The sequence below is a fragment of the Lactuca serriola genome, chromosome 7 (genome assembly GCF_051521515.1).
Source record: "Lactuca serriola cultivar US96UC23 chromosome 7, Lser_US96UC23_V15, whole genome shotgun sequence".
Classification (NCBI taxonomy): Eukaryota; Viridiplantae; Streptophyta; class Magnoliopsida; order Asterales; family Asteraceae; genus Lactuca; species Lactuca serriola.
Window position 1 is genome coordinate 7,501,983 of NC_136414.1, and position 72,089 is coordinate 7,574,071.

A 72,089-nucleotide genomic window follows, 5' to 3' on the forward strand; every position below is an offset into this window, starting at 1 on the left:
AACAAGTGCCACGGGCTTGGTTCCATCGGCTTAGCTCGTTTCTAATCACAAATGGTTTTGTGTGCAGCCGGGCCGACTCTTCTCTCTTTGTTTTTAAACGGGGTGCATGTATTATGTATTTGTTGGTTTATGTCGATGACCTGATCCTTACTGGAAATCATGCCTCGATTATTCAATCCTTTATCCACAAGTTGCATGTTGAATTTGCCATTAAAGACCTTGGTCGTCTTAACTACTTTCTTGGTCTCGAGGTGACATATACTACCGACGGTTTGTTCCTCAGTCAGTCCAAATATGCCCATGACATCCTCAAGCGGGCAAATATGATTGATGCCAAACCTGTCACCACTCCCCTTGCCGCTAATGCTGCTTTTGTCACAAGTGGCGACCCGTTTGATGACTCCACCACTTACCGTTCACTTGTGGGAGCACTCCAATACTTGACGATTACCAGACCTGATATCTCGTATGCGGTAAATCAAGTCAGCCAGTTCCTTCAGGCTCCGACTCTCTTCCATTTTCAGAGTGTCAAACGTATTCTTCGGTATGTCAAGGGCACCATGTCCTTCGGCCTAACTTTCTCTCACCGAAATTCTCCATCACCTCTTCTCGGGTACTCTGATGCTGATTGGGCTCGTTGTCTTGACACCCGACGCTCCACCTATGGCTACTCTATCTTCCTCGATGGCAACCTTGTTTCCTGGAGTGCCAAGAAGCAACCTACCGTCTCTCACTCCAGCTGCGAATCCGAATATCGGGCCATGGCAAATACTGCTGCTGAACTCATTTGGATTACTCATCTGCTTCAAGAACTCCATGCTCTCCCATTTGTTCGTCCCACGCTCCTATGTGACAACAAAAGTGCGTTATTTCTTACTCAGAATCCGGTTTCCCACAAGCGTGCGAAGCATATTGAACTCGATTACCATTTCATTTGGGAACTCGTTTCTTCTGGGAAACTTCATACCAAATTTGTATCCAGCAAGCTCCAGGTGGTTGACATCTTTACTAAAAGTCTTCCCCGCCATCAGTTTGAGTTCTTCCGTGACTTGCTCACCATTGGTCCACCACCGTTCTGCTTGAAGGGGGATATTAGACATGATTAACTAGCTGTGTTTATTTTGTTATTGTCTAAGGGTGTATTTGTAACTTTTCTATTCTATATATTGCATTCCTCTCTGCCTAATTGGACATCAGAGAGTTTTTGTGAGTTACGCTCTTAACCTCTCATCCGTATTGCTGGAAGCTTGCAAGAGATCTGCTCGTAAACGCTCTTCCGTTCATAATGCATCCGTATGGCCTCTCTCTCCAGACCTCACAATCAAGGTATGTATTCCGAATTTTAATTTGGTCTTGTCATTGAAGTTAGTTATGCTATATATGCGTTGTGGTGTTTTGTAATTGAATCTTGTGATATTATTGATTCCCAGGTTTTCTCTATGCTTGATACACGAAGCGTATTCTGTGCTGCAGCTACCTGTTCGTTTTTTCAGAAGTGCGCCATAGATCCTTTGTGTTATATTAATATTGAGTTGGGTACTTTAGAATCGAAGATCAAACCCAACAAAGACCCCAAGACCAAAGATGCTATGGTATCTACAATCATTCAACGAGCTGGAAGTGCGATTCAGTAATATCTCTTCCCTCTTGTTCCACTCATTTTGTCATGTAAATATATCAGCTGGTAAAATTATATATGATTGTCGGGTAGTATTTTCTGGAATCCCTTTTCATAACTGGTAACTAAATTCAACAAAACTTGCTTCTATTGCGTCTCAAATAAAATGTATGATTTACTATATTCTACATGTCCTTTTGTTCTTTTTAAGTTTTAAATTGAAATTAACGCCAGACAGTTTTCAATTTATGATTACCATTGAGCCATAGTTGCCTTCCCTTTTCGTCCACGAGAAACTAAAAGGACATGTAGAATATACAACTTTATATATGCTGCTGTGCACACCTTCAAGCTTGAGGCTGAGGTATTTGATACATTGATTTGGTTTGTTTTGTGAATGCATATAATTTTGCCTTATGTGCATGGTTTGGTATCATATAACAGTTGGCATTAATTCATTGTTGGTTAGTACTAATAATGCACTACAATATGCACATGCTTACTAATATCTACTCCTTCAACTTTAGGTCTATTAAGCTTGATATAAAGTGGCCTTATATCAGCGAAGCTGATGATGATGAGCAGTGGGAATATATGGAGGGCCCACCTTTCTTAACAGGCTGTTGCTTGAGTTCATTGTGTGCGAATGGTGGTGTAGCTGGGTATGTTTTGATTATTTTGGAATGAATTATATATTGTGTTATTTCTGTACAAGTATATATAGAGTTATCTATTGACACTGTATGCATGTGATGTCGTATATAATTGCAAGGTCTTGTTTGAGAAGTTTGCAACTTTACAGAATTGGAATGAAGGACAAGGAAACACTTTCTGAGGCACTTTCTGCATCTTTGTCGGTTTGCCATTCTCTTGTCCAACTAAAAATTGTGGACATGTAAGTAAGTCGTCCCTTGGCTTAATTAATTTGTTGATAACTTCTCCCTTCAGTCTTGGCTGCTTATATATATATATATATATATATATATATATATATATATATATATATATATATATATATATATATATATATATATATATATATATATATATATATATATATATATATATATATATATATATATCTTTGTCTGTGGGTGTTTAGTCATTATAAATTATAATAAGTCCCTAGCTTGGCTTTGTTTCTCAAAATCATGTTTAATTACCTAAAAATTACTGGAGCTTGAGATACCTAGCTAGGGTAGGGACTGATTTTTAAGGGCACTGTATGATGGTAGACTAGAGTACGTGGTTATAAACTTGATAGTAGTTTTCTACGTTGTAAATGTATAGAGAGAGAGAGAGGAACAATGGCATTTTTGCAATAGTAAGTTTTTTGCAGTCATGTTGAACATACTACCTGTTAAATCTTGGCATGCATATAATTAAGGTCATTCATTGATTGTTATTTATATTGTCCATTTCTTTAAAAAAATTCTTGATGACAGGAATGCTCATATCAGTCATACAATGGAGTCCGTGAGTAGACATTGTCGCTTGCTAAAGCTTTTTATCTTCAAATTTTGCGGAGGTTTAAACTTGGTTGATGGTTTTTTTTTTTTTTTTTTTTTTTTAGAATTATTTCAATGAATCTCATCTCACACGCATGCAGGCCCACCTGATATGTTAGAAACCTCGGTGTGCAAAGAATTTGTGGTTAACTGCCCTAAGATAACCACTTTGGCAGTGCAAACATGCATACTGTTTCCTTGTGTAGCTTTCGAGCTGGTGAAGGTAGATTATGTGTCTTTCTCTCTCTCTGGTAGTTGTAGAACACATGAATATGTCAACTTTCTAACATGTGAAATTGCCTTGTTGATAAATTATGTGCTACTGTCTTATCTTTCTGGTTATGATCATGTGTTGTTGCAGGGGTTTAACGAGTTAAAATATGTCGACTTCACAAATTGTTTCTCACTCACTGGTGCCTTTTTAGAGTAAGCGGCCTTGACCTTTTATTGAATTACATCCCTACTGAATCCTTCAATGATCCTTGTTTTTCATTTGGATTCTTTACTAGAAAGGGTCGTTTGGTATTTTACTAGTCATATTTCCTATTCGTTGAGTGGTATATAGGATCGAACTTAATGCTTATAAATTATTTCTTTCATTTGTATGTTGTGGATATATAGTATTTATAATAAACGAAAGAAATATATTTTATAAGCATTATATAAGCTCCTACAACTTGATGAGTAATGTTTTATTGTGATCTCCTAACATTTAATTGAATTGTGTGGTTTTCCATCATTAATTAACAGGGACCTTGCCACGGAAGGTGGTGGAAATAGTTTGGAGGTGATGATTTTAAAGGGGTTGTATAGTCTTGATAAAGTAACAACATTTATTTGCCCTAGCTAGTTACCTTTACCTCTCTTTCTCTATCTTCCTTCCTTAACACATGGAATGTGATATTGTGATGGACAGGTGGGAGTTGAGAAGTTTATGGAAGCTCTTGTTGCAGGAAAGTGCAGGCAACTAAGACATCTGGTGAGTGTGAGTGTGATTTTCTGTTATTGTTGCTTGAGTTAGTTTATTTAATGGTTAAGGTCATAATTAATCATTAAAATTTTGACTCCTTTTAAGTTTTAAAAGGTATTTAAACTTGTTAATATTCTACAATGATAGGTTAATTTCCACATATTTTTTGTTTTCGGTGGTACTTATCCGTTATATTCTTGAAATGAAATTAAAAAAAATGATGTATGTCTATGTCCCTTTCCCTCCAACAGGACATATCCAAAAGCGGTGGTCTAGTACGGACTCGTGACGACAGTCCCTCACGTTTTGGTGTGAGGTACGGAGGAAAATTTATCTTTCCTTGATGCCTGCCCTGTTTGAATAAAAAAAAAACTTTTATCTTACCAACTGTCTGCATGTCTTGTGCAGTTGCATTATTCCCTCAAACAAACTATTGAAACAAAGACCTAATTTCTGCCTCGTCAACAAAATCTATTGAAGCAAAGGCCTAATGTCTTGTCTTGTGCAGTATCATATCAGGACAGTTTAGCTTATTAGATTTACAACAGTTTTGTTGAGATGAAGAAATGAGCATCAACCAACTCTTTGTAACTTGGAGCTAGTTTTGCTTTTTCTTGCCCGACTTGTGTTGGAACTTTGTGCATGAGCAGCAACATAAGACCATCCGTTATACCCACCACTAACCACTATAATGGTGGGTGCCACCTCATCACCACATTCAACCACTAAACTTATGGGATACCCACCACTATATGCTTCTTATTTTTTTATTTTTAAATTAAAAAATGTATATTTTTTAATTAATTAAAATGTAGAGAGAGGTAGAGAGAGATAGAGAGACATGGAGAGAGAATAAAATTGATTGGATGTTGTTGTCCGTTCTCCCCACCACATTTGACCACGAATTTTTCCACCACTAGCCACCACTAAGAGTATGAGATGGTGTTCACATTTTTTGTTCGTGGCCACATAGACCACGAACATGTTCGTTATGAATATACCAGAAGGGCTAATAATGCACGCATGTTATACCTCAACTCACAGAACCTACAAGATTGCATAAGTTAAATTCGTAATCAAGTATGGCATACGTCATTAAATAAGACTTAAAGTCTTAAATCATCTTTTTTAAGTGAAATCTAATCTCTTGACATATTATCATGTTGCAATATAGTATGTCCTTTTTTTCGTATGATTTGAAGTATTTTATTCATAACTAGGTTATACCCTATATACTATACGCTTCACAAAATTAAAAACGTTGAAACATTAAAAAATACAATATTAATCACGTAGTTGCAAATAGTTATTTTAAAAGATAATTAAATGTTGTCTCTAACTATATAATTTTATAAAATGGTTTGAAGATCTTGATTTCTAGTTTAATGATAAAATGATTATGATGTACAACAGCATATAACATTTCAAAAGTTGAAAAAAAACTTAAACCATCAATAACGAAGATAACATTGTTTTATTTAAAATTAATAATTAAAGTATTTGTCTGTTTTTTAACTCTAGAAGACAATTACATTTACGATCAAAACATTAAACAAAAATTATCAATCAAATATGTTTTACAAGCAAAAGGTCAAGAGCTTGCGAAAAAGGAATTAAAGAACCACTTGTAGTAAATATAATAAACTAACTGGGATTTCAACTTTAACCTCATTTAACAATGAATATGAATTGTAATCAACTGGGTTTAGGGCCTTATAGCTGAGATTCAACTTAAGTATTTCACCTTCAATCTTGAAAATATTAAAATTCACACATCATGTATACAAACTTGGATCTAAGCTGAATTCGATTTAAACCTCAATCACATAATTATATGTAGAGTAAAAGAATTATTATTATAAATAAATAAATAAACAATAAAAATAATCAAATATAACTTATAACCACTTGATTTGAAGATTGAGACTATTTGAGATATAAAAGAAAAAATCCAAAAAAAAAAAAAATTAAATATTATTTTTGTTGTTTAAATTATCCGAAAAAATTAAAAGAAATTAAAAACAAAAAATAAAAAATAAAAAAGAATAATAATATTATCTTTTTTTTTTCGAAATGTACGTGAAATATTCTAATAAAATATTAAACGGTAATTATTAAAATCGAATTTTTAGATTGTTAGAATATTTTAATATTCCACTAAAATTGTTAGATATATTATAATATTCTAATATTATACTAGAATTTTTACATTTGTTAGAATATTCTAATATTCTATTAGAATTGTTTAAATATTTGTAGTTTAATAATATACTAGAATATTTTAATATTCTAAAAATCTAATTTGAATACTTATAGTATAATATTCTATTAGAACATTTCATATATATTTCGAAAAAGTAGTATTATTTTTTTTTGGATAATCTAAATGACGAAAATTATATTTTCAAAAAAAAATCAAAAACTTTCATTTATTTTGCATTTAATTTTTTTTATCTCCAAAATTAATGGTTAGGATTGCGTTCCCATGTCTTACAAAATATGATGGTTTCATATATATATATATATATATATATATATATATATATATATATATATATATATATATATATATATATATATATATATATATATATATATATATATATATATAGAGAGAGAGAGAGAGAGAGAAGAATCATTTGAGAACTCATAGTTTCCCAAGAACCTGAGAACTAATTCTACACCATAAGATCAGAAAAATAAAGGGCTGAGATCCCTTATGACAGTTTTGTAAATAAATGAGAAAATAACACACAGGGTATCTTGATTTCTTTAATGAAGGGGTGTTATTGGAACTAAAACCTTAAGGGTGTTGGACGTCCGTCTCTCTCTCTCTCTCTCTCTCTCTCTCTCTCTCTATATATATATATATATATATATATATATATATATATATATATATATATATATATATACAAACCTTAATCCTTTATTTTGATTTTCCGTATAATCTTCACCCCTGAAAGAGATCAATTTCTCCTGATTATCTTGCTCCGTATTGCCGATTTCAACCTTTTTTTTTGCTTTATGGATTCTGGATCGTCCAAGGGATTCGATTTTGCATCCGACGACATTCTTTGCTCTTACGAAGATTACACAAATCAGGAAAATTCCAACGGAAGTCACTAAGATTTTGCGATCGCTACTAATTCCTCTAAAGTATTCTTCGTTATCTCTTAATCTCTATAATATATAGCTTTTATTTTCTCTACAGGTTTTATTTTCCTTTTTATTTTCTCTTAATCTCTATAATATATAGTTTTTATCTTCTCTATAACTTTTATTTTCTCTACAGGTTTCATTTTCCTTTTCATGATGACAAATATTGTACTTAGAAATGCTTTTCGCCTGTAATTCTTTAATTCTATCGGTTTTCCCCATTGGATTTGTCTCCGCAAACACGTTGCTTCACCTGCAATTCTGGTATGAAATTTTACAGTTTCGTTTAATTTGTCTCTCACTGTACGTATAACTCCTTCCATTTTGTTTGTAGTCTTTTTTCCAATTGTATAACTTTTTGACAGAGGCTTTCGTTCTAATTTCTAATTTAGGTCAATTATCAAGAGAAACAATTTGCTTAAAGAGTGATTCCAGGAACATTTTTGCGAAGAGAAGGTGTTCCAAAAGAGCGAGAACTTTTGTGGTCAGCTAATTATATCAACACATGGATTGATTCTAGATTTGTAAAATTAATATCATTTAACACATCCTGCTTTATGGCTATATGATAGGATAACTGGAGCATTCAGAGAGTTTTTGGTCATAATCAAGAACAACAAGAAGAAATGACGTCTTCAACGGCCAAACAAAGGTTTGAATTTTTCAACTAGTTTTTAATATACAAGATACAAATTTTTTCTTCATGAGACTTCTCCTGAATCTGTTTGAAATATGCTCATTTGCGTGTTGTTTTGGGAGAATTCCTCTAACTTGTGATTTAGGGTTCTATAACTCATCAAAATAATTTATCTCGTTGCTCTATTTTGTTGTTTTGATTGTGATTCTGCTCTTCTAATTAACAAAAGTTGTTTGAGTTATGGTATAATATAATAGTTCTTTGTGTTCTGTTTTGTTTTATAGGAGGGATTCATTTGTAAAGTTAGCGATCTATGGTTTAAAAAAATCGTGAATCATTTCAAAATTTGTAGCATATGTAAATCAGAAAAAAAAAATCTTGAATCAAATTAATTAATGTCTCAAATAATAAATAGGTATGGCCTTTAATTGCATTCCAGGTGTGTAGTCTCAATTAATTTCAAATTTCTTAAATTTGTTTAATGATTTTTATGAACACGTTTTATGTTCTCCTACGACTGCTTATGAATTGTCTTTGGATCCCCTCACATTAATTTGGATTTTAAATTAGTCTTAATTATTATCTTTTTTGCCATATATAATATCCATTTTATTAATTTGGATGTGATTTATATATTTACATGTGAATTACATGCGATTCACATGTAAATCATACATGAATAATATGTGATTCACATGTAAATCACAAGTGAATTACATATGAATTACGTATATATGCACATATTCATATGTTAATCACATGAAAAGTGGTATTCCCATCTTGTGGTTATGGGGCTAAAATTGCTCTCTCCTTCTTACCCGCTTGATTTCTGGTTGGGTAAGGGACGACCCCTGGCAAAATGCCTACGGTTAAAAACCACCGACATGTCAAGATCAAAATTCGAATTGGTTCCTGGTCCTGGTCAGAGACCACTGTGTTCGCGCCGGCGATCCAACAAAGAAGCGAAGTAGTTGTCTCTTTATTTCCATTACGAACGACATGCTTCGCCTGCTCCCTCCCCGTGTCCACTAGCGCTCCTGTCCAGAACTGGCTTTCTTTGAATTTGAAGTAATCAGACTATCCCAATTATGACACTCATGGAGAAAGAATCTTAATAAATGCAAAGAGGAAGCATCTTTTATCCAATAGCGAAGAACCTGAACCAAGATTTCCAGATGGGCTGGGTAAGGTATTAGTATATCTAATACATAATTTAAATGTGAAAAGTTGTCCTCTAAAAAAGAAAAAATCGAAAGCCCTTCTTTTAAGTTCCTCCCAGATACATGGCTTACATACCCAACTCAACATTCTTGGAAAACAATCGAATCGAGGGTCCGGAGGAGAATTGGCCATTCAATCTTGTGAACTAACCGAGACCGAAATTGGAGAAAGAGAGTTGTTGGTGCAGTTCCTCTCTTTCCTGTCTCGCCCCTGGGTGTAGTTGATCTAAGAGCCCTCTAAGTGAAAGTCGACCATCCAAAAAGGATGTGCACAATTGATCATTGACCGCAGTCTTCTCTTTTCTCTCCCAATGTGGGGAACTTTTTTCTCGCATTTGATTCACATGTAAATCACATTTGATTCACATGTAATTCACATGTAAATATCATGTGATTCACATGTGAATCACATGTGATTTACATGTGATTCGCATGTGATTTACATATGATGTCATATGTAAATGTGATTCATATGTGAATCGCACGTGATTCATATGTAAATCGCATAGCGGGTCTTCCGATCCTCCTCGTCCCCCGCATACTGAGGTACCAACAAGGCCCTCTCCCTGAACTTGTCGGTGATCTCCGCCGATGACTCCGTAGTCTGTCTCATATCAAGAAAATCCATGGCTAGCTGCTGAAGCACCACAGTTGGCGCAAACTCAGCCCTGATCCTGGTCACAAAGTCTGACTAAGACATAGCCTCAATGGCTAGGGCTCCCAGCAAGTCACCGACTGACTCCCACCAATCCCTAGCTCTCTCCCTCAAACAACCCGTAGTAAAGCGGACCTTCGACCCCTACGGGCAGAAGCTCGTCAACTGTGAAGACTCAATGTTTGCGATCCATCTCCTGGTAGCAATGGGGTCCGTCACCCCGTGAAAGTCCGGCGCACCACTCCCGCGGAAGTCCTAAAGGACAGCGTACGCGTACTCGACTGGCTAGACGCAAAATCACTCCTGAATATCCGGAGGCGATCCTCTATCAGCTCAATAATCCCATCCTTGATCGACCCGAAAATGACCGGGGTCGCCTCAAGGATACCTCTCGTGATCTCAGACGCGATGAACTTACGTAGCCCGTCATCAACCTGCTCAGATCCTACGCCCGAGCTTGACCCTGATCCTGACCTAGATCCTGCTCCATGTCGCGTAATCGCCATACTAAAAAACAAACACAATGATGTCAGGTTCATACATACTCTCGAGAGATAACACACTCTCCAAGTTTCCCGGTTCTATCTCAGCCTTCCTTGACTTCGAGTACAGATCCTATGCTTCCATTAGTACGGGCCCATACTACCTTCCACATCTATCCATACTTTCCTCAAGAACGGCCTTGACTTCACAAAGTCCCTTTCTACTAATACAACTCTCCATGCTAATCTCATCCTAGGCTTACTCTCTGCCATCCTTCGCTAACTAGTTTGTGAATACTACTACATATCCACTTACTAGTTAGTTAAGGCTAGCTAGAATCCCCATAAGCACAAAGCAAGCCACATTTGTGCATTGAGCAACCAATTCAAACATGAACTATTTATGCTTTCAAACTACTGACTAATAGCCCTAGCATACAACTCAATAAGCTCATACAACAGGCATATAAGGCATCCTTCTAGTTCCTTAGCCCTAATATAGCATGCAGTTCTTGGAATCATATAACACGCATACAAGGCATCTTCCTATATCCTTAGCCCTAATCTAGCATGCAGTTCTCATACTCATATCATATAACATAACGTAACAAGTATGGGTATCTTGGGGAAAACTTACTTGAGCTCGGCCGGTCGCATGCATCACACACCTCGTTCTTTCTCAAAATTCTTTAACTTAGATCTTAGAAAACTATTTTCTTGTAAAAATCCTTCAAGCCCTCGATTTGAGTCTAGTCACCCCCGAAGGTGTGTCCAAATCCCTCAAACCAAGGCTCTGATACCAACTTCTAACATCCCAAATTTCGAGTCCAAAAATTTCGTTTGTAATTAAGTAATATATAAAATTGTTTACTAAAAATATTGTCATTTTCATATCAATCCATAAACCATCATGAATAAGTCTAAAAATCACAACGTCAAACGGTAGTATAAAGCAGAGTACAATCCCAAAAAACTTAATGCGGAAATCAAGTGCGTGTGTGATGCGCTGCTACACTGTCGGCTCCTTCCCCTTAGATGAAAAGGTACCTGAAACCAAAACTGAAACTGTAAGCACAAAGCTTAGTGAGTTTCCCCATCACACCACATACCATACAATCACATAGCATACATACTGTCGGTCAGTTCTAGGGTGCCCGACCTACCCATGTCAAGGTATTCTGGGGAGCTGACTACCCGTGTCAAGCCATTCTGGGGTGCTGACTACCCGTGTTAGGCCATTCTGGGGTGTATGCCTATCCTCCGGTCTATCTCACCCGGTCACAGGGACTATTTCACCCCTGCTACTATCACATAATAACATATCATAACCATGTTGTCAGACATATCTGGGGTGTCCAACCTACCCTTCGGTCCTAACAACCGATCGGGGGACTATTCCTCTCCTACTACCACTATCACATAGAACATAATATAGTGGCACATAGAACACATCAAGTAATAGCAAACCAGACAATTATCATAAAGACAATCATCTCAACTGTAATCAAGTAATAGTGGGTCAGCCTTGGTGCCTTAGACCCACTTCTACTGGAAGGTAACTCACCTGAAAGTCGTGTCGTGCCTACGCTGATCTCGGCGTGGAAATCGACTTCCCTCAACTCCTCAATCCCTACACAACGATATTTCTGGATTACTATGCATACTAATAACCCTTACAGGGTCAACCCAAACCCAAGTCAAAGTCAAAGTCAAAGTCAACCTCCAGTTGACTCGACTCACCGAGTTGGCCTGCCAACTCGTCGAGTCCCTATACCATTATCTGCCCTCAACCCCTAGCTATTAGATGTTCATAGACGTGTTGAGTGGCAAGCAAGGAAACTCGACGAATGACCTCAGATTATCAATCAAGACCGTGTGAACTCGATGACTCACCTCGATGACTCGGCAAGTAGACGTTATTCTGGGAAACTCGACGAGTCACTAGTTGTACTCAGCGAGTTAGGGTCAACATGGACTGTTGACTTGATCTTGCCTGTAGTTGACCAGGATTGACTTTGGGAAAATGACTGGTTATTGTGTGACACTTTTTAGGCAGTTGAGTGGAGCAGCTCGTGGGGTATATTTGGTCGCAAAGTGTCAGTTCAACATTTGTGACAGGTGAGTCTTCTCACCATACCTATGGGTCTAAGGCACCAAGGCCGGCCCATTATGTGATTATGATATATGTGATAGTCATTTTGTTTTTTGTTATGTGATTGCATGTTTTGTATGAAGACCCTCGGGGAAGCCCGTGGCATTGGATGTAAGACCATGTGGGGTAGCCCATGGCAGTCCTAGGTGAAGACCATGTGGGGTAGCCCATCACATTGGATGTAAGGCCATGTGGGGGAGCCCATGGCAATCCTAGGTAAAGACCATGTGGGGTAGCCCATGGCATTCTCTCAGGTTTCATGTATGCATGGCTTACGGGATATGTGTGTAGCTGTTATAGCTAATAGGATATGTGATATGTGGTTTGTGTGTGTGTGGTATGCTCTGGGAAACTCACTAAGCATTTCGCTTACAGGTTGTTGATTGTTTCAGGTACTTCAGAGCGTAAGGGCAAAGTCAAGGCGTGATGACGTGGCGTGCACTATACCATCTATTTTAAAGTACACTGCCCTAAAAATAAAAAGTTTTCAATAGAAATATAATTAGTAAACATAAAAGAAAAGTAAGATTGTAAAAAGATGACCATTCTGCCCCTAAACAGAAAATAACCATTCCACCCCTACAAATAAAATGACTCTTCTGCCCTTGTATTGTTGACATATAATTATTTTTTAAAGAGTATTCTAACTCGGGAACAAAAACTAAGAAAAGTTGGACAATTTGGTTCAACAATCATAAATTCAAAGTACAAAGCTAAAATTGGTAAAAGTGAAAAACAAAAACTTATTTAAAATGATTTAAAAGTTTTAATGTTACCATTTGTCAAACAATGAAAATACATAAACTTTTTGAACTATTTACATTTATTTTCAGGAATGGTCATTCAAAGTTCAATGGTTTAACAGGAAAAAGGTTAAGAAATCAGTTTTTCTGAAAGTACAATGCTATTTCTACATATGATACAAAGTTTGTTGTCCATTTTATATTTTTCTGGAAAATGGTTTGAAACACAACACAATAGAAACACACACAACACATACACTAACATACATTAATAATATTTTTGTTTTGGAATGAGAAGTAGACACCCAATTTAAAAGGATCTGAATTAAATGGTAGGTAAATATGAGTAAGTTTTGCAATAATTAGAATTATTTTTCTTGATTTTGTGGGAATATTATGACTGTTTCTATTGTTTAATTGCACCGAATCAGGAATGAACAACCGAATTTTTACGTAGCACAAGTGCATAACCGGAATTTCAGTTTCATATTTTAGGCGGGATAAGAAGCTGGTTGGGGCTTAGGAGATGACACATGACATCAGCACATATAATATAACCACCTGCAAAACCAAAAGAAACACTATCTTTGTAAAAAAAAAAAAGGACCATGTTCTAGTTATATAATTAGTCATTCAAAACATTTCTTAGAAAGAAAAAAAAAATAAGAAAGTTGAACATACAAAAAAATATATTATTTGTGTGAAACGACTTATAATAAATATGGTAAAAACTTGATGTCTTTCGAACTTGAGCCATGAACTTTCATCTAAGCATCTATAAGAACCAACTAAAGATAGCAGCAACAAATCTTAACTTGCATAAAATTTGAAAGCAGAAGCAGCAGACCATGACATATATATGCTGAAAATACCCTCCAGCAAGTTTGAGATGGATCCAAGGGTATTCCTTGTTAGTGAAAATTACATTGATGATTCTTGTTTTTAAAGTATTGTTATTTTTTTTCTAGAATCTGATCAAATATGGCCATTTTGGACTTTTTGGTAAATTTGACCATTTTTGTTTTTTTTTTTTGGTTTTTTTTTTGTCATTTGGATGAGTTAAACATGTTAAAAACATAGATCCAATTTTCACAAATATAGACCCATAACGAATATATTTCAAATGTTAATATTGGTTGGCAACATCAATGAAGAAGATGATCACCTGGATGAAGCTTTCAGACTTAGTCCACTCTTTCTCTCTCTAAATCTGAATAGAGAAAGAGCTCTTAAAAGATGATGGCCTACTCTATGACAGGCGTTGGTACTCTTCTTTCTCTCTTTAAATCTGAGCAAACTGTTATAAATGTGACCAGAAGTAAAGAGCAACAAAGTAAGGTGATAGTTGAAGAACAAATTCCCTTTCTTGATACATAATCATAAATTATTCACTAAATTTTATATTTAAACTGTAAACCCCATTATTTAGGGAGACCTACATCTTGATAATGACTTGATTGAAACTTCCCAATAAATCACGCTTATGCACCATGTAGGCTAGTACCAGAACATAATCCTTGCTCCAAAAATAAAGAAAAAAATAGTCATGTTTGTATGTGTATGTCGGTACTGTAGAGACAAAGAAATAAAAGTAATACATGAAATTGATTCAATGTGGCATTTTGTCAAACACTTGGCCTGCATTGATGAAAACAATGATAATACCAAGATGTAATTCGATCTTATACATTAAAAATCAAAACCAAAAAGAGATGGAAGACATGATATCGATTCAATGATTCCTCATTAAACCATGAGTTGATGTTGAATAGAGGAACCATCTAATTAATTTCTGACTTGTTATAAATAAACCTATTAAAGAAAAATCATAACAATTTACAATCAAGAAATTGGAACATTAAGATAAAACTCCAACAAAGAGAGACATGGAAGTTTCATATTAAGATAAAACTCCAATAAACGAACCTGAATAAGAAAAATTGTCGGATCTTGGGCGATTTGAAGCCAAAAAGTCAATTTTTTGAAATTCCAATTGGGTGATCTTGTATTGATTGTCATAGAGAAAATTCAATATTTTACAACATAGAAGCAAGCCGAATAATCCAATAATCAACATCTTATAATATGACTAGAATGAGAATTAAAGAAAAAGATAAAACGCTCATTGTTGATCGAGGTTTACCACCATGTTCACCCATAAAAACGATTTTTATAGTGTCTTGCAACCAAGCATTAGTTGAATTGTACTTACATGGTGTTGGTTAAGAAGATCGAGGTTTCACAAGACTTCAAATGAAATTAACGCAAAAACGGACTCACCAACCACAATCAGTAACGATTCCTTATCGTCTCTTGTTCCATCGTCCCTAAACAGTAACAATTTGTCGTATCTTCTTCAATCGGACCTGATTGTTTAGTCATATGTCTTGTTTCTCCAAGTAGGGTCAATCTTAGCGTAATCAAACTCAAACTGAAATGTTTAACTGGGAATCCTTCGAAAGTACTGAGAGGGAGTGTTTTAGGAGTGGATTTAGGATTGAAAAAGAGGAAAATAGAAGGAATAGGCCACATAAACATCAAAGTGTGAGAAATATAAGAGAGGAGGAGCGGTGGGGAAATGAATTCAAAGTCGGAGAAGATTTGCTTTCCGATTTATAGTGATTACGTCCTAATTTCATTCAAATCAGTTGTTAATGATATGCGACTATCAAGGAATAGGCCAGATTGGAAGTTGAAGGAAAGGGTATGATTGGTAATTAACATAGAAACTATAAGCGGGAAAAGTATATGGGGGATACCAAGTAAATGACAGGTACTGTTTTATTAGAATAGGGGATTTCCGCCAAAATTTTATTTTATATTTTTATCAATTTATGGTTTACTTTGAAATTACGTTATTCGCATCAATGCGCGAGGTGCCAAATTACTAGTTATTACAAAATCTTAAATAAAAATTCAAAGACGTATCTAACAACTATGAACTATATATCCCATTGTGCACACCATACGCCCTCATCATAAGTGCAACCACTGCCTATATAACTTAAAAATCGCAAGCTGCCAAGTCCTACCTAATAAATGAAAATAATTTTGCTATATGTCACTCTCTCATTAACTTTGACAAATATCATTTTTGGTATTTTTGATTAAATATTTTTTCCATTTGTCATTTCTTATTTTTTATCTTTTCTTAATTAACACATCATATTTACACATCAATTAATAGTTACTTTAATTAAAAATAACCAATAAATTACAATATTACTACTCATATAATATTTAATATGTTTCCTTTTAATTTTAAATTTTAAATTTTAAATTTCAAATCTAAAATTTTAAATTTAAATAAATTTTTGTTTAAACTTTCGTTTTATCAAACTCGTATAATATACGGGTCTCACACCTAGTATACTAGTATACAAACTAATCAAAATTTATATATTTATATAACAGCAAAAGTCAATAGGTAACCAGATACAAACACGTGTAGTACCCATTAAGCATGCAAGCTGCCACGACATCAGCTACACACTCTTTATAAAGCCCACATTAAAAAACGGTGGTAGCTAACGAAAATGTCCAGAAATAGCGATGGCGCCACCACAACCACCATCTCTTTGCTCCAAGACACGGAGGCAGCAGAGAAGAACAGCGGCGGAGATAGGCCGAAAGAGCCATGGAAAGGCGAACTTGTGAAGAGCATAGTGTACTCCGGACTCGATGCTATCGTCACCTCATTTTCTCTCATTTCTTCCATCTCCGCCGGCCGTTTATCTTCCGGTGAACTTTCAAAACCAGTCTCTCGTGCTAAAGTTTTTGAGAGATTGATCATTTAACGATCGTGTTTGATTATTGCAGTTGATGTGTTGGTTTTGGGGTTTGCTAACCTGGTGGCCGATGGGATATCAATGGGGATGGGAGACTATGTTTCGAGTAACACAGAGCATGACGTGGCGGCGAAGGAGAAACTCGTGACGGAATGGGACGTCACTAACCGTCGCCGCCTTCAAGAACAATCGTTACTTGATCGGTATCGAGCTCTAGGGATGAACCATGAAGATGCAACAATGGTAACACATTTTACTGTAAAAACAAGTCAACCTCATCATCGTTTACAATTACTTACAAGTTACAACTTACAACCACCATTTTCGCCCAGGTTGTGGAAATCTTTGCAAAGTATAGCGACATAATGGTGGAGGAAAAGATGGTCCAGAACGGAATATTATCACCGGAGGAAGGGGAGAAGCCATGGAAGACAGGCTTAGTAACTTTCGGAGCTTTTCTATTGTTTGGTAGTGCTCCGATCCTTGCATTCATCGTTCTCATCCCGTTTACCCAAAACGACACCCTCAAGTTCATCGGTGCATGTGTTCTCTCCGCCCTCGCACTGGCGGCTCTCGGAATCGCGAAGGCGAAGATCGCCGGTCAGAATTACGCGTTGTCGGTGGTGGGAACCCTTTTCAATGGTGCAATTGCTGGTTTTGCGGCTTATATAATTGGGTGGGGACTAAGGAATGTAGCTGGGTTAGAAGAAGAATAGATTATGGATGTAAGTATGTAGTAACGAGTAACAACGTTTTGTTTATAATGGGCTCACTAGGGCCCAATGGATCTTAAAGCCCGGTAGAGTATGTGGGCTAGCTGATAGTTAATGACTCAACGATATTATTAGGGAATGTAAACTTACTAAAGTGCCCCTAAGTGGCTTTGGTTTAGTGGATGTTATTGACCAAGAATGGTGTCGAGTTCTCCTTGGTTTACATGAAAGTAGCTTTTAAGTTTTAAAATTTTAATCATTATTTATAACTATTGGCATAGTTTAACCTAACAAAAGGTCTAATTAAAATTACCATAATGCCCTTGGTAACCATGAATTATTATAATGTTTTATTACCTAAACATTTATTATCATGCTTTATGTGACAAAGCCAATATGACGCGTGTCCATCTACTGCTAGTGAACATGGCAGAAGAATATTTGTACTGTTTAGCTTTACAAGCAAGATTTTAATTTTACCTGTGAGCAACGAGTGATTCATACATTAAAAACAGATCTTGTCAATATTATTTTTTAGTTGTTAAACATTTTTATATGAGCTATGTGTTCAACCAATATTAAATTATGTCATAGCTTATTAGCTTAATAAATTACTGAAAGAATTGTGAAATTTCGTTACTATTAACTATTAAAATAGACGAATACTTTTTTACCGAAATTTTAACCTTTTCATTGAAAGGTCTGTTTACCAAAACGTTTCACATCCTATATACATCATTAACTTTTGGGCTTATTAATCGGCCAATTAAACTTGGAATTTGTGGGTTGATGCAACGAGTATATACCCTAATTATACTTTTAGTTTCTTTCATGTAGGGGCCGATGTTATGTTTTTATTTATTTTTTTTGTGGGGGCCTATGTTACGTTTTTTTTATTCTTTTAGCTAAAAGCTATAATGTATTTATATAATTTATTTAGACAAAACTGTAAAAATAGTTATATGGTTTGTAAATCTTTTTAGATAACGGATGTGTTTGACACGAAATTTTTGGAAGCATTTTAGAGCTTCTAACTTTTAGCTTTTAACAAAATACTATAATTTAAACAAAAAACTTTTTTGTTTGGCAGTACAAACGTTTAGTTTTTAGTTTAACGTTCCAAATATAAAAACTATTTCTTGTACCATTTAATAAACCGCTACTGAGCTTTTGAAATTAATTTCAATAATTACCCTTAAAAATATATTTATATATTTATTTATTTTTAATCAATTATCCTTTATGTAATTTTATATATTTCAAAGCTTTCAACTATTTTTGTCAAATACTCATATAACAAATATAAACTACAGTTTCGCGCTACCAACTATCCGCTACACGCTACCAGTTACCCGCTTCTAGCTTATAGCTATTTGGTATACGGACAAAAATCTTTGGATTTGTAAAAATTTGACTTTATTTAATAATTTCATGTGGCTCTCGTCTTTAAATGTCAAGCTTGATGAATTGACGTTTTGGCCCTCCAATTATATATTTTTATTAAATATTGACATTATTAATAGAATAAATTACAAAATCGGTCCATGTGGTTTGTAAAAAGTCATAAAATCAACCCTGTTAATTTTTTTTGATGCAAATGGTTCTTGTAGTTTGTGTATAATATGTTATTACGTTAACGTTGTTACGTAAAAAATACTTGAATATTCGCTTTAAATCAACTAAAGACATTAAGCTAACATAAAAGTATATTTTAGGATTATAAAAGCGTAATAACGTATTATACGAAAATGTATCTTTTAAATACATAAAAAATATACTTCACATAAAATAAATATAAACAAAAACTTCTTTGTGTTTTTTTAGGATTACATTTTTGTATAATATGTTATTATATTTTTTTATGGATTTAAAAGTATATTTTCAGATTATAACAATGTAATAACATTTTATACGAAAACATATTTTTTAAATATATATAAAAAACATATTTTACATAAAATAAATACAAGAATTATTTTTATATGAAAAAGTAAAAATATGTTTTAGCATCATAGCAATGTAATAACATATTATACGAAAACATATTTTTTTAAATACATAAAACGTATACTTTATATTTTACGTAAAACAAATACATAAAAGAAACAAATAAATTGTTTGGAAATTTTTTACAATACGCTAAAAATATATTTTGTTTTATTAATAATATTAAACGTCTTTCATTAATAATATTAAAATTAAAGATCAAATCCACAATAAAAACCCTTAAATAAGAATATTTTTGCAAGTTGAATCAATTTTGGGCATCCTAAAAGAAATATGCAAACCAGATAAACCATTTATGCATTTTTGGTCATATATTTATTTGGTTAGTTTGAGCTAAATTGTAACCTAAATTAATATTTTAGAATATTTTTCATAAATGAGTTTAAACTAACTCCTTCGTATATATCATTTTGTTAATTTAATTTGGAATAACTTTCCGTTAACATAAAAAACGGTATTTTTAACAGGCGAATAAAATATGAAAAATTCTTTTGTCGTGTTATATTTTGTTATATTAATATTAATGCATGATAATAGAATAGTTTCTTTTGTGAGTGTATTCTTTTATTTTCGTTTGGACAAGTGTACAAGAGACAAATATGATGCAAGAAAAAACTGACCAAATTTTTTTTGGGGCATGTGAATATGTGATATATAAATAAAAATATAAATCAATAAAAATATTGATAAATTCCAAATTATAACCCTGACTGTTTCCTTTGTGGTTGCCATCAAAGTGAACAACCTTCATTCCCATCTACTCGTTACTGAGTTTACTCAGTTACAACTCCAATCTAAAAACGATACTTGAGCTTTAAAAAGATGATTGCTCGTAGAATTTGGACCTCATAATTATATATTGTTTAAACAAAGAGATCTTAATGAATTTCTTATTTATATAGATATGGGACATGTTGAATATGTAATTAAAAACACCTAACAATACTATTGTTAGGTGTTTTTAATTACATATTCAACATGTCCCATATCTATATAAATAAGAAATTCATTAAAATCCTCTGTGTTTAAACAATATATAATTATATGGAAATGAAATTTCCTTAACGAGGGTATCTGACAAACTTTCGTGCACTGACTAATCTCTATGGTCACATCTGCCGAGTACTGAGTAGTGTCAAAATTTGAACATTAGTCAATGTATTACCATATCTTCTCCATGTCTTACAAAATCACCACAAACTAAATGGATTATATTGACGAGTCTTGCTCCTTGTAAACATTGTCACGCCTCTTCTTCTTTTTTTTTTTTTTTCCAATAAGTGTTACACTTTGTATTTGGATGGATAACAATCGTTGTAGAGTTGTGGCTACATAATCTAAAAATACCCCTTTATAATCACAATAAATGTTGGAAATAGCTTTAAACAATATCTTATTAATCAAAATTTGGATAAAAGTATTTATGTTTAACTTTTAATAAGGGAGTACGTAACTTTTCTTATAAATATTACCTATACCATAATTATTTTGATACAAGCTAAAATTTGCTGACCTTTGCATATCTAAAGGGACACTTCCACTGCCCCTCGTTCTATATATATTATTACTCTTATTCATCTTGTTCATTTGTAGTTTGTGGTGAAGCTTTAAAAGACATACAAGCTCTCGAATTTCCTCAAAATCCCCACAAATTGTAAGTTCAAATTGTTATCTTTATTCATTTATATGTATACATTTTTATACCAGAAGCAATTCAAATTCTGTATATATAATTAGTTTTATCAACCTTTTTTGTTTAGTGAGAGATTGACTACTTAATTACAATCTTCTTTCTTATACAAATACGTGTTTTCGATTACCGAAACTTCCATGTTCCTAGGTCTTTGTGAAAGCTCGTGTACACGCCTATTTAGTATTTACCTATAATTTCTTTCAATATTTTCACTGATGCATCAAAAACATTAACCACACATATCTATCTTTTTTTTTTTTTACTTAAATACATAACGTGGATGAAAATAATTGATGTCTCACTACCACATAAAAGTATTGAAGTGGAGATGTCACCTCAAACGACGACGTTTTAGCGGAATGCATGAATGTTATTGGTTTGGAAAAAAAAAATTCATAAAGAATATTCACATGGGTCTACATTGATATGGAGACCACATATCCATTTAGATTTTCCACGGACCAAATAAAAAACTTTTAACTGTAAGAAAAAAAAAAGTGTTAGATAAAAATGCATCAATATCTTTTAATAGTAACATAATAAAATATTCCGATGATTATTTAAAATAACAAAAGTCTAGTGATTGATGTGTACAATCTCATATATGATGTCTACGGTTTAAAACTAGGTTTAAAATTAGTATGAACAAAATAATATTAGTGGTCTATCATTTATCCCACGTGAAGAGTCTGGATCTGATTCGATGTGAGTATCTCGTTGCAATTTACCTCTAATTTTTATAGATAAAATGTTTATATCAAATAGTAATATGATAACATGATAACTTTTATATACTGAATTAGGATTAATATTGCCAAAGAAAACGATCAACTATCTATTCTAAATTTTTTATCAGATATTTGGGAGGGGATGGACGAACGAAGATGGGTTTATAGGGCAATTTGTTTTGTTAGGGTTAATGTTAAATCGCAAATAAGTAACATTTTTTTATTATTATTTATAAAATATCATTGTTTCAGTAAGTACCACAAAAATATAAGAATTCTTTTGATTTTGTTCATTAAAAATTAATGAAATAATGGTATTTTCATAAACACAATTTTCAGTTGCTTATCTTCACGACTTCACGTGTCATTTCTTTATAAATCAATGATGTTTTATATGAAGAATAAACCAGTTTCTTACCCTTTTATAACGTTAACTATTTTATGTTACTATAATTCATGATAATAAGTTTTTATAATACAACAAAAAAAAATTATTCACCAACAAAAAAATAATATTAAAAAATCACACGTCAACAAAATTAATTATTTATATACATCCACGTCACTAAACGCACACACATGCATCCACATTAAGAAAAAGTATAGATGTAATATCAACATTAATATGTAACAACATACAAGTCATTGCTTCAGTTAGGTTTTTACGTACAGGATTTTAAAAATAAAAATAAATGTTTGAAACTAAAGGGATATTTGAAGGTTGGTTTTTTAGACATTAATCATTAAATGATTAGAAACGGTTTTGATTTTTTTTTTTTTTTTTTTTTTAATACGTGAAGTGGTTTCCACCGCCTACCGGCCACACGTATATTTCTCTGATGAGATTCCGATGGCAAATGTGGCACTGCTACTGAACTACTAAACAAAATCCAGTTTGTTTCTATCTGAAATTTAACTTTGAATTTCGATGAAAATCTCCTTAAATATGAGGAAACAATTTGATTGTTACACATTTTCGGTCTTAATCGGAGGTTAGTTGTTGCTCTTAATTCGTTCATTTACTCTTTGATTTCTTCTTTCGACAACTGCTTCTATTGCTTGATCAAACACAAACGACTACAAGCTCAGTGTTTGTAAATCAGAAAATAGTGACAAATCGTATCTTGTTTAGCTTCCATGCATTAAAAGCTTATTAACTACATAAAAACAACTTCATCATCCGCTGCATAAATTGATTTGTTTGTGTAAATTTTCTATGGTCTTGATCCATAAAAAGGAATCACATTCATCGTTTGAATTTTACTAATAACACAGTTGATTGAATTTCTGAACCATATTCTGCTTTCTGTTGTAATTTGCAAATCCATTTTGGGCAAATTCGGGGAAGTGCTGTTTTCATGCATTAGAGAGTTGTAATCTATGGATTAATCTGTTTATATTCTACAGAAGACTGTAATTTGTGTGGTCAACAATGGTTGCATTTGGGAAAAAGTTGAAGGAATTGCAGATCCAAGAATGGAAAGGGTAACGTACTTCCAAACAATAGGTCTAAGATGTGTTAGTTTGTAATATGACATTATGACATGATAGCTTGTGTATTTGTCTATCTATTTTCAGATATTATATTGACTACAAGTTACTAAAGAAGAAAGTAAAGCAATATGCTCAACAAAACGAGGTTGTAGTCCAGGATCGCGATTATGTTCTTCGTGATTTCTCTCGAATGCTTGATGAACAGGTGTACGTTATTTGTAATTTCTATTTTCTAACCTAGAGACCAAAAGAACTGGATTCTTACATAAATATTCCAAGTTTTGATTTCTTCAAATGCTTGATGAGAATCTTGTTGTGATTCAGATTGAGAAGATAGTTCTGTTCTTATTAAGAAGACAAGGTCAACTCGCAACCAGGCTATCAGGTCTTGCTGACCATTGTGATGAGTCCCTTTCACATGGCCCACATCATGACTCGATTGTGGAACTAAGAGAAGGATATAGAGAAGTGGGAAGAGATCTTTTGAGGCTCTTGTTCTTTGTTGAAATGAATGCTATCGGTTTAAGAAAGATTCTTAAAAAGTTCGATAAGCGGTTTGGATATAAGTTCACTAATTACTATGTCAAAACTCGAGCAAATCATCCTTATTCTCAGCTACGACAAGTTTTTAAGCATGTGGTATAACACTAGCACATACATTAAGGCCTCGTCTCTTACGCATGACATGACATAACATAGAGCTTGTACTGTATTGTTTGACATGCATTGGACTAACAGTAATGTCAATGAGACAATAATTGCAACTTTTTGTTCCACCGAGAAAGGTGCAACAAGGTTGAACATATCTCTCGTATGTTCAAAAGACAAAAATAGCCCTAGAAAGTCTTTTTGTCACAATGCAAAAAGACATAAGTAAAATTGCAACTTTTTGTCCCACACAAAAAGGTGGAACCGAGACTAGTATCTCGTCTGTGCGAAAGACGATAATAGCCCTAAAAATCTTGCCATCCGAAATTACACCCTTTTGTCAATGAGGCATAGGTTGCAACTTCTTTTCCCACTTAAAAACATGGAATGATATTGTTGAATAGATATTTGCTTTTAACCTCTCGTTTGTGAAAAAGACGAAAATACCCCTAGAAAACTTTCCCAGCCTAGTCCCATGACTTCCTTCCAACAAAAAGACGAAAATGCCCATACATTACTACCATATGCTACCTACATGTACAGGGTATATCAGCAGTTGTTGGATCAATATCTCGGAATCTTGCTGATCTCAAAGATGATCACAGATACTATGCATCAATTTATGACCACCCGACTCTTCATATATCGGTATTTATCAAAAAGTTTCTCCATTTTGTAAGTTTCATAAAAAATTTACAGTTTCATTTTTTATTTAATAAATTACAGGACCCTATCATTGAATCAATCAAAGCAGCTGAGAGTCGACTAATGAACTCAACAGATTTCCTTCAGTATTTGGGAAAGCATGCATTTATCATGCAAGATGAATTGCCATTGCCTTCATCAGAAGAGAAGAATGTGAATGAAGGATATCATTTCATGTCACTTGTTTTGAACTTGGTGAATACATTTTTGTATATGGTGAACACATACATCATTGTGCCAACAGCAGATGACTACTCTCTTAGCCTTGGAGCTGCAGCCACTGTTTGTGGTGTTGTGATTGGATCAATGGCTGTTGCACAGGTCTTTTCGTCAGTTTATTTCAGTGCATGGTCTAATAAATCATACATCAAGCCTCTTATTTTCAGCAGCATTGTCCTTCTTATGGGGAATACTTTGTATGCCCTGGCTTATGATCTTGACTCCATATATGTTCTTCTAGTTGGACGCGTGTTTTGTGGGTAAGCCATCTATTTCTTCTAGGAAATTTGTCCTTTATTGTACAAAAAAGATTTGTTTATTGTAACATTCTACTTTAGTTTCTTCCTATTACAACATTGTACATCAAAAAAATCTACCCAATTATAACAATGTCATCTGAACAGCTTTTTTTAAACAACTATAAAAAAAAACTGAAAATATATTAAAAAAAAAATTTGTAAACCACACCATCTGGATGGCCCATATAGTATAATAAGAAATTAAAGTAGGATACTATAATACACACATATGTATGAAAGTACATTGTTATTTTTTGCACAGTTTTTTTTTTCAAAACTTGAAGAAATCATATTAACTCGATATAGTTTGAAACAAAAATTAGTCTTTTGACCTCAAAAGTCAATATATTTTAAAAGGTTAGCTGGTGTTAGACTGTGATTAGCATGGTTTTTTTTTTATGTTAAACGTTGTTATGTATAGCAATTTACTTTAATCAACTTGTTTATTGTAGCATTCTACTTTCATTTCCACATCATACTTTAAAAAATATACAGAATCATAGCAATATCATGCAAATAAAAAGCAATTTTCACTGATAATGCAAGAAAAAAACTGAAAGGATAATGCTATAAATGGGTAATTTTCAAAGTAAAATGCCTTAATAAGAAACAGTTTGAGAGTACAATGCTCTAATAAAAAGTAATGAAAGTAAGATGCTATAATACACAAATATATGAAAGTTTCACGCTGTAAAGATGAAATATTTTTTAAAACTTAAAGAAATCACGATGAATTAACTTATTTAGTTATTTTGACCTTGAAAGTGAAAATAGTTGAAGAGTTTGACCAGTGGAATTGTTTGTTAGACTGGGATCGGCTAGAGCTGTAAACAGGCGTTATATTAGCGATTGTGTGCCTCCAAAACTAAGAATGAAGGCGTCTGCTGGTTTTGTGAGTGCTGGTGCACTCGGAATGGCTTGTGGGCCCGCTCTTGCTTGTCTATTTCAAAGGAAATTCAAGATCTTTAAACTCACCTTCAATGAAGATACTTTACCTGGATGGTTCATGGCATTTGCATGGTTCATCTATTTGCTTTGGCTATGGTTGTCTTTCAGAGAGCCTCTACTTGAGAAAGAAGAGATCACCGTGCAACACATAGCATCTGGTAATAATGTTGCTCAAACTGATGGAAACTTAAACAACAAAAAGTCAATAGTTAGTAAGGGTCTGTTTGATAACCTCTGAATAGTCCCATTCAGAGATCACCTCTGAATCGGTCAACATTCAGGGTGTTTGATACCGCCTCCGAACGGCCTGTAAACCCAATAAGGAACCCTACCATCTCTGAACCATTAAGAGGTCAGCACTAAATGGTTCAATTTTATCAAATAGCCCCTAACCCTATAAATAATCTAGCTTATTTTCAACCATAATAGCAAGATACTTGCATTTTTACTCCTATTTACTTACATTTTTATTCATACTAGCAACATGTTTACATTCATTTACCGATAATTGCAACATATAATATGAAACTTACACAACCTACTTAAGAAGGTACTTCAATTTTTTATCCATTTTAGAAATGTACTTACATAAGCACATTGCTATTTATGGGTAAAGACTTACAAGGATGTGTCTATTATGGGTAAAAACCAATCAGTACATTCCTTATATTGATATCACATGTTAAGTAGATTGTTATTTTCCATTACCATCTTATGATACGCCGCTGTGTATTTAAAATTTAAATAAACACAAAGAGATTAGTTGTTTTATGCATGTTATATTGTTGCTAGCAGATACCATTGTAGAAACCGGTGTCTTGGAGCCATTACTTTTGGGTTCAGAGAAAAATCAACAAGATGAAGATGAGCAACAAGAATGCGATGAATTATCCAAGGAAAGCCGTGAGCCTGTTACTTCTATAATGTCTGCATATCGCCTTCTTACTCCATCTGTCAAGGTATGTATACCTTGTCTATGCAAAAGACGTAAATACCCTCCTCATCCTCATCATACAAAATATTAATACATTATACATACATACATATATATATATATATATATATATATATATATATATATATATATATATATATATATATATATATTGCATGTGAACAGGTTCAGTTGATTATATACTTCATGCTAAAATACGCGATGGAGATCTTACTTGCTGAATCAAGTGTCATCACTTCATACTATTTTATATGGTCAACAAACAAAGTTGCCATGTTTCTTGCTTGTCTTGGGTTGACTGTTCTTCCAGTCAGCATCTTTGTCGGGAGCTACATCAGCAACGTATTTGAAGAAAGGTAAAAACTTAAAACTACTTCCCAAAATCAACATAAACTTATGAGGATAACTTATTTAGGTTGTATATGTATACGTTTTTGTGATCATATGCAGACAAGTGTTATTGGCTTCGGAGATAATGGTGTGTTTGGGTATTGTTTTAAGCTTTCAAGTGATCATCCCTTACTACGCACCCCAGTATATCCTCTCGGCTATCCTCACATTCGTGTCTGCTGAAGTTCTTGAAGGTACATACATGACACATGTTGAATATTTTATTTGATTTGCAAAAATTTAAGGTTTTTATATATTTGTTAATTATCTTAAATAGAATAAATTTAATTCTACATAAATATTTTTTTAGTAAAGGTTCGATTGTTGATGGATTATAAAGAACTTGGAAAGTTTGGGTTGTATATTTGAACGAAATTAAAAAATAGTTTTCTAATAAAAGTTTTTTTTTTTTTTGTCCACGGATTGATGGTAGGGTGTTTGGGCCTTTGGGGTATATAATATGAGTAATTGAGTATCATGAAATTTGATAGTATTTGATTTTTAGGTGTGAACTTGTCGTTACTATCTCGGGTGATGTCATCACGTCTATCTCGTGGGACCTACAACGGGGGACTGCTATCAACAGAAGCGGGGACACTAGCCCGAGTGGTTGCAGATGGGACAATTACAGTAGCAGGGTATTGGGGTATGAGTAAGCTTTTGAATATCACTCTACTCCCTTCCCTTGTCATTTGCATCTCCACCATAATTGCCACCTTGTCAATTTACAACTCTCTTTATTAACCATCAACCTTTATATTATGCGAGTGGCGGGTCATATATAACAACCTTTCAAATTTCAATCATATCCTTTTTCTTGTAACTTGTAAATGTAAATAGTAAGATCTCAACTCTTGTTAACAAAAATAAACTATGTATGATGTATGTAATATGTATATAAATATATACAGAGTATATCAGTTGCCTTTTGACTCTTGAGTGCTATGCCCTAGTTTCAATATATGTAATGTAAATATGTAATTATATTATTATAACTTTTTGTTTCCATTGGGCTGTTATAAGGCCCAATGAGTGTGTGCGACATAGTCGTCTGTGTGATCTACTACTAGTTAAGAATTTTTGTTTCTTATGATTTTGCAACGTTTGTCATAAAGACATGTATAATTTTTAACCTCATAACATATACCAAAAAGAGATCTTATAAAGAATTATCTGCTAATCGAATATTGTTATCTGAGCTATGTGTTCGATCAACTTTAAATTAATAAAGTATGGAAATAATTGTGGAATATAATTACCATTATCAACCAGCGAATTATATGCATACATTTTAAGCAAAAGTTAACCTTATCCTTGAAATGACTATTTCAAAAAAAAAAAATCACATGGTACATCATTAACTTTTGGCCTTATTAAAGCATCCTTTGTTTTGGAAAAGGGAAGTGATTCGAACTCAACAATATTTTGCTATACACAACAATTTATGCATTATAGAGTTGTACAGTACAACAATTTAAAGCATCACTTGTTGTGCATGGAGAAAAATTGTTGTGTACAAATCATCTCCCTTTGGAAAATATAAAATGTCTTCAGTTTTGTTTTTTTTTTTTTTTAATGTACGTAATAAGATGTGAACAAAAAGTCTTTTTCTATGTGTTTAATTTTCATAAAAAATGTTTGTATTTTAAAGCATTCATGAAAAGGAATGGTGGTGTTGGTGGAGGTGTTGTAGAAAAAGAAATATCACATTAATATGGTTAGGCTTAAAAAAAATGTTTTCCAAAATAAAGCTAATTTTTTGTTTTCTACAAACAAACAATATTTTCCTCAAAGGTTTTTCATCCCCTAAATATAAGAGGCTAAAAAGACCCTTTACCAAGAAAAACATCACCAAACTGGCCAATTGAACTTTAATATTTGTTGTTTGATGTAACTAATGTATGTTTATATTGTAGATATAATTTGTTTGATTCAACCTTATTTACGTTTTTATTTTAACTAAAAGCTATGAGTTCATTTATTTGACGGGTTAAAAATAAGTTACAATCTATGATGCATATTTCCATATTTTTTGAAAAAATATTTTATGTAATGTCACACAAACAACTAGGTGTTTTATTAAGATTTTTCAAAAGCAAGCACAACAATCTTATAGTATCATTTTTCGAATTTGCCGCTAAACTTTCAAGAATCCATCATTTTACGTCATTTTAACAATTTAATACAACGACAATGTCCCCAAACAAAATCAAAGACTTCTACAATCGCGTTAACGGTTAGATAGAACCCAATTTCTCTGTTTCTGAGCGAATCACATCACATTTCTTCGTTCTCGAACCGAATTCCGTTGTTTTTGAACGAATCCACCAAATCGCCAAGGTGATCTAACTCAGCAAACCCATCGTCTCCAACAAAAAACACAGAGTAAATGTCCATGCTAGACATTTATTATTCTGATCTCCTTCTCAAACTAATTTCACATCAAATTCGTCAAACCCCGCCACCAAACTCTCTCCCCGGTTCCCAATTTCTAGGGTTTCTGTAAAATATTTCGACAGAGAGATAGATAGAGAGAGAGCGAGATGGAAGAAATGGCCGGTAGAGATAATATGCCGGAAGGGACGATGCGAAATGTACTGGACCAAAAATCTCTGAAGTGGGTTTTCGTTGGTGGAAAGGGTGGTGTTGGAAAAACTACATGTAGCTCTATCCTTTCAATCCTTTTGGCTTCAGCCCGATCCTCTGTTCTCATAATCTCAACTGACCCAGCTCACAATCTCAGCGATGCGTTTCAACAGAGATTCACCAGGGCCCCTACATTGGTTAATGGGTTCACCAATTTGTATGCTATGGTTAGTCTTAGCTCCTCTAATTTTTCTGGTTTTGGAATTTCTTGGGGTTGGTCTTGGTCAGTTCCTAAAAGTAAGTAATTTGTTTACATGATTGATGCAATTATGGAGATATATGGATGTTCGATTTGAAGTGATTATGTGATATCAGATAATCAATTATAATAGAACTTGGTAAATAGATAATAGGGTTGAATGTGTTAAATGCGAACCTATCATTTTTCTAAATTACAAAATGATGAAACCACGTTGCATGAAATGTATGTTGCTAGTATGCAGAAAGAAAGTACGTTGCATAAAAATGTGAATTAATGGGCTTAAAGTAGGTTGCTATCACATGCCTTTTAACGTTTTTTTTAGGAGGTGGATCCCAATGTGGAGAATGAAGAAGAAGAAGGTTCAGATGCAATGGACGGTTTCCTTTCAGATTTAGCAAATTCAATTCCTGGAATCGATGAAGCTATGAGTTTTGCAGAGATGTTAAAGTAAGAGCCCTCCATTATAATTCAATAATAAAAAAAATGATAAACATCAAATAAACTACCAAGCAGACACCAGCCATTTACTTATAGACAGTTTATTCAGTTTAGAGATAACACAGTTTCTACGTATACAACACTTTATTCACATACATCATCACCCATTCAGTCATTTTAACCACATATGACTTAATTAATGGGAAAGAGAAAGAAACTAGCCCTTAGAAGGTTTGACATTCAATTATGAAAGGAAGGAACCTTAAGTGGAATGTAGGCATTATGGTAATTTCGTATAAATTACAAGGTTAAAACTTTTAATATTTGTAAATTATAACCGAAGGTTGGTGCAAACAATGGACTACTCGGTGATAGTTTTTGATACAGCTCCCACGGGCCACACACTTCGGTTGTTGCAATTTCCATCAACATTGGAGAAAGGTCTTGACAGAATGATGAGCTTAAAGAGTAAATTCGGTGGCTTATTGGGTCAGGTATAAATAATAGAACTTTTAAATCAAAATTTAATGTTTTTTCTTCACCTAATTTGTTTAATGGCAGATGAGTCGCTTGTTTGGTGTTGGAGATGAGGTGGGTGAGGATGCAATTCTTGGAAAGCTTGAGGGTATGAAGGATGTGATTGAAAAAGTCAACCGACAATTCAAAGATCCGGTAAAAATTCAAAAAGTCAACCGACGATTCAAAATCAAAATGTTTGACCTTTTTTTTTTGTGATAGGATTTGACAACTTTCGTTTGCGTATGCATCCCTGAATTTCTGTCGTTATATGAGACAGAGAGATTGGTTCAGGAACTTACTAAATTTGAGATAGATACACATAATATTATTATTAATCAAGTGCTTTTTGATGAAGAAGGTACATAATGTTTAATTTTTATTTTGGGTAATAAGTTTTATTTTTAGGGTGTGTTGTTAATTGTACCTTTTTCTAATCATATTGCAGGTGTTGAATCCAGGTTGCTCAAAGCTAGAATGAAAATGCAAGGAAAATACCTGGATCAGTTCTACATGTTATATGATGATTTCCATATTACAAAATTGCCCTTGTTGGCAGAAGAGGTGTTGTTACTTACTTTTCCTACTTTCTTTATATGTATTGTAGCCATAAATTTTCATTTTCACACCGGTTGATGGTGAATGCTAAGGGTGAATATGGAAAGAAAATTGCATCACGTTCCCATCAAAGTAGCTGATATGTTTCCCAAGTCTAGAGTTTTATTGTAAGCCAAATGACTAATCTGCCCTTGGAATAATCATTTAGTACCTCAAGGAAATGATATTTGTGAAAGTTCACAGTTTTTAGTATCCCAATGTAAGTGATGCATTTCCTAAGTCCAAAACTTTCTTCATGCAAATTGACCAATCTGCCCTTGAAATTAATCATATGCTGACCGGCTGACCCTCAGTGGAAGTCCTGAGTACTACTCTTTTACTTGCATTCTTACAAAAATACAAAATAAGTAATAAGCATCCCAAGTTGGAAACTTTCATTTAGCAAAGTGACCAATCTACCCTTCAAAATAATGGTTGTGACCCCTCAATAGGCAAGTCACAAGTGAAATCCTTTGGGTGCTACTCTTTTCTTACTAAAATTCTAACAAAATGAGTAGTATATTCTCTTCTGGGATATCTCTAGGCAAATGATAATTCAACAAATTTTCTGTAAGCAAAATGACTGATCTGCCCTTGAAAAATAATTGTTTTTGAGATCACACACTCTACGTGTTATACTCAATGTATTGATCTCTAGTTCTAGTTCTTCCTTTTTTTGTTTTGGGATATCAGAACATAATGATATGCTTCCTAAGTTGGAAACTTTTATGCAAAAAGACTAATCCACCCTCGAAAATAATCGCTGTTGACCCTTTGATGTAAAATCTTGCACCAGTTTTCTCTCAATTTCTTAACCTTTAATGAAGTTTCAACTGTTACTCTTTCCTTTTTGGATACCCCAAGCATTATGTTTCCCAGGTAGGAAACTTTTTGAGCAAAATGACTAATCCACCCTTGAAAATGATCAACATCGAGTCCTTGATGAAATCACACATTCTACGTGTCCACTCTAACTTATTGACTTCTTTGAAAGGCTCAAGCTTTACGCTTTCTTTGAAGTTGGGATCTTATATTTAAGCAAAATGACGAATCTAACCTCAAAAATAATTACTGTTTACCCCTCAATAACATCACACATTCTACATGTCTATCTATTTTTTGATATTTTTTGGAATGTCTCAACTGCTGCTCATTTCTTACTTGTATTCTCCCTCTCATTTTCCTCATTCGGAAACTGTTTTTAAGCAAAAGGACACATCTACCCTTAAAAAAGAATCGTTAAAACAACCCCTAATAGATTACATTCGATATATCTTCTTTCAGTTTCTTAGCTCTATGATTAATGGGGATTTGTTTTAACAATATATTCTTTTGATCTAAGCAAAATGACTAATCTACCCTTGAAAATTTTTGACTTTTAAAGATTCATTTGATGAATAATAGGTTTGTGGAGTGGAAGCTTTAAAAGCGTTTTCAAAGCACTTTAGACAACCTTACGACCCTTCGATTACTCAAGGGACAGTAGAAGAGCTGGAGCTAAGAGTTTCAAGGCTACAAGGACAACTTAGAGATGTGGTATCAGAACTAGAAAAGGTCAAGAAAGGCAAACAAGTACTCTGAAAAGACTTTTCTACCCTTTTTTAAAGATATTTTTACTTTTCATAATCATATATGTATAATCTATTCAAATTTCTTTTCGTTCCTTTTCCCCTAAATTTTAAATTAGATTCCAATAATTAAAATCCTTGGTTTCTAAGTTGTAAGGTTTCTAACATCCGAAAGGAGTTATATATATATATATATATATATATATATATATATATATATATATATATATATATATATATATATTCATAGATTTTTTAAACACTAATGTACCTTTTCATGGGGTACCAATTGAGTAAAAAAAATTAAGATTTACTTTAAGGTAAATATTTGTACACAACACAAAAACCAAATTATACGCCTAACCACAAAACCAAATGTTCATGTATGAACATATGTATGTCAATAATGATGCATGTTAATAATACATGTTCATGTATGAACATATGTATGTCAGTTATGAACATGTCCTTGTTCATAAATGAACACGAGTCATTTTCATGTGGTTTTGTGGTCGTTTAATTTGATTGTATGTTAAGCATGCCCCCCTCAAATTATTTGTAAAGTTTTAATCATGCATCTTAACTTGGAAAAAAAAAACAATTAATACGGGCTATGAAACAAGACAATTGTATCTGTTTTTACATCTAAAAACTGGAGTAAAGGTGGAAGATGATGAAAAATACTATAATGTCCTTTAAGAAAAACTCATGTACCACAATCAATGCTCCTTATATCTTATAATGACTACTAATAAGTAGATACAATGATTGCAACTGAGAGCGTCTACAATCCATTGAATTTCTAAGAGTCGAGTTCAATGGAGTGCCAGTAGGAGGGAGAAAAATTTACCACTATAATTCCATTAAACTCTCTTTGTAGAGTTGAATGGTAATGGAAATCTACCATTCATGTCATCATCTCTCTCTCCAATGTCATTCTCATGAACCATTGTTAAAACCCCATTGTGGATGCTTTGAGTAGATACAAGTTATTGACACCTAAAGAGTTTCATACATACTTTAATCATTATACTACTCGTAAAGTTTTAATTACAAAAAGCATCATACTAGGAGCCCAAACAGTATTCTGTTACATCAAATTTAACAAAGTAATACTATAAAAATACCATTTTGTCCATCAAATTTAACAAAGTAATACTATAAAAATACCATTTTGTCCTTTGATTGATTTTAATATTTCAAGACGAATGTTCACTTGTTAAAAGTATATTTGATTCATTTTTGGACTTGTTCAATTTGTATGCTTTTATATTAAAAAGTTTTTCAACTAATACTTAAACGTTTATGTTTATCATTTACAAAAGATATAAATAAAATGTAATTCTATATTGGGAAACGTTCAAATACGAACTACAGAAATATTAGGAATCATGAAAACAAACCATGATAGTATTAGACTATAAATACAATAACATGGTTTGTGTATTAAATTGTATAAATATGTAAAAAGAATATGTCACGGTATTCATAGTTTATATATAAGAACCATGTTAGAGTATTCACTTGCACCATGTTCTCGAGTTTTTTAGGGAAAGAAAGGGAAGGATTAAGAGTGGAAAACGTGTTCTCCAATTTTTCTAGGAAGGGAAAGGAAAGGAAATAATATGAAAGTCTTAGGGTGCGTTTGGTTGTAGAAAAATGTTTTCATTTTCTAAGAAAATGTTTTCAAAAAATAGAGTTGAGTTTTCATTTTTAGTTTTCAATGAAAATTTTAGAAAACACGTTTGGTTAGAAGTGGTGGGGTTTTCATTTTCCAACTTAAAAATTTGGAAAACTGTAAAACTCGCTTTTCTAATTTACATACAACTTGGAAAACTGAAAATTTTTATTTTCTTAGAAAATTTTGGAAAACTGAAAGAACCAAACGCATTTTCAAAATTTCCGTTTTTCTTGGAAATTTTTCCTAGAAAATTGGAAATTTTTCTTCAACCAAACGCACCCTTAGTTTTTTTACACACAAAATCATTTGCCCAATTTTGGGCGGATTGGAAGGGAAAGTAGACACTGATCGATTTTACCCTTACCTTTTTTCTCTGCCTGTAACTTCATGTTCCTCCTCATACAAATTCATCTCCCTCTCACATTGACTCACACCATAAAACTTGTTCTTCATTTTTCTTCCCACAACTTTTTCTTTGCCACTTCCAATGAACATGGTAAGGGTTGCGATCATCTTCTTCTTTCCTTCTCACAACATATTCCTTGCCATCAAGACCCCCTCTACTTGAACCATCATTCTCCATGGACTTACCCTCATCGTCTTCTTTCCTTCCTCTTCTCCTTATGAAGAAGTTGATGAATCTTAACCAAGGGTAACAACGTCATTTAATCATGAAATTTCTCTCCATCCCCTTGCAACTTGAGAACATATATGATAATTCTTTTTGTCGTTCCATACCCTTCCCTTTCTTTCCCCTCCCCTTTTCCCTCGCCCTCCTTAATTTTTACATTTGAGAACAAGGCGTTAAACTATGAATAGTTGGTTGTTCCTAACCTTTTTAGGGTTCTTATTAGATCTTTTGTGTTTCTATATTTTGATTGGATTTGATGTAAATGTAAGCTTGGAAATTTTGTGAAATATATCGATAATCCTTAGATGGTTTTCATTAATTTATCCCAGGCATTTGACAACATACAAAGGTTCAGAAAAATGTTGTTTTTAAAATTGGGGTTCTGATCAAAACCCTGAAATTCATTTATCTTTGCATGTTATTATATACATCCTAGTATAATATACTCTAGTATAAATATCCATATTTATTAACTAATAATTTCAACTACTAATTATTACATTATTATTATATAATCATCATTTTATTATTTTCAACTAATCATTTCCACCATTTTTACTATTATTTAAATGTTTTAACTATTATTAACATAATAATTATGTTTGTTATATTATAATAGTATAAATAGAATTATAAAAAAATATCTAGAACTAATAATCTCCAATCTCATGTTTCTTGTAATTTTAAACATAACATAACGTATATAATTTAAAAAATGTTCCATATAGGCATAAATGAATTATATTGTAACAGTATGTGTCATTAACTATTATATAGTTATAAATGAATTATATTGTAAGCATTTACAAACCATTGGATTACCTTTTAGAAAAATTTACAAATTTAGCAAAAATCATTAATATCTTTTCATTAAGTAGCCAAAAAATCACACGTGATTAAGCTGACCGTCCCAATTGCTATTCCACTATGTTGGGCTACAAATTTGGCCCATTTTCTGCTCATGGGTTGGAAGCATTCAAACCATATGCAGTGAATTGCGGTACTACAACGGTTAGCGGAGGTAAAGAACTGTGATTTTCAAAATAACGGTTGGGGATAGTGGTGACGCTATTAGCGTTGCGATTTACCGTGATTATTACCCCTGCTATAGGGACGTTATAACTGTTATTTGAATAAATTCCTTTTTAGACTGTTTTATATAAAACAATTTTTTTTGTCATTCTATTGAATAAAATTGTGATTATGTGCATGTGGTTACTTCCATTGAAACCATCTATGTGTTGTCTTGGTAATTGTGTTGAAGACGTGAAATACTAATTAACTAAATTAGGTTGAGCATTGAAGTATAATTTACTGATTAATACTCTAATATATATATATATATATATATATATATATATATATATATATATATATATATAACAAAATATAAATTCTATATAATATAAAAAATATTATACCACCACGACAACCGAGATTTCAAATAGTGGCCGGTGACTGTTATTTTTGACCGCAATACTGAATAGTTCAAACCTAAAAAAGCTAGAAGAACCCTCATTCAACTTCAAGAAATTCTCTCAACCTTCTCGATGGCTAAAAATCAATATTCATCCAGAAAATTTATAAGTACATCGGAAATCACAGGTAAATAAAATAAAATAAAAACTAAATTAACTAGAGGAAATTGCAGGTAACCTTAGGCTATCTGCGATTTCAAGAGAAAAAATATTTTATATTTGACGAAGTCATAGGTGGCATAACAACCAACAATTTCAGTGACTTTTTTTTATGAAAAACTTGATTTTTTGCCTACTTTTTTGAAAAAGATCATTAAGATATTTAGCTAAATTTGTAAATTTCTATGCTTTTCATATTCAATCTTACGAAAACACTAGCAATTAGGGTTGTTCACTAATTTGATAAAATCGAATTGTCCAGTTGAACAATTTGGTTTGGATTTTCAGATTTTTGAATTGGTTTTCAACAAAACCGAATTATTATTTTGGATTTCGGATTGGTTTTGGTTTATAAAATAAAAACCGAATAGTCCAAAAAAACCGAATAAATATTATTTATTTATTTATAATATATTGCTATAGTTATTTATTAATTTTGTAATTTATTTTTTTAAATAGGTTCAAAACGTTTCAGCCGATAAAAAAAACATCAATATGCATTTTTTTCTCAAAAGTTTTCTATCTATAAAATATTTAACTATAATAATCTTATTAGTAGTTTATAAATTTGAAATCACAACTAAATAATTTGTTTTCGTTTATTATGTAAAGTTGGATAATATTATAATTATATGTCGTTTTAAAATATTTTTGTTTTTGAAAACCGAATTATAAAACCGATCCAACCGAATTGTAATCGGATCGGATTGGATTTGAATTTAATTTGGACTATTCGGATTCATGTTTTAAAAACCGAAATCAATTTGGATGTATTTGATTGAATCGGATCAAACCGATCCATCTGAACAAAAATATCCTAACGATATCAAAGAGCAATAGCAAATTTAAAGAGTTTCATGTATTATTTATGTGGATGAGATGTTTCGGTGCATTACGAATGCGGCGCCTAAATCAATTTTATGTAATAAATGGTATAAAATAGATTAGGGTGTAACTGTAAATATAAAACCCTTTTCAAGTTTTCATCTTTTCAAGGCTATCTTATGCATACGTCATCAATCATTCATCACCAAATACATAAATCAGCAAATCGCAACACCAAAAGGGTTTGATTCCTTTCTGGTCGTTTTTCGTCTGGGTTGATCCAAATTGACCAAGCATTCAGAAAAGATTCCACTTTCAGTATTTCGTTCATGTGGGTTTTTTGCACATATACGTCGTTGAAACGAGACGCGATTGAATCTCCATAGATTTGAAGTCAGACTCATGTTCAGTTAAGAATCGAGCAAGAATTGACTTTTTAGTCACTCAAGGATCAAGGATTTTGACTTGGGGGTTCAGTTAGATACAGTTTCTTCGAAGCTATGGAGGCTTATAAAAGATGGGTTCGGAGGAACAAGGAGTATGTTCATTCGTTAGAGTCTCTTGCTAACGTAAGCCTACTGAATATCTTGTAATATAAAAAAAAATCTTCAAAATCCATCTGTTCTTGAGGCTTATTGATAGTTGCTTTTGCGAATTGGGACTTGTAAATCGTTTTTGATAGTGTGTGTTATACTTGTGCTTCTAAATCTACAACAATTTGTCCCAAGTTTTAGTTGCTCAACATGACTTGCTTTACTATGGAAGTTTAAAACCTAATTCAAGTTTTGAAAAGGGGGGATGTTGGGGTGGACTACAGACTACAGATGATGATAACATGTTTCTCATTAAGGGAACGGAAAATTACTAACTTTTTAGTTCGTTTAAAACTTCTTTTTCATCATAAATCATTATGAACTCTTTCCCTATTAGGATTTAAGGTATTTATTTAATTTTATATATTATGCTATTGTTCTAAGTTGTTATGTCATATAAGGATTTAATGTATTTAAAATACGCCATTGAATGTTTCAGGGATTGACATGGCTTCTCCCAGAGAGATTTTCCGAGTCAGAAATAGTACCAGAAGCAGGTTTTGTGATATTTTGGTAACATTTGCCTTCTTTTTTTTATCATCTTTAAGGCCAAAAGAGAATACTGCGTTTGTCATACATTGTACTCACAATACAAAACAAGTACACATACTGTGTTTGTCCTACATTGGATTGAGGCTGACAAAAAATGACAAAAGTTTGTCCCACCGAAAAGACGTAAATACCCTCCTCATCCTCATCATCCAAAATATCCCTAAAATCTTGTTCTGTTCAGTAAAGTAAAGTCCAATCCCGTTCCATGTAACAAACGCAGTCCAAAAGTAACATTTTTTTGACACATGAAAAGTCAAATATAGATGTTTAAAAGTCAAAGTGGACTCCTTATGACATATTTTTTTTGTTATGCAGTAACATCGATATTGGGTATAATGACTGCTGTGAATGAACATATAATTGAAACGACTCCAACAAATCCATCCCAAATGCATACAAGACATATGGAGGCGTCTTCTTTTCCATATTCATTGTTTTTGACTTTGATGAAAGACGTGGAAACTTTGGTTGAAGTTGTGGCACAACATTTCTATGGTGATGACAATAGATGGAATTTCCTTGCTGTTACAGAAGCCACAAAGTAAGTAGTGTCTCTCTATGACCAATTTCTTATTGAAAAAGTCAACATTTGACTTTTAAGAGTCAAATCTAGTTCATTCAAGATTCAATATTGATATGCATTCGTTGGTAGCTTTAGCATCAGATCTTTGCATAAGTAGTGTTTCGTACATGCTTTGATTTATGATTGATAATTTTTCGAAATTTAAAAAGTTTGTTGTGAATTATCAAAGTCAAACAGTGGACTGTTTGACCTTACAATGTCAGCTGTCAAACTTACTTTTTTTTTTTGGCTCCAACCCAACACCAAAACATATTTTACACCAAATTTGGTGTTAAATCACCTGCACATCACTGTTTCTTACACCGCATTTGGTATTAAACTTTCCCTTTACTACCTGTTCCTTCAACTTTGAATGTTATGTATTTTTAGTTCATTATTTGTATAATGATATTTTATAGTATGTAATATTTGTTACTTTGTGTCTTTATGTATTATCCTTAACTCTTAAGCATGCTTGACAACCCTTAAAAAAATCAGCATAACTTGTGAGAGTCAAATCTAGTTTTTTCAAGGCTCAAAATTAATATGCATTCATTCATAATTTAGCATAAGAGTCTAAGCCATAAGCCGTGTTTTATATACAATCTATATATTGGTTGATTATTGCTCACAAATAAATCATGAAATTTGATGTGAATTTTGAAGCTGAAAATTGAAACTGTTTTGAATTTATAGTTTATATTGTCAAGATATCAGATAATTTGACTCTTTTACCCATGATCAGGGTGCTAGCTAGATTAGCTTTATTGCGAAATAGCGGGTACAAGATGTTATTGCATGGAGGGGAGACAACGAATGATGGGAATTCTACAAATGATGCGGAACAACAGGATGTGCGTGGACGTTTATTGCAGCAGCAGCAGGGGCAAAATGGTCATTTCACTCCTCAAGGAAGAGCTCTCTCTGCAATGAGTAGGTTCGGTGAAAATGCCCGTATGCTTTCCGATCCAACATGGTTTCGCAGGGTAGAACATCATCAACGTGCAGTTATGGAGCTTCCAGGTAATTTTCAGTTTCTTTTAGTAATTGGTTTAAATTCAAGAAATAGCAATGTTGTAATATGACAAATTGGAAAATATATGAAAGTTTTTGTTGCTATTTCTTGTATTTAGCAATTTTAATGTATGGCTTATGGCTTGCAGAAACGGAGATAAAGAGACCTACAATGTCGAGTTTTTTGTCCGAAAAGGGTATTTCTGGAAGTTTATTTTTGATGGGGGAAGTAATGTTCATTGCAAGGCCGCTTGTATACGTTCTTTTGATAAGAAAATATGGAGTTAAATCATGGCTTCCTTGGTTGGTTTCTTTGTCTATTGACATCATCGGGATGACTTCATCAATCGCATGTCAAAAAGACCCCAAACTTCCTCTATCCGATCCCGAGAAGGACGAGGTAAACATATCCTTAAAGTTTTTATGCAGTTTGCTATGATGAAGGGTATTTTAGTCAAAGACTTAAAACGGTTCCCTTCTACTTACTAATTTGTTCCGGTTTGAATAAAATGCAGTTGAGAAGGCGGAAATTGTTGTTGGCGCTTTACCTCATGAGAGATCCGTGTTTCGCGAAATACACACGGTATAAATAATTAAATATAATTTGTAAAAATCGTTTTATTTTGTTTTATTTATTGATTTTTGAGATGGGATTTTGATTTGGCTTTGTATTGTCAGGCAAAGACTGGAAAGCACTGGAAAAACATTGGAGCATGTCCCGGTTGTTGGGTTTCTTACAGGTTTGTTGTTTTTGAATAACTGATGACGAGGATGAGGAGGGCGTTTATGTCTTTTGCACAGATGAGAGAGCGAGAGCGAGTCCCAATCCCACCTTTTTGGCGGGTTAAAAATTGCAATTTTAGTGATATCAAAAGTCCGAGTTTCAGTTTAATGGGAGCCGAGCCAAATGCAGTACAGTCTGTCTAATCAAAGTCAAACTCTTTTTACATTGAAACTCTCACCCATCAACTTTTTAATCATTAAGCCCTTCTTTTTTAATGGGTTTTAATTACATATTAGATGATAATTTTTGTGTAAATTAATTATATAAATTTTCTTAAATCATATTATTATTTATCAGTGTTTTTATTTATTTATTTTGATTTCATTATTTAAAAATCTTGTAATTCTTTTTAACGTGTGTACCGATTACCAAATATGTGGAAAACATAGACTCAAATTTTTTTACTTTACAAATTGTGAGAACAACTAAAAAAGGTATATGTCATCCATTGTTTTACCATCTTAAGTTAAATGACAATCTCCATTTACAAAACCAATCATGTCGTACATGGCTTCCATCCATTCAATAAATAAATTATGTTTTATAGCTCTTTTTTGTTTTACAGTAATAAAAGTATATAGAATAACTTAGTAAATCATAGTTTTTATATGTACAATTGTTTTATACAATAAAATATTATAAACATCAATAAATAAATTTTTAACAAATAAATGAAGTGTTTATTTAACCAATCCCTTTGTTATTTTCATGTGTTTTGCAGCAAAGTTGATTGAACTTTTGGTTGGAGCCCAAACACGTTACACCTACATGTCTGGTTCTTGATTCATGAATGGAACTAAATTGTATGTCATGTTAGTTTAAGCAAACATTCGTATGATTTGCTTTGCTTGTGAAATTCTGAGAGGATGATTTTCTAGAATAACATGATGTTTTCTTGATGTATTCGAGGTGATCCGTGGATTATTGTATTGTAATTCTAATCTTATACGTATAAGTTATTTGTTGAAATCATCGGGTCTTCTTGTTTTCATGTTGAAATGGCTGCAATGTATGTTTGTAATTTCGTAAAACAATAGCAACATTTTTTTACATCATTCACCCTTTTTGTTTGAACTTTTATGAGATGTTGTGCATCACTTGAGATTTCATAGGATAGTTAAATAAAAACGTTTTCAACTTTATTATTTACTTCAAGCAAGTTCAAAATCTACCTTTAGGTCCATAATGTTTGTAATATCCCAAAGCAGTAGCAACATATACAACAATTCTAGAACAAGAAGATCAAAATGCAGTATGTTTATGTAAAAGCATATTTTGTGTTGTTCTATCATGTATTTAGACAAAATTAAGCGATTGATTGATTTGTATGGTTTGCCAAAACATACCGGTTAAGGGCAATTATCAAAGCGACTATATGTTTGGTTCTTATGGTTTCATTTCATGCATGGTTAGTCTCTATGATTTCATTTTCTTTTATAATTTAAATTAATCTTTAGAAACTGAATCAAATCTAAAACTACCACCCACTACCTCCCTTCCACAACCACCACCACCACCGGATGCCCCATCATTAAAAAAAAAAAATCATGAAGGTGAGTCAAGAACCTTGGATGAAGCTTGAAATCTGAAATCGATTTATGTTAATTCATCGATCAAGGTTCGGAAGGCGATTCAAGAACCAATAAAAACAAAATGGGTATGTTTTCGTTGAGAACACACACACACACAACAATTTCGAATTCCCATTTTCTTCATATCACATAAATGTTTTTTACCATGTTCGTGAGAAGAGCTTGTAGGATCGTTGCTTGCAATTCTTAAAACTCGATGAGGTCATGGGAGGAATTACCCTAGATCCATCAACTACCCTGTGGGGGGACTATTGTTCCTTTGATAATCTCAAAAACAAATCAAACTTATCAAGTATCTAAGGGATATTTTTTTTATTTAAATTTACGCCTTTGAAATAAGGAGCTTTCCGAATAGTGGGAACCTGATTTGAACTTGTTTTGGCTTATATTGTAATTTTGATAATGATAGTAACTTAGAACATCTTTTTAAAGGTTTTGAAAAGCATTGTAGCAAATTGCACAAGGCCCAAATCATAAGTAATCCCAAAGTAGGTTGTCAAAAGGGCTATATGAGGACATGCCACAATATTTATATACCAATGTAACATCAATAACTTCTTTAAATTAACTTTCTAAGCCCTATAATTTTCATTAGTATACCCCTGTCCATTAGTTTAATATCCCATTGTTTCTCACTTGGTCAATTTCTAGCCGAATTGCAGATCTTATGAAATTCTTTTTATCCAATTCAATACTCGAATCCTACCTGCTGTAAAGGTTTTATTATCTTTTTCTCTTTGGCTTTTCATTAATATATATGTTATAACTATACACTTTAAAAGGACATCAATTTACACAAAAACAAAATATAAATGGAAGTCCACAACGAGGGTGACTGAGAACCAACCTACTCATGCATGCAGATCCAACAAAGGCAGTTCTTAACATCTTGAAAATCTTCCACATACGCAAATTCTACTGTTCATGTTAAAATCAAATTAGATAAGAACGCTAACAAGTCTATCACTCATTTACGAGATCAACATTCAAACATTCATGGGGGAAGTACCACATGCTGACTTTAAAAGAATTTGGTTTTTCCACTTCTACCAGTTTAAGCATAAGCATATCTCCCATATTGTGACCTTGTAATAGACCTTGCCCACGTTTCTTGGTCCACAATCGTGTTACAACAACACCATAATTTATGTCGCTAAGAAAAGATGCATATTCTCCTATTTTCTTTTCACGTGACACCCATCTCATTTCCCCAAAATCTAGTTCTTGAAACCTGTAACGATCTTCTGGCCGGAGAGGGACCCATCATATAAATAATATCCCCTTTTGGTGGAACCCAATCCATCACATAGAATGTTGTCACCAAGCCGTAAAAATTGGGAGGGTGTAAATGAATTCTTGGTTTCAAGTAACGTCAACTTGGGCTCTGAATTGAGTCTCAGTTGATATAAAGGATCACATAAAAGATTATTAAAGTTTCTGTTTAGGTAGGGTGTATATTATGCCCTTGAAAGCACGTATATCACTGAAGCAGGAAGTGCAGGAGAGACGATTCCATGCTCCACTATCCGCTACAGAAAACCACATTACAGTCGAGCACACAGGGATTACAAGAAACACCCACCCACATATTGAAAGTGAATAGACAAGGATACCCCTGGCATCTTTCATACCATAACGATCATTCATATGGAAAGGGTTAGTAATTGGGATATCAGGGAAATAAAATTCATGCCTTGTGATAGGGTTCACAAGCCAGAACTCACGGGGTAGAAGATCAAGTAACCACAAGTTAATCCAACATAAACCCCGCCATCAAAACGGGGAAGAATGGTTTTGAACTTTCTTCCTTCAAAGTCCTCTAAATGACAGATTTTCTTACAACCATGCCACGAGATACACATCTTCATGGATGGTTTGGACGCCATAAACGCCTTCCTGTTAGAGACTGCAAGTGTCCTCCATGACTTGCAAACTCCACCGAATGAAAGATAATCAACAACTCCCAGTTTCATCACAACTAAATAAAGCGGATGATCGTTAAGATCTGACCATGGTCCCACGTCACCATTATTGACCTTCTTCTTGCTAGATGCATTGTCATCATGATTCTGGTTTCTAGTCATCCTCTTTGTCTTAGTCATTCCTACACTTTCAAAAAGAAAATACAAAATGCAAATTCCACCAAAAATATAAAACTTTTATAATCATAGTCTTATTGACACTAATTAAAACGGAAGAACATGAAGATAGATTGAAATGTAAGGATTTTCGAAGTTGGGAGTGAATTGAATTGTTGTCAAATATCTATAAGAACAATATGCATGCAGCAGCAAAAAGCAGTTTATACTAGCATTGATGAAATACTGCAAATTAATAGTGACAATGGCTCCAGATGTGATCATCAATCCAAATCCTCTCAAATCATTCAGAAACTGAATCTAAACGTTCGTTCTTGGATATGATATAATTACCTGATTGAAACCAATCGATGATTCAGAAACCTGAATCGATGTAGAACTCCATGATTTCTCGCCAGCGATGGGATTTCGTTTTCACTTTCGCGATCACCATATTACAAATACATCGGGCATCTGCTATAAATAGCCCAAACAGTTTTCGGGCCTTGGAACCCCAAATAACCACGTATGTAAATGAAGTGTTACATAATTATGTGATTAGTTCAAAAATCTTTAAATAAACAGAATGTTCCAAAATTTTACTTATTCAAACATGAAAATCGTATTTTCACCCTTCTTTTTCTGACATTTTTGAACTGGAACAACTTTTCGATATGCTTTCCTGAAATAAGGCATTTTCAAAACTTTGACCATGTTTAAATGAGTTTAAGTGATATGGAACATAAACTTGGTAAAGAACTTCGAAAAAACTAAGGAAAAACGAGAAAATGGATCCCGCATGCCAATTTTTTTTAGAGGTGCTCTGTGTACAGGATGTAGATGGCAAAGAATAAATACCAATGTTTTAAAACCCGGTTTTTAGTTGACCCGGTGTGATGACCGGTTCACGGGTCAACCGGTTGAACCGTCAGGTCAACCTGGTTTATAATCTTTTTCTATTTTCATATACTTTTACTTTCCTGCATACTACATAGACATATAATATGAATAATTTGATGTCAACAAAGTTTAAACACAACAAACAACCACATAGAGTATTAATAACATGTTATAGATCAATCTAAACACAACAAACAACCACATACATATAAATAACAAAAGAAAACATAGTTGTAGACAAATCCAAACACATTACGACCAAACCAAATCATGGATCTTGAGAAATTGGAGTATTATAAGCATCAATCTCGCGGTCACTTAGTAACTGAAATTCACTATCAACTTCATCATCAACATGGTCACCTTGTGATTCAGAAGCCGGTTCATTCTCTTGCTCATCAAGCATATTTTCCAAATCATTATAATTAAGTTCTCATTCCCGCTCTTCTTCAACCACCCAAAATTTTGTCTTATCAATATTTTCATAGTCAACAGGATCGTAAGACCTCATATCAACCTTCAATCTACAAAAACATTCACAAAAAATCTCAAATATAACTTGGTCATTTTATAGCATAGTATATCTTAGCAAGATACCATACCTATTTTGTAAACGTAAGTTGTAATGAACAAATATAAGATCATTTAGCCTTTGATGTTCCAATCTATTCCTCTGTTGCGTGTGAATCCTTTCAAATACACTCCAATTACGTTCGCAACCGCAAGAAGATGTCGTTTGATTTAATATTCTAATACCAAACTTTTGCAAAACCGGAATATCTCCGGCAAATAACTTTCACCACTCATCTACAAAAGATATAGTTAACAAAAAAATATATTAGAAAATACAATATTTTATATATAATAATAACAAATTAAATTTAAATCATACCTGGACAAGAAAGATTACAAGAAGCAATGACACTAGACTCACAACTTTCACTAATCATTCACAAATCTTCATATCTCAGCAAATATCAAGATTGGTTGTGCCAAAAGATAAAGTCAACAATACATGTTGGGTTTAAAGATTCTAAATTAGCATATATTCTGTTAGCTTTTTGTCTTTTAACATGATCTATATTTAACATAGCTATAAGATTTGTACACTCAAAAGTCAAGCTTACTAACATTAGTTATGCTCAGAAAGAGAAGCAACAGAGAAGCAACAGAAACCTAATCGATCACAAACTTGTAATTCCAAACAAAGATATACTTCGGAAATCGCAAATCATTAACTAGATAGACTCAAAATTGGATGATTGGAGTAAGTGGATTAGTAATAGATGAGGAACGAAATCGCTTGGAGAAGAACGAAAACTCACCTTGAGAAGAACGAAATCGTTGGGTCGTTGCTTCAGTCGCTCCTGATGTCGCTCCTTCGATCGTTGCTTTCTTTCTTTCTTCCTTCAGGTCGCTATTCTTTCCAGAGGAGACGAGTTTGTTTTGCCTCGATCTCACTTAATTTGACATACCCTAATAAACGGGCCAATCCGGTTTTGTAGCGGTTCAACATACCCGGTTCAACTGCGGTTTAGTGTAAACCCAGCCGGTTAGATCCGGTCGGTATTTTTACAAAAACCCGCTCTAATTTGACCCGTCTTTTATCCCGGGTCACGGTCCAAACGGTTGAACCGGTCGGGTCAACCCGGGTTTTAAAACATTGATAAATACGTTATGCAATAAGTAACATCGGATGTTTTAAAAACTGGTTTGAACCGGTATCGAACCGGTTATACCGGGAACCAGGGGAGTGAGAGCGGTTCAACTATCACCGGTTTTACGTCGAATTCTAAACCGGATTGAATCGGCCGGTTTTTAGAAAAACACAGTTGAACCGGTTAAACCGAATAAAAACACATGGAAAAGAACTATTTGCATAATAAACTTTAGTGATTTTTTTCAAATTTATTTAGTTTTCTCTATATAAAAACAAATTGAGTAAATTACACGAATGGTCCCTATGGTTTGGGGTAATTTGCACGTTTAGTCCCTAACTTATTTTTTTAACTCGGAAGGTCCCTACTGTTTGTTTTTGTGGTACAACATTTCTATAATTCTATGGTAATGACAATAAATGGAATATCCTCATTGTTATGGAAGCCACAAAGTAAGTAGTGTCTTTCTCTCTATGACCAATTTCTAATTGTAAAAATCAAAAATTGACTTTTAAGAATCAAATCTAGTTCTTTGGTGTTAAATCACCTGCACCCCACTACTTCTTATACCATTTTGGCGTTTGATGAATGGTAAAACACCAAATTCGATTTTCTACTATTCATTTACACCAAATTTGGTATTAAAATTTCCTTTTTATGTTGGTAATATTGGCGTTATCAACATATTTTAGTATGATTATTATTACTATCGAGACAGACAGAGATCATTTTACTATCCGATATTGGAGGTGTGGGGTGTATACTCGGAGTGTTAAATGTGAACTTAGGTATATGGGGGTTCGGAGGCAGGCCCCTGGCCTAGGGTTGTTGTAACAACGTAAATTTTCAAAATAATTTTTCATTTTTCAAACAACATAATTATCATTTAAACATTCTCAAATCTCATGTTCAAAAATTGTCATCAACTAAAACATATCCCAAGATCACAAATAAAATCATTGGTCTGTGTGTACGGATCATGTCGGTGACTTCCCGCGATTGTCACTAGTACCTGAAACACATAACACAAAACACTGTAAGCATAAATGCTTAGTGAGTTCCCCAAAATACCACATACAACACATATAAGCCACTCGAGGCTATAACTCTGTATGACCCTCTGGTCAATGTGTCTCAGTGGGACCCTCCAGTCCCATAACTCTGTGGACCCTCTGGACCTAACTCTATGGACCTTTCGGTCCTAAATCTGTAAACTCTAAATCACACATAGCACAGAATCACATATCACATCATGTAAATAACATACAACATACTCTGTCACATAACTCTAATTACCACTCTAGGTAAAGTATAGTGAGAAGACTCACCTCGGGTAACTCGGTAAATCTCGAACTCGAAAATACTGATCTAGCCTCTGCCTAATCACATAAAATAATTATTCTAACCAATACGACTCTCAAAGGCTAGGCTATTCCATTTCTAAGTTCTCTCAGGAGGGTAAAAGACCATTTTACCCCTCCAATGGCTCAAAAGTCCAAACATTGACTATACCCTAAAAGTCAACGAAAGTCAACGATCAACTTTGACCAGACTCGTCGAGTGCACATAGGTGACTCGACGAGTCCAAGCGTGTCCTCTGGGTCTGTCTAAACCTCACTCGCTCGACGGTTCACCACTGGCCCTGAATCGCGGGGCAACCCGACTCGTCGAGTCCCCTTATGGACTCGTCGAGTTCCTTCCATGGCAACACTCAAACGACCTTTTAAGGTCATATCTGCTTCACCAACTAGTAAATCTAACCTTCTAGCACTCGAAAGTCACGTAAAGGTTCGAACTTTAGGCCCATGCATTACACTTTCATCTCTATATCCCAAAATAACCCTTAAAATGATAACCTAGGCCCCAAACTCATAAAGGATTGCATAAAGCTGAAGAATATGGACTCTCTGGACCTCTCAAAGTCCAGATCTGATAATATTGGCACAAGAGGACATCACACACACTAGATCTCTTACCAAAAGTGAAGAGAAGAAACCCTAGATCCATGAAATCTATTACTCAATGAAGATAGACATGAATTCTTACCTCCCACAGCAGCTCTGAACGAAATGATGGAAGATTTGAGTCCCACAAGTCAGCCTAGCTCGAAATCCTTCCTTCCCTTTGCTAAAACACACCAAAGAATGATGAATTAGCCCTCCACTTGCTCTACAAGCTTTCTCTCTGCTCTCTAGGGTTTCTCAGGGGTGCAATGACCGCAAATGGAGGACATAGCGGCCCTTAAATAGGGAACATGCCCCAAGATTTTGGGTTTCTGCCGCTAGCACAGACTCGTCGAGTCCCTTCATTAATCCAGTCAGCGAATCACAATCCTACTCAACGAGTCTAGGCGTCAAATCATCGAGTCCTTTTCTATAACTCAAACTAAAAAGATTAAAATGAAATACCTGGGAATCCGGATGTTACAGTTGTTCCAAGGGGTAGCATCTTTATGGGGCTCGGGGCAGCGCCCCGAAACCTAAATGAACTTCTATATAAGGAAAGAGTTTGGACATGCATTTTCCTACCAAAACATACAGATGACATCATGATGATGTAGACATCGATTGTGTCCAATAACTACCCTTTTTTAGCATCAATTTGGTGTAACCAACATTTAACCATTTTCCTTCCTTGTATAGATGCAAGGTGAATGTTCCAGGAAAAGGGTTGATAATTTATATACATGGAATTGATCGTGAGCAACTCTTTATCTCTCAAGAACACAAATCATCACAAGGTATTGTGTGCTTCTAAATTCATGTAATCCTAGAGTATAAGATACGAATTATAGATTTCAGAAAGTGATATAATCACGATCCAAATAATATCCAAGTGTTATTGTTATTCCGAAATCCTTATATCTAACATTTTATAGTGTCAGTTCCTTCAACTTTGAATGTTATGTATTTTTAGTTCTTTATTTTAATAATGATATTTCATATGTAATATTTTTTATTTACTTCATGTCTTTATGTATTTTCTTTGTATAATATTATGTACTTTTAGTTTATTATATGCAAAACACCAAAGTTCGTGTTATTTATTTCTATGTAATAAAATGCTCATTTTGTAAGTATGATAATTAGTTCGAATTTAATTATATGCGAATCTTTTGGTTATTATTGTCTATTTATAGTCTATAAAGCTAGTGTAATAAAAAAAAGTTGTGAATTAAATTTGTAAAAAGCTAATAAATATAAGGGTATTATTTAAAATCCATATAATTTAGAAAAATATATATATATATTTGAAATGTTCTTTTTAGTGTTAAAATGATGTTATGTTTCGGAGATGAATCACTTTTTGCACTAAAATTTACATTATTGTGGTGCAAAAAAAGGTGCAAATATGGTGTAATGGTTTGGATATGGTTTGAAGAATGCTTGGCATCTCTGAAAAAAAGAGTCAAATGTAAGAGTCTTCAACGTAAGTCGTGCTTTATATACAATCTACATATATTGGTCGATGGTTGTTCACAAAACCATAGTGTTTGACTTTACCTTAACAGTTACTTCTTTTATACTTTCTATGCCCCATAATTTTCATCAAAGGTCAGTTCATTAATTTAATATCTTATTGAATCTTATTTGTTGAAATTTTCAAAATTTAAGCCAAAAATCAAGGATAAAAATTTCGTTTTTAATATAGCTAAAACATTGATACCATATATTTCAAACATTTCAATCATCATTAAGTAAAACATTTATCAGAGTTCGTCCCAAAATCATTTATTGCGGAAATCATAGGTGTGTGCACTGCGATCAATCCAAGCTCTTCATTTCCAAATACATGATACCTAAAACCAAAATTGTAAACCATAAGCATAAAGCTTAGTGAGTCCCTAAGAGCATACCCCACACACAATACACATAACACATAACCTGTTAGCTATAAAAGCTACCTCTACCACATAATACATAACGATTAGCTACAAGCTACCTCTTCCATACATCACGTATCCATTAGCCATAAAAGCTACCTCTACCACGTATCACATGTCAATTAGCTATCAAGCTATCTCTACCATTAGCCACATAGACTATCTCTATCCTTAGCCGTAAGGCTATCTCTACCATTAGCCCTAAAGGCTACCTCTAGCATTAGCCATAAAGGTTATCTTTACCGTTAGCCATAAAGGCTATCTCTACCACATATTACCACATACTCAAACCACATACCTCTACACAACAAGTATACCAACTATCATAAAATGGTCCGACCTTGGTGCCTTAGACCCATTGGTATGGTAAGAAGACTCACCTCTCGGATGGTGAACTGAAAAGCTGAAGTCAGATATATCTCACACGCTGCTCCTTCTCAACTGCCCATAACCATCAAGTGATTAACCTGACACAATCCCATAAATACCCTCAGGTCAACCCTGGACAAAGTCAAGATCCACTGTCAACAGTCCATGTTGACCTCAACCCGTCGAGTACAACCAGCCACTCGTCAGGTTCCTTGCTTAACTCGTCCACTCGCCGAGTCACTTGAATGGATCGTCGAGTTTCGTAGTGTTTGCGGCCATAAACCCTCGACCGCAAACCCACTCAGTCGAAAACCCTTTGGTCGTAAACTCCTTGGCCGACTCGTCGAGTTGATTAAAGAACTCGGCGAGTTCCTTTAGTCCTTCTCGTTTTCGGTCCTATATAGTGGAAACCAAAGCTCCAAATCACAGATCCAACCACTTATGGTGTAGTTACCACGTAAAGTTGCAAACTTTACGTGTTATGCAAAGCATCCAAGGCTAGAAACACTAAATAAAAGCTTGACAAGGGACTTAGAGCATGAAGGGGGCCAAGACTTGATAAAGTTGGCAACTTTAAGTCCCCAAAGGCCCTGAGATATCCAGATCTAAAGTCATATGCTCATAACAAGCTCAAATCCAAGAATGATCCCAAGTCGTGCTAATAATGGCGATAAACTTCCATAGAAGGAAATCTAAGCAATGAAAAGCCAAGGTTTCAACTTTATACCTCAAAGTAGCTGCAACACTGGAGGAAATCCCGGATCTACTGCCTTCCATTCAATACAACCTCTTCAAGCTTCAAGTTCCTTCCAAAAGAGCACCAAGAATCACTCTCCAAGCTCACACACACACACACACACACTTAAAGAGAGGGAGGGCACGAACTAAGGTTTCTTAGGAGGCTGCAAATGAGACATAAGTCCTTTAAATAGGGTACCAATCCCTAAAATTAAGGTTTCCTCTACAGCGCCTACTCGTCGAGCCGGTGCCTTCCGACTCGTCGAGTAGGGTCGAAATCCCGTGATCCTTTAAATGACTCTACTCGTCGAGTTGGGGCTCCCAACTCGCCGAGTCCCGACACCAAAAACCCTAAAAACTTGCATCCATTAAGCAATTCCTGGAACAAGTGTTACAATATCGTAGGTCTTATACAATTCTTATTTTCCGATTCAATACTAGAATCCTACTACCTGTTATAAATGTTTTTTATTATCTTTTCCTTTTTGGCTTTTCGTTAAAATGTTATAACTATGCACATTAAAAGGACATCAATTTACACAAAAACAAAATATAAATGGAAGTTGTGCGGACCAATATAGCGAAGCAAAAAGGGTGACTGAGAATAGAGGTGACAAAAACTGACACGACACGAAACCCGACACGAAATAAACGGGTTTGGGTAAGATATTTCAACCCGTTTAAATAAACGGGTTGACACGACACGATACGAAAATTAAACGGGTAAGGTTAGGGTTGAGAATTTAAACTCGAATATGACTCGAAAATGGTCCGTTTATTTATATGCAAGTTTTTTGAATTATTTAAATAAACTAGAAAGATACAAAACCAAAACCATAAGTAAAAGAAAACCTTCAAATTGAGTCATTTTGTAATGTTGAAATGACTTAGTCGTCGAGATCAAGACTTCATTTCAGTTTTTCCATTATCTCCCAAATTACCCAGTCTCTTTCACAACTCTCACATCCTAATGACCTTGTCATCCCCTCCCCGACTCACACTCTTTTAATTTTGTCATCTGAACATGTTATGACTTTATCTATTCTGCCTCCAAACTATTAGTTTTTCCTTTTCACCTACCCAACTCCTACTTTTTCAACATGCTCAATCTTTTAACCTCACATGACACAACATATTTCATGGTATAGCCTAACCCGAAACCCGACACGAACTCGACACGAAAATAAACGGGTTGACACGACACGACACGTTAATTAATTGGGTCGGATTAGAGTCAAACACTTTCAACCCGTTTAGTGTTTCGACACGACACGAATCCGACACGACACGATTGTCACCTCTAACTGAGAACCAACCAATTCATACATATCCAAAAAAGACGGTTTTTAACATCTTGAAACTGTTCCACATAAGCAAATTCTATTGTTCATTATAAAAACAAAGACACGAATGCTAACAAATCTTTCACTCATTTAGTCATTTACGAGATCAACATTCAAACATTCATGTGGGAAGTACCACGTGTTGGCATTAAACGAACTTGCTTTTTCTACTTCTATCACTTTTAGAATATCTCCCATATTGTGACCTTGTAATAGACTTATAGACCTTGCCCATGATTCTCACCCCACACTCGTTTTTCAACAACACCATACTTTAAATTGCTAAGAAAAGATGCATATTCTCCAAGTGTCTTTTCGTGTGACACCCATTTCATTTCCCCACAATCTAATTCCTGAAATCTGTACGGATTTTTTTTGAATGGGACCCATGATATAAATATTCCCATTTGGTTGAACGCAATCCATCACACAAATGTTGTCACCTGAACTTCCAAGCTGTGAATACCTGGAGGGTTTTAAAGAATTGAGTCTCAGTTCATATAAAAGATTATTAAAGTTTCTGTTTAGGGTATATATTTTCCCCTTGAAAGCACATATATCAGTGAAGAGGGAGGTGATGAAGAGATTATTCCATACTCCACTATCCGCTATAGAAAACCACATTTCAGTCGAGCACACAGGGATTACAAGAAACACCCACCCACATATTGAAAGTGAATAGACAAGGATACCCCTGGCATCTTTCATACCATAACGATCATTCATATGGAAAGGGTTAGTAATTGGGAAATTAGGGAAATAAAATTCATGCCTTAAGCCAGAACTCATGGGGTAGAAGATCAAGTAACCACAAGTTAATCCAACATAAACCCCGCCATCAAAATGGGGGAGAATGGTTTTGAACTTTCTTCCTTCAAAGTCTTCTAAATGGCAGATTTTCTTACAACCATGCCACGTGATACACATCTTCATGGGTGGTTTGGACGCCATAAACATGTTCCTGTTACAGATTGCAAGTGACCTCCATGACTTGCAAACTCCACCGAATGAAAGATAATCAACAACTCCTAGTTAGTTTCATCATAACTAAATAGAGCATATGATGATTAAGATCTGACCAGGGTCCCGCATCACCATTGTCACAAGTCTTGAATCTCTTCATGGTAGATGATGCATCATCATCACGATTCTGGTTGTTTCTAGACGCATACTTCTTGTCCTAGCTAGCCCTTCATTCAATTGCAAAAGAAGATTAAATAGTTGAGAGCTTGGTAAATACAGATTCGCCAAAAGATACAAAACATGTTTAATGATGTACCTGGTCGAAACTGATGATTGAGAAGCTTAAGCACCTGACGACTAATTCAAGATTTGTCACCAACGTTGAGATTTTTGCGATCACCGTATTTCATATATAGGTTAATAATGGGCCACGGCCTCACAAAATGGTTGAGCTTTAGTGCAATTACGATGATATGTATTTTATTATTTTGGGCCTCAAATTAAAGATATTTCTATACTTGTGTTTCGATAATATGAAAAGCTTCAAGTGCTATGTAATATCTACCTTATAATGGGGTTTAATGCTAGCTACAAGGTTTTATCATTTCAATTAGAAAAACTCAAAATAATTGCAAATTAGACATTTTTATATATATAATGAAAATGCCAGCAATAAATTACCCGTTGATATCATATGTGGACAATGATACTGTATAAAAATATCACGTTATCATAATTCAAATCTAAGAGGTTACAGATTGCTATAATGGATGTACTGGTTAATATAATGCCCTAAATATCACCATATATTTCTTTTTTTCTCTCAATCTTCCCTCACCCATATATTATTCCCTAAATTAACCTGATTCAGTATCTCAAATTGTTTTACTTTGTGCTGCAATTAATTTCCTTCTGCTAGAAATGGATGATACATCATTCACCCTTCATGAGATTTCAAAACACAAACATAAAAAAATCTTAAAATCCAACTTCAAATCAATAACTTTTATCATTTCCCAAATCAATAGCAACAAACACAATTCCAAATCAAAAATCCCAAAAACCAAACAAAATTAATGCATGCAAATCCAAAACTGGTGGTTTCCACAAACACGAATTCTACTGCTAACACATCTATCAATCATCTACACGATCAATATTCAAACATTCATGAGGGAAGTACCACATGTGCGTAGTAAAAGAATTTGGTCTCTCTGCTACCATCAGTTTCAGCTTATCTCCTGCGTTGTGACCTAATAACAGACATTGCCCACCACTCCCCCAAAACAATGATGTCACAGCAACACCATGCTTCAGGTTGCTAAGAAAAGACGCATTTTCTCCAACTGTCTTTTCACGTGTCACCCATTTCATTTCATCAAAATCTAGTTCTTGAAACCTATAGATATCATTTGGATTATCCTTTGGTCGAAGGCAATCCATCACATAGAAATTCTCACCTGAACTTACAACCTCCATCTCATGAAATCGGGGGGACTTCAAAGAATTCTTGGTTTCAACCAAAGTCAACTCAGGCTCAGGGTTAAGTCTCAGTTCATGTAGTTCGTGTGAATTACTACTGCGGTTGAAGTTTAGGGTATATATCATCCCCTTGAAAGCACGTAAATCAGTGAAGGATAAATCTGTGAAAGAGGCAGAATCCCAATCTCCTTCACCCGCTACAGAAAACCATATTTTACTCCAGAACTTACGTATTACAAGAAACACCCACCGATGTAGTGAACGTGAAAAGACAAGAATACCCTTGACATCTAGCTCACTAGGGTAGTTGAACTCAGTGGGGAAATCAGGGAAATGAAGTTGGTGCCTTGTGATAGGGTTCACAAGCCAGAATTCACGGCTTGTTCTTGCGAAGAAGATCAAGTAACCAGAAGTTAATCCAACACAGACCCCACCAGCAAAACGGGGAAGAATGGTTTTGAACTTTTTACCTTCAAAGTCTTCTAAATAGCAGGGTTTCTTATAAGAACGCCAAGTCACATGCAAGGTCATGGGTTGTTTGGAATCCATAAATGGTTTCTTGTTAGAGATTGCAAATGATCTCCATGACTTACAAACTCCCCTGAATGAAAGATAATCAAAAAATCCCAGTTGCATCATCACTACATAAAGCAGCTGATGGTTAAGATCTGACCAATGTCCCCAACCACCATTGCCACAAGTCTTAACTCTCTTCTCGCTGGATGCATCATCATGATTCTGATTTCTAGTCGTCTTTTTTGGCTTATTCATTCCTACATTTACAAAAAGAAAATTGTTCAGAGATCTTATTAAATGAAAAATTCACAAAACGTCCAGAAGCAGTTGTAAACAGGGCCAAGCATTCATGTATATGAAGAGTACAGACACTACCCTTTTCAAATAATGGAATTTTGTGAAATGTTGCAAGAAAATGGAGAAAAAAAAAACACAAGATTGAACATGGATCTTCAAGTGAAAACAAACACAAGAAATACTAATAAAGGAAAAATGTTCTAGAAGAATAAGTGTTGGTGCATATCTACAATATGGGGCCCCTCAAACACGATTTTTTTTGCTTATATTAAAAAATGAACCATACTCGTAACTCGACAGAATATCAGATACTTCCACAAAACTATAACATTTACAGGAACCTATGAAATATTAAATACTATTAAATACTAATAACATTTATTGAAATTGTAAGCAGATTGCTATAATGGTTTAGTCGTTTAGATATAGTAGTAAACATGAAGATCAGAGGAAAGAAAAAAGCCTCTAGAATAAAAGTAATTCAAAACTGAACACTATAGAATATAAAACTAAGATGTAAACTCGACACAAATCACGAAACTGAAAGATGTTCTTACCGGATTGAAACTGAAGAGTGGGGAGACTAGCTAATCAAAACCCACGATTCCTCTCCGCTGTGTTTGACTGTTGAAGCAGAAGACGAAAAGAATCAAATGGGGAGAAATCGGGAGGGTTGGATTTTGAGAGGGGAGATGGGCAGCGGGAACGACAACATATGAAAATTTTGGAAACGATTTTGGCTCTCAAACATTTTAATTTCTCCTTCCAAGTTGTTACGGAAGCGTAGCGTGAAAAATTGGGGACGGTTTAGGGTTAATTTTAGGATAAAACTACAAAATGATCTATTTGTTTTCCTTTTACAGCAAAATGAGGAGAAATTAAACCCTAAACCGTCCGCTCTAAAAGAAAAAAAATGGAGCACTTTATCAAATGTTAGAACTTAAAAGTTTTCAAATGTTTGGTGACGAACATACTTGTGAGTTTGCTCCTTGCCAAAATTAAAAAATCTAGACAAAATTGAAAATAGTCCTCGTGTTTATCGAAAGGGAAAATGACATATATTAGCCTACTAATTTTTTAGACAAAACTGTAAGATTGGTCCCTATAGTATCCAAAAAAAACTTTGGATAGGGTCCAAAAGTTTTCTCACTTGCATAGAAAGTATAAAATAAAATAATTCCTGTGATTTTAGTCCTTAAAAGACTTGAAAAGACAATTTTGTCCTTTTAATCTCTTTTAAATTAATTTTATATTTTTCTAAGTATTTAAATAATTCAAAATGAATAATCAACCCAACATTACCCCATCACACCATACCCCACCAATAAAAAAGCACCTCTCTCTCTCTCTCTCAAATGCATCAGGCAATGAAAAGTAACCATGAAAAGTAACCAAACCCCCATCTTCTTCTTCCTTGGTGGACCTCAGGCAATGAAAAGTAACCATGAAAAGTAACCAAACCCCCATCTTCTTCTTCCTTGGTGGACCTGCAACTGAAACTATACATACATAAAGGCACTTAAATTTGAAACACACCTGCACCACTTTCATGTAGACAACTCAAAGTTTCTAGCAACATAACTATACTCGGAACCATTACCACAACCTTACATCTTACAGAAACAATAAACCCTTATCTGGAAAAAGACACCAAATTCTTATCAAACCCTATCAAAATCACCAGTTTAAACATAATGTTACCAACTACATATTCGTCCAAACCCTTTTCACAGAATCATATGTACCTGAATCTATAGATTAACATTATATAGCCTAACAAAATTTAATCACAGAACCATAGATACACTGATACCTAAGAATACACCAATTTCTAATCAATCTAACCTCTCTGGTGATGTGTCTTCTTAATAATGTTCAGAGTTTTTGGCTTGTTTTTTTCTTGCCTACGACTGAGTGAGGTTGAGAGGGAGTTTGATGGGGTTTTTTGTTCATCTGGTAAAGGGAAGAAGATCACAGGTGGCAATGGGGAATATCACATATATGTGTTTATATACCTTCGTTGGACCAGACTTCACCGATGAAGTTCTCCTTCCACCACCTCAATTCCACTGATGAACATATTTGAAGCGTTCGTACCTAATGGAGCACAGGAAATCATCGTTCATCACAAAGCTTTTGGTAATCATGGCAACGTTTAGAGAAATCGGATATTGAGCTATTGTCGGCCGGAGAAATCACTGATAAGAGATCTACTGGAAGCAAATAGGTGGCTGAGGAACCGGATATTGAGTCGATGTCGCCGGTGAAGGCTTAGACAGAGGCAGAAGATGGTCTCATCGGAGATATTTTTGAAGATGAAGACTGGTGGGTTAGGTTGGAGAGAAATAGAGATACATAGGGAAACGATAGAGAACGGAAGGTAGGTAGGGGGTTGGTTGGTGGGCCCAAGGTTTTTGTTTTTAATTTTTAATTAATAAAATACTAAAATAAATATTAAAAAAATATAAAAAAGAAATTAAAAGGACAAAAAAGTCATTTTAAGTTTTTTTGGACCAAAATCACAGAAAATTCTTTATTTTGGACCTTCCATGCAAGTTAAAAACTTTTTGGACCTTATCCAAACTTTTTATGAAACCACAAGGACCAATTTTTTAGTTTTGTCAAATTTTTAGACCCTTTTTAGTCACTTAAGTTTTTTGTGGCTTCAAAAGGGTAATCAAGTTGTGGGTGACGTGTCCTTTTAGTCCTCTTTATTTGATTTAGTCGATTTAGAGGGACAGATATACAAAACTTGGGGCCACCCATCTCTCTCTCCCGTTAGACTATCATTCTTCAAGCTTCCTTTCTGCTCTCTTCTTTCTTCGATGGAACAACCCCAAAAAATTAGTCGGTGCCCTCTTTCAATCTCCGATCGACATTTTTTCCATTCTAATCAATTCACTGTCAGTTATTGCCTCTCAAAGCTTCTATGGACGAGTGATAATTTGTGGGAAAATCGGATCTTCCTTAAACCTTTGATCTTTTGTCAGCAATCGAAGAGGGAGTGGTGAGAGAAGTTTGGTTCATTGATTTTAATCCCTTTTAATTCAAAGTTGCTCGATTACTACAATACACAGAGAAGCATTGGTTAGCGCATTGAAGGCTTGAGTTGGGCAAAATGAAGATCTGAATCCCTCAATCTCGATTTCCCATATCCAATTTATGTTTTTTTGTGAATCTAGTTTTCGGCGGTCCCCGTTCCGTTTATGCAAAGACGCATGTTGTTTCCCATATGGTTTTGTGGAGTATTTTGAAAAAATAGGCATCATTGTGTTGGGGCTTTGTTACAGGTTGCAATTGATTGTGCAAAAATTATGTGGGCAAGTAGCGATTGGTTAGAAGCAAGAGTATGGGGAGATGATGATTAAGGTCATGAAAGATTATGGTGGATTGTTTAAGGGTAAAAATATCGGTGATAAGCAGGTGGATGAGCCACAAAGATGAGGTTGTAAAGCTTCCTGCTGAATTTGAAGTGGTCTTCACCGTCGTCAACGAAACGATAACGAAAACGTCATGAACACTGGCAGTAGGTTAAAGTATCCTCATAATCAAAGGCACCTCCGATGAACAACATACAGCTCAAAGTAACATCTGTAAGAATTCAAAGTCGAAGGGTTATTAATTGAATCTGTTTTGTTGGTCGTAATGATGCAATTAACAAAAATGAGTATAACAAAAAAGGGGAATGCATTTCCTTTTTGATTTTGGGTTGCAGGTTCTCTGAATGGAAGAGAGAAAATAGAGAAGAAGGGTGCAGTGGGGAAGAAGAAGAGAGAGAGAGAGAGAGATGTGGGTCCAAGAGTATGGGAAGATTCAAAGTCAATATAAGAAAACTTGTTAAAAAATGTCAATGTGTCAAATAGGTAACGGGGGACCCTTTCACTTTGGCTAAAATGATGTATTCGACCCGATAAAAACGACTTCATTCCCTCGTAAGGCCACAAAAATTGTTTAGGGACTAAAAGGATAAACCCTAGAAAGTTCGTAAGGCATTTGTGTTATTTTCCCTTATCAAAATTATACGGTTTTGGTCCACAAATGTTTGGTGGTGCATAAGTGGTGGTCTAATATCGGATACCTTATGTGATTTTGGTCTAAGAACATTAACTTTAATAGTTTGGTGTTAAATTTTAAAAAAATGACAATTTTACTCTCAAAAACCATTTCTGCAATTAAAATACAAGGATCATTTATACATTTTTTCTTTTTAATTTTATTCAATTATTATTCATTAACTCTTTTTAAAAAAATATTAGATTGATTCTTTTTTATTATATTATTATATATTAATAAATACTTTATTAATATATAATATTTATATATTAAAAAATATTACAATTATTAATTTTATTTTATTAATTTCACTTTTAATATATTAATTCTTTTTATTAGATTACTATATGTTAGTGAATATTATTTTTAATATATGATATTTAAATATTAATAAATATTACTTTATTATATTATTAATTTCTTTTAAATATTTTTTTTATAATATCTTTTTTATCGGAATAATTCTTTTTATTGGATTAATACATGTTAATAAATTTTATTTTTAATATATAGTATTTATATATCAATTTACTTTATTGCATTATTATTTTATTTTAGTTGACTTTCTTTAATTTCATTTTTATTAGATTAATTTTTTTTTTGGACAATACCACCACCATCCTAATTTATTCTAAAAAATCTCACCCATCCAACTACTGTCGGACTAGGTGATGGTAGTGGTGCTTGATGGGTGTCGAATCAATCAAAAAACAATTTCTATTTGCACATATGATTTAAAAATAATAGTAGCAGTGGCAAACAGGTCGATCATCAGGGACTCGATTGTAATACATAAATACACCAAAATAATCATGTTTTATTCTAGTGCATAGAAAGTAATTATGGAGAATTTGAAAGCAAACAAACTAAAATAACATACAATAAAACAAATACTCAAAATAAGAGTAAAACAATTTGGTTTCGAGTTATATTTCACATAATTGATGCAAGTTAATGACAAATCGATGTCAAATTGAATTACAGTCTAAGTTGTGTAACATTTGGTCCGGGTATGAATCAACTTTTATGTTTTAACTTTATTTGGGGTGGCCATGAAGTGGTGGAGCATCACCACGACGTGACGGAGCGTTTTGGATCGTGGGTTTTAAATGACCCACCATAATGTGGCAGGTGTTGTTAAAACCCTAGTTTCGGGCGTTGGAACCTATATAAAGAGCATTAAGGCTATGGTTTCAACCTTCATCTTCCTCCCAACCTCATAAACCATAACCCTAGCCTCCATTGAAGTTGTGAGCTAAATCTTGGTGTTTTTTGGTGATTTTTGAAGGAGAAGGAAACTCTTGGTGAGGTGGTTGCTTGGCAAGCATCATTTATCCAGATAGCATATCTCATAGACCTTGGTGAGTGTCCAAGATTCAACCTTTTTCTTACCATGTTGCTAGATCTTTGGATTTTGTCCCCCTTTTCCATGTTGTGATGTATTTAGGTAATGGGATCTCATAAAGCTTGCAGCTTTATGAATCTCCAAGTCAAATTGAGCATTTAGTGTCTTGGATCTGAATTATAATCGAGTTTTGATGCCATGCATGGGGTATTGGTCATTAAACTTTATTTTTGACCTAAAATGGAAAAAGGCATGCATTGGGCATGCAGGTTTATAAAAGCCACGATTTTTAAGGTCCTTTAGAAGTATGAAATCCTTCTAGAAACTTTGGAGGTGCAACTCTAAGGATTGGGTGCTTAATATGAATCTTGATGCATTAAGTTGCCATTAAAGGTTAGGGTTAGGACTTTGGCTTATGGACGGGTTGACATCAAGACCATGGGAAGGACCAAATTTGAGTTTTGGAGCTCTTATAGTTAAAGGAAATGACTTAATGGTTTAAGCTTGTAACATCCTGATGATAAGGTACTTCAAATTTCAACCCTTTAATTCATCACATTGCACTTGATCCCAAAGTTCAAGAATTGTATGCAAAAAGAGCCTTAGTGGCATTTTGGTAATTTAAGGCTTCGTAGTACGCCATGCGTACATGGTGTACGTTGGGCGTACATCATTGTACTCTAAGCATACTTCCTAAATTGGGAAACTTTATTTTTTAGGGCTTGGTTGGTATTTAAGCATACTTATGGCCTCATTTCCCTTCCCCTAAACAACCTCCACCCTCTCATTCGTGTTTGAAGCCATACTTCTCCTTAGGAAGCCATTTATAGCCTAAAAGTGTGTGTTTGTGTGCTTAGAAGGATAAGGAAGAAGCCAAGATCATCTTTGGAGAGTGAAGCACTTTGGATCTAGGATTTACTCTTCTTCATTTGCTACCATTCTAAGGTAAAAAGCTTGCAACTTTACTTTTGAATTATATAGATCTGGATATGGGTTAGTGAAGCTTTTTGGTCCCAAATGTCTTATCTTGAGCATGACATGTTCTTGACGAGTTAAGTTGTCCTTTCAGACCCTATGAGGGGTCCTAAGCCATAAAAATAAAGTCCTAATGGTTTGTTTTACTCCATGCATCTTGTAGAAGGTCTTAATGGATTAAGTATAACACCGTAAAATTAAAATAATTTTTCGCATTTTCAAAACACATTTTCCAAACACATTTATTAATAAAATGTCATTGTATCATATCCTTGTTTCACAAAACATTTCCCAAGATCGAAATACATAAAATCCCATGTGTGTGTACGAATCATGTCGGCGCCTTCTCGCGGTCGTCACTGGTACCTAAAACACATAACACGTAACACTATAAGCATAAAGCTTCGTGAGTTCCCCAAAATACCACTCTAACACATTTTAGCCACTCGAGGCTATAACTCTGTTTGACCCTCTGGTCAATGTGTCTCAATGGGACCCTCTAGTCCCAACTCTCTGTGGGCCCTCTGGCCCTAACTCTGTGGACCCAAAGGTACTAACTCTATGGACCCACTGGTCCTAGCTCTGTAAACTCTGAATCATGCATATCACATATCACAACAATTATAACACATAAATAGCATGCAAATACACTGGCACATAGCTCTAAAATATACTGTCACATAACCCTGTTACCACTCTAGGCAAAGTATAGTGAGAAGACTCACCTCTGGTATCTCAGTAAATCTCTGACTCGGTAAACGCTGGCCTAGCCTCCGCCTAATCATATGAAATAAATACCCTATTTAATATAACTCTCAGAGGCTAGACTATGTCCTCTTATGACACTCTCATAAGGGTAAAAGACCATTTTACCCCTCTCTTAACTCAAAAGGCCCCACAATAGACCATACCCTAAAAGTCAACCAAAAGTCAACTTCCGGGTTACACTGTGCGTACCAGATGTGTACGCTGAGCGTACCCGGCTGCCTCTCAAAATCGGGGAACGCCACCCAGTACGCGACGCGTACTAGGATTACGCCCGGCGTACTCCCCTGCTTCAGCCCCCGAGCTCTTGAGGTCTTAAACAGTTAAGACCCACGTCTAACTTCTAGATCTGACCACATCTAAGCCTCTTAATCCATAAAGCTGATGACTTTAAGCCTTTGCATGGCTGAACAAGTCACCAACTCCCATAATATTCCATTCTCTAACTCTAGAAGGCTTATTACTCAAGCATGACCTCAAACTAACAACCAAGATGGAAACTTTATGGATCCAAACCACTAATACCACTGAAAAGGGACAGATCTCGGACCATGGAGCACCTTACACTCATAAAGTCTCCACCTTTGGGGTTTTTAACCCTAAAAATGGCACATGCAACAACAACCAAAAGTAGAGGAAAGTTTTGAAATTTATACCTCTAAGTGTAGCCCCTTTCTCTGTAGATCTCAGATCCAAATTGGCACTTCAAGCTTTAGCTTCCAAGAGATCCTTTCCTTCTTCTTCACTAAGTCGCCAATGCACAATTAGCTCCAACAACACTCACACACACTAAGGACGATGGGAGGCTCTCTCTTAGGGTTTCACTCACTGATATGGAGGCTGAGAAATGAGCCTTAGCACCCTTTAAATAGTGCACAAGATAGATTAGGTTTTTTGCACCTGGGCCGGGTACGCCCGACGTAACTTTGGGTACGCCCGGCGTACCTTGGCGACTCCGCGTCCAAAATAAGCGCATGAGTACGCCCAACGTACTCATTTGCCACATAATTCCTCAAAAGGGCTAAACTTGGCAACAAGAGAAAAGAAGGAGGATTGAATAGTTGTACCTGAATCTTGGGATGTTACATTAAGACCTTGAGTCATGTAAAGTCATAAAGTTCGAAACTTTTATGACTCTAGAGTGTATTTGAGCCTTGGATCTGAAATATAGACATAAGTGATTAAGCCATTAAGCACCTATTGGGTTTTAAATCATGCGAGAGTACACCCTGCGTACGAGGTCAACCACCCCGATGGTGGTCAACTGCGAGGGTTTGGAGTACGCCACGCGTACGCACCCTGAGTTGGCTCGATTGGGTTTGCTCGGTTGGGTTGACTCGGATGGGTTGACTCAGTTGACCTTATGGGTTTGACCAAGTTTGACCAGGTTTTACCTTGAGGTTATTTTGGGATGTTGGTGGAAATTGGTCATTAGTGGGAAATAGGTACTAGTTAGAGAGTTGCAATTCGGAGTTGGGACCTCATCGGTTTCAGTTCAGTTTTTCAGGTGAGTTTTCCTCACTGTACTTATGCTCTAAGGCACCAAGGCCGACCCATTGGTTTGATATCCTGAGATTCTGTAACATCCAAAAAATACGGACCAAAAATTTCATTTTTAATATAACGATTCATAAAACAATTTATAGAAAAACATCATCAAGTTATTTCATTTCAATAAAGCCATAGATCACATATCCCAAAACCATATCATCAAATAGTAATAGTGTCAGAGTACAAATTCCAAGAATCTCATGTGCGGAAAATCATGTGTGTGATGCGCTGCTACCGTGCCGCCTCCTTTCCCTACGAAGAAGAAGGATCTGAAACAAAAACTGAAAATCGTAAGCACAAAGCTTAGTGAGTTCCCCCATCATACCACATACCGTACTATAAACATACTGCCAGACATATCTGGGTGCCCGACCTACCCTGCTGAGCATACCAGGGTGCTCAACCTACCCCTGCTAGGCATACCGGGGTGCCTAACCTACCCCTATCATACATACTAGGGTGTCCGACCCACCCTCTAGTTTATCTCAACCGGTTACAGAGACTATTTCACCCCTACTACTACCACATAACAACATAATTATAATCATACTTTCAGGCATACTGGGGTGCCCGACCTACCCCTTTGGTCATTTCGACTGATACGAGGACTAATCCCCTTATGACCACTATCACATAACATCATACCATACTAGCACATAAACATAACAGTTAGTGGCATACCAGACAATCATCACAAAGACAATCATCTAACAAACAACTCCTACTAGTAGGCCGACATTGTGGCCTTAGACCCACTTCTACTGGAAGGTAACCCACCTCGTAAAGCTGAATATTGAATATCACTGGAAAGAATCTCTAACAACTACTCCGATGACTCCCCGACTATCATTATCATAACAACACTTAGTCAAAATCTATAATACTTCTTAGGGTAAAATGACCATTTTACCCCTTGGTCTAATTTGGACCATACCCAAGGTCCATTTCCATCTTATCTTTCTCAACCCACTATTAGCCCACTAAAGGCCCATTAATGGCCCAATTTTCTAAATTAGGCCCTACTATTCAAATGAGCCTTTTTACAAGCCCAATAAATCCTTAGCCCAAAATAAATAATCTCGAGTGGCCAATATGGCCCGAAAGGCTAGATACTCTAAATCTCAGTTCTAGGCCCAGAAACTCTGCTCCACAGTGGGCCATGGGGCCCAATTATCCAGGCCTAGACTTCTAAGGCCCCAAAGCCCAAATTCGCCATTCTGCATTCGTGCGCGCGGCGTACCTGGCACGTACGCTCAGCGTACGCTGGCCTTCACCAAAACGAGAAGTTGACCCAGTACGCGTGGCATACTAGGGTGTACGCACGACGTACCGACCAACTTTCTTGGTGCTTCATTTATGACTTAACCCATTAAGTCCTCACGTCCAGAATATAGATCTAGGTCCTTTAAGGCATCCTAGTCCATAAAGTCACAAACTTTATGTGCTTGCATGCATGGTTGGGGTCAAAACATGATTTTTGGTCCTTAACCCAACTTTGTGACCTTCAAACACTTGCATGGTTGTGGCTTAACCATCAAGGTCCGATTTTTATTACTCTAAGTGCTTCTAAGAGCCCAAAAGGACAACTCTTATGTTCTGAAACTATCAAGACTCAAGCAACCTCAACAATGGAGTCCAAAAGTGACCAAAAGCACCCCAAAATCAAATATAAACATGCAATGATCAAGTTTGAAGCTTGATACCTCAAATGAGTCAGAAATGGTGCTAATCTCCTGGATCTACAAGCTCCCTTTGAATCCTTGCTCCTTCTTCAAACTCTTTTCTCTTCTAAACACCAAAACAACACTAAAATGCTCTCAAGTGGCTTCTAAATCACAAGAACACACAGATATGAGTTAGGTTTTTCGTGGTGGCTGGACCAAAGGCATAAAGTCCTTTATATAGGGATCAAATCCTAAGATTTAGGGTTTTAGAACCTGCATACGTACACTGTGCGTACTCCTGGTACGCAGGCGTACCTGGATGGCTTCCGCTTTCCAATCTCTTGAGTACGCTGAGCGTACATGGCAAGGTACGCTTCGCGTATGGTGCTTCCTCAACCCAATTACAAGGGCCCGGAGGTCTAAGCCCAAACCTTATAAAACTATTAACCTTATATAAATAGAAAAATTAGTACCTTATAAATCACGGATGTTGTAGATTCACTGATATACTGAGTATGGAATAGATATGCATGATTATGCTAGTTATTGATATGCTAGTCTGGTAGATTTGTAGGAATACATGTGATTCTGTTGCATGATTATCTGTTATATGTCAACATATTGTGGTGGGTTGAGGTTGTACTGCTCCGTACGGTAGCTAATAAACCCTGGAGCATTCCAGATATGAGCTGAGGGTCAGGTTGGGCATGCCAAACTCATACTGAGGGTTCATAAGCATTCCAAATACGAACTGAGGACCGGACGGTATGCCAAACTCGTACTGAGGGTTTGATAGTATTTCAGTCTGATGACTGATCTAATTAGGGAGCAAGACATACATAAGTTGTGGGCCCGAAGGCAAGCCAGACTTATGATGTGGTCTCAGGGGTAGTCCAGTCTTTTAGCTGTGGACCCATTACATGTTGTTATTGTATATATGTTATGTGGTTATATGTTGGTACTTTGGGTGAACTCACTAAGCTTTGACTTACAGTTTAGTTTATTGTTTTAGGTACTTCGGATGATCGTGGGAAGACGAATGCATGACCGTGCACATCCTCTTGTTTATGGGATACTCTAATTGTTTTGGGAATTTTGAAAACTATGATTTGTAAACAATTTGTGAAATTGGGTTGATTTTAAAAGTTTAAATTTATCATGATTTTTATGAGTGTTAAAAAGCTCATCACCATGGCGTGGTTAAGGTTACCACAACGTGGTCACTCCCATAGTACAAATTTCTTCACTTTAACTCTTTTGACATGTTCAGTAGGTAATGAGACTAAATCGTTAATTTTAACAAAATAATGAGACTTTTCTATAAATTTTTAAAAATTTATATATAATGTATAAACATATTTTTATGTATTTTTTAAGTATGTTGATATATATATATATATATATATATATATATATATATATATGTGTGTGTGTGTGTATGGTTTTAGTGTTTTTTTGAGTTTTTATATAGTTTTTATGTATTTTAAATGTATAAACGTATTTTTTTATGTACTTATTTGATTTTTAACTATTCTTACGTACTTTTATGTATTTTGGTATATCTTTCACATATTTATGTATTTTTATAAAATATTTTTAAGTATTTTGAAGTATTTATATGTTTTTTTAGTATTTTTACCTATTTTAATATATATATATATATATATATATATATATATATATATTATGTATTTATGTAATTTTTAAAATTTTGTATATAGTTTTTTTTATGTATTTATGTATTTTAAATGTATAAACATAGTTTTTGTGTATTTATATTGATTTTTAAGTATTTTTACTTTCTTTTATGTATTTTGGCATATTTTCACATATTTATGTATTTTGTAAAGTTTTTTTTATATAATTTTTACATATTTTTATATATTTTTAATGTATTTTGTTATTTTTATGTATTTTGGTGTTGTTTTTATATATATATATATATATATATATATATATATATATATATATATATATATATATATATATTATTAAACATATTGCATATTTCTTGAAATTTAAGAGGTATAACTACCTAAGCATAATATACAATCATATTAAGCGTACAATGTAAACGTCTTAAATGCGTACTTAAATGTATCTTACGGCGTTATATTGAAAACCCTAATCTCATCTACACACCGCCATCTGCCATCACACCACATCTCTTCCATGTCACACCTCGCTCTCTTCGGTCTCCGACAACCTCTGTTACCACTAACTTCTTAACGCCACCCATACAACCTAGAAGTGTGTCACTTGCCATCCTTTCCCCAATTAACCTTCACGTACCCAACTGGATGGCCAACGCCTTGGAAATCCACCTTTACCAGAACCGGCGTCCGCCGCCCCTCTATTCCAAACTCCATTATCTCTTCTTTCTCATTTGAACTCATCAGTGGTCGACTACAAAAATCCTATGCTCACAATTTCGATCACAATAGTCCCATGCCTTCCACCCAAATTTGTTTCCTGGAAACGTCGACTTGAAAATTTGACGGCCACCACCAACCTCCACTCTTGCGTTGCTACTAAATCGGCCGCCTTCATCGATATATTTTCTGCTAACCCACCACCACAGTCATTGCGTCATACCACTCATCACCACTGTCGAAGCACCATTATACTTGTGCTTCTTCTGTCCCTAAAAACCCTAGACCCCTCACCATTCCATGAAAACCCGCCACCACCATCATCGGCTAACACCTCCACTGCCAGCAAACCACAACACTATCTTCTGTCATAAGCGTATCCCCAAGAAACCAATTTCCACCACCATCAGATCATTCACCATTCACTACCATTTCCAATAGATGCTCAAAATCCAAATGTTACCTTCATTACTGTAAGCATCTCTTATTTCCTTTTCTCTCCCCTTAATCCAAATTTTCCCCATCTCTAATTGTCACCATCGCTAGAGGACCATAGCATGAGACGTCACCTTCTTTTATGTCACCATTTTTCCCCTGCTACAACCACATGGCCACCATCACATACTGTAGGTTCATCTCTCTCTCTCTCTCTCTCATACACACACATACAGTCTCTCTTTATCTCTCTAAACCACTTTACAACCACCTACCACTTAGCCTTATTTGAAAACCCTAGAAAGTGTTTCAGTTGACGGTAAGAAAGCATCATACTCCCGTTGCAACTAATGGTAGATAATCAATGGTTGGTCTACACATCTTCGGTAAGATGATCGATCACATGTATGCTATTGATTTTCTGGTTTGATTTTGTCTTAAGAAGTTATCCTTTTCGATTTTACAGGTTTCGTTATGCATATAGACTCGATTACATGTATGGAATCACTCATATTTCCTCATTTTTTTTCTCTTGAGGTAACTTTAACCCATTTTCAGTCTGATTATTATATGTGTATAGCTATTTCATTTTTTAGATATAGATAGTGTTTATGATCTAAAAAACACAATGGTGTTGGTATTTCTATCTCTTAAACATAAAAATGACAAGTCTACCAAACAAGAATTAAAGATAAATGAAAAGGTACACATTACATAATTTAGTTTTTTTACACATGATGTTGGAAATAAAGATTCAAAGAAAGATTTGTTGTTATATTTTGGTGTAGGAAAAGGCTGATGATTTAGTATCTAAAAAGCAAATAAGTTCAACAAAGAAGAGACACAAAAGCGATGTTTGAATAAAGATGTGGTTCGTACATCCCTTGGATTTAAACGTTAACTTCTATAATAGAGAAAAATCAGATTCCTTTTATGTCTAAGACAAATCTGGAAGGTCACTTTGTACTAGCAATCTATAAACATCCAAGTCTTGTAGATAGCTAAATGTGTTTTTGGTTCTGTAGTGATCTGGAATGGAATGAAAAATAGTTATAGAATGCATATTGTTACATATATATCATGATGGGTTGTGACTAGCAGGATAGAAAACTGATGAGAAGGATTTAATTCAA

At 34.5% G+C, this 72,089-nt stretch overlaps 5 protein-coding genes and 3 long non-coding RNA genes across 12 annotated transcripts in view; 7 read left to right on the forward strand and 1 right to left on the reverse strand.

Annotated features, from left to right (window-relative positions):
- The first annotated feature begins 3,058 nt into the window (after positions 1–3,058).
- LOC145061247 (uncharacterized) lies at positions 3,059–3,544 on the forward strand. Its single transcript, XR_013687142.1, has 3 exons — positions 3,059–3,146; positions 3,228–3,349; positions 3,488–3,544. It is a non-coding gene; the product is annotated as an uncharacterized LOC145061247 (long non-coding RNA).
- Positions 3,545–3,927: 383 nt separating this feature from the next.
- On the forward strand, positions 3,928–4,926 carry LOC145063650 (uncharacterized). Its single transcript, XR_013688030.1, has 3 exons — positions 3,928–4,105; positions 4,348–4,412; positions 4,505–4,926. It is a non-coding gene; the product is annotated as an uncharacterized LOC145063650 (long non-coding RNA).
- Positions 4,927–16,680: 11,754 nt separating this feature from the next.
- Positions 16,681–17,783, forward strand: LOC145063712 (uncharacterized). The gene is made up of 3 exons (XM_079011302.1): positions 16,681–16,885; positions 16,964–17,175; positions 17,265–17,783. Exons 1-3 carry the CDS (start codon positions 16,681–16,683, stop codon positions 17,646–17,648), a joined length of 801 nt encoding a protein of 266 aa, XP_078867428.1. The 3' UTR covers positions 17,649–17,783.
- Positions 17,784–21,152: 3,369 nt separating this feature from the next.
- Positions 21,153–28,670, forward strand: LOC145065021 (SPX domain-containing membrane protein At4g22990-like). Of its 3 annotated transcripts, XM_079012365.1 has the most exons (12): positions 21,195–21,306; positions 22,874–23,065; positions 23,481–23,558; positions 23,652–23,772; positions 23,892–24,206; positions 24,759–24,863; positions 24,942–25,399; positions 26,246–26,544; positions 27,182–27,345; positions 27,507–27,697; positions 27,792–27,925; positions 28,237–28,670. In XM_079012365.1, exons 3-12 carry the CDS (start codon positions 23,506–23,508, stop codon positions 28,473–28,475), a joined length of 2,079 nt encoding a protein of 692 aa, XP_078868491.1. In that variant the 5' UTR covers positions 21,195–21,306; positions 22,874–23,065; positions 23,481–23,505; the 3' UTR covers positions 28,476–28,670. The 3 variants fall into 3 exon arrangements, with proteins under 3 accessions (XP_078868490.1, XP_078868491.1, XP_078868492.1); XM_079012364.1 differs by lacking the exon at positions 22,874–23,065 and having other exon boundaries at positions 21,153–21,306; XM_079012366.1 differs by lacking the exon at positions 22,874–23,065 and having other exon boundaries at positions 21,197–21,306; positions 23,484–23,558.
- A 1,229-nt stretch (positions 28,671–29,899) lies between these two features.
- On the forward strand, positions 29,900–33,847 carry LOC145063297 (ATPase GET3A-like). Its single transcript, XM_079010885.1, has 7 exons — positions 29,900–30,544; positions 30,902–31,026; positions 31,361–31,511; positions 31,579–31,689; positions 31,756–31,894; positions 31,982–32,097; positions 33,535–33,847. The coding sequence occupies exons 1-7, from the start codon at positions 30,275–30,277 to the stop codon at positions 33,709–33,711; spliced, it is 1,089 nt and encodes a 362-aa protein (XP_078867011.1). The 5' UTR covers positions 29,900–30,274; the 3' UTR covers positions 33,712–33,847.
- Positions 33,848–38,633: 4,786 nt separating this feature from the next.
- SSE1 (shrunken seed protein (SSE1)) lies at positions 38,634–42,946 on the forward strand. 2 transcript variants are annotated; one of them, XM_079009947.1, is made up of 8 exons: positions 38,634–39,041; positions 39,505–39,562; positions 39,933–40,158; positions 40,925–41,202; positions 41,343–41,593; positions 41,709–41,776; positions 41,872–41,933; positions 42,699–42,946. In XM_079009947.1, the coding sequence occupies exons 1-8, from the start codon at positions 38,973–38,975 to the stop codon at positions 42,758–42,760; spliced, it is 1,074 nt and encodes a 357-aa protein (XP_078866073.1). In that variant the 5' UTR covers positions 38,634–38,972; the 3' UTR covers positions 42,761–42,946. The 2 variants fall into 2 exon arrangements, with proteins under 2 accessions (XP_078866073.1, XP_078866074.1); XM_079009948.1 differs by having other exon boundaries at positions 38,983–39,041; positions 39,505–39,578.
- Positions 42,947–56,491: 13,545 nt separating this feature from the next.
- Positions 56,492–58,778, reverse strand: LOC145064979 (uncharacterized). The gene is made up of 2 exons (XM_079012331.1): positions 58,354–58,778; positions 56,492–57,756 (listed from the first exon to the last, which is right to left on the reverse strand). Exon 2 carries the CDS (start codon positions 57,752–57,754, stop codon positions 56,639–56,641), a length of 1,116 nt encoding a protein of 371 aa, XP_078868457.1. The 5' UTR covers positions 57,755–57,756; positions 58,354–58,778; the 3' UTR covers positions 56,492–56,638.
- An 11,524-nt stretch (positions 58,779–70,302) lies between these two features.
- Positions 70,303–72,089, forward strand: part of LOC145062158 (uncharacterized) — a 4,690-nt gene continuing 2,903 nt past the window's right edge. For both annotated transcript variants that reach the window (XR_013687457.1, XR_013687458.1), the window contains exons 1-2: positions 70,303–71,342; positions 71,423–72,089. The exon at positions 71,423–72,089 is cut by the window's right edge and continues 277 nt beyond it. This is a non-coding gene — a long non-coding RNA (uncharacterized LOC145062158). The remainder of the gene's footprint in view (positions 71,343–71,422) is intronic.

Coding starts and splice junctions, on each gene's coding strand:
- LOC145063712 (XM_079011302.1), top strand. CDS start 16,681: ATGTCCAGAAATAGCGATGGCGCCACCACAACCACCATCTCTTTGCTC. Junction 16,886..16,963: donor CGCCGGCCGTTTATCTTCCG/GTGAACTTTCAA, acceptor TGATTATTGCAG/TTGATGTGTTGGTTTTGGGG. Junction 17,176..17,264: donor ACCATGAAGATGCAACAATG/GTAACACATTTT, acceptor ATTTTCGCCCAG/GTTGTGGAAATCTTTGCAAA.
- LOC145065021 (XM_079012364.1), top strand. CDS start 23,506: ATGGTTGCATTTGGGAAAAAGTTGAAGGAATTGCAGATCCAAGAATGG. Junction 27,346..27,506: donor TTCTTACTCCATCTGTCAAG/GTATGTATACCT, acceptor GCATGTGAACAG/GTTCAGTTGATTATATACTT. Junction 27,926..28,236: donor GTCTGCTGAAGTTCTTGAAG/GTACATACATGA, acceptor TTTGATTTTTAG/GTGTGAACTTGTCGTTACTA.
- LOC145063297 (XM_079010885.1), top strand. CDS start 30,275: ATGGAAGAAATGGCCGGTAGAGATAATATGCCGGAAGGGACGATGCGA. Junction 31,690..31,755: donor ACCGACAATTCAAAGATCCG/GTAAAAATTCAA, acceptor TTTTTGTGATAG/GATTTGACAACTTTCGTTTG. Junction 32,098..33,534: donor TGCCCTTGTTGGCAGAAGAG/GTGTTGTTACTT, acceptor GATGAATAATAG/GTTTGTGGAGTGGAAGCTTT.
- SSE1 (XM_079009947.1), top strand. CDS start 38,973: ATGGAGGCTTATAAAAGATGGGTTCGGAGGAACAAGGAGTATGTTCAT. Junction 39,042..39,504: donor CGTTAGAGTCTCTTGCTAAC/GTAAGCCTACTG, acceptor TGAATGTTTCAG/GGATTGACATGGCTTCTCCC. Junction 40,159..40,924: donor GCTGTTACAGAAGCCACAAA/GTAAGTAGTGTC, acceptor ACCCATGATCAG/GGTGCTAGCTAGATTAGCTT.
- LOC145064979 (XM_079012331.1), bottom strand. CDS start 57,754: ATGAATAAGCCAAAAAAGACGACTAGAAATCAGAATCATGATGATGCA.